We start from the raw sequence: 72,089 nt of genomic DNA on the forward strand, positions 1-72,089 counted from the left end.
CAATTCATGTGAACTTCATCGCTACTCACGGTCGTAAGTGAATGATGTCTAGGTTGCCATTTATGGGTAAGCTTGTGGATCTCGAATGCCATGACTTAGATTCTGGTCAAGAGTCCTGGGCCCCCGGTTACATCTGGTCATTCCTGACTTACTTGATAGCAACGAAGTTTGAGTAAAGTTATACAACGTCTTGCTAAAGATTAACCCGAACTTTCTAAAATTGGAAAATTACTATAAGTGTAAACTTTCCATAAATAGTAACCTTCCGAAAATGGAAATTCTTTAGTGAACCATTACTATCAATATAGTACTATATACTATTGTTTGTTAGGCAATGTCTGATCATACGTTCTATCTCTAGGTTGAGATCTCGGTCACGTCCTTCCGTTCAATTCTTTCGTGGAATACTCTTTTGTGCTACTAAGGTGAACTTCATAGCCCCACTTTTTACTGTTTCATAACTGTTTTATAACTTTTGGGGTGAGACACATGCTTGCTTTATAACTGTTTTACGCTTAGGCACAAGCACTAAATTGTTAACTATGCTGTCATGCTTTGATTCATGCTAAATCCCTACCGTAATATCGTTAATTGCTACATTTAAATGCAAACTTAATTATTGTGAGTAGGCCTATTGAGAGTAACGTCTCTAACCATTCAACCGTTTGTCTTTGGTTACATAATAATGATTCCACGACACTGACAGTACAAGGTGTCATAGGGTAAACTTGTTTAGTAGCGATATTACAAAATGCAGCAACACTTTTAGATTGATATTTCTATATCAATCAACTTTAAACTAAATTTTGTGGTCTAAAACTTTGGATATTATTTATAAACCTGTGAATTTCACTCAACCTTTTTGGTTGACACTTTAAGCATGTTTTGTCTCAGGTGATGATTGAGATAGCTGTTTGCAACTTTGTGATGATAGATTTGATGCTTGCATGGAGTCCACATCGCATATTATATTTTAGTTCATAAACATTTATTTTACATTTTAATAATAATGTAAACATGTATTACTGCTTCCGCTGTTTTATTAACAAAGGTTTTATTTAAAAAGTCTCATATAGAGTCGTTCTCGTTTATACAACAGTGTTATGATATGATTGGTCACAATTACCCCTGGTCCATTATGGGGGGTGTGACAAACGCCATGCTCGGGTTTTGTTTGGTAATTAAACTTGTCGGTCGAAACTTATATTTGAAGTGTAAGTGAGCATATGGAGCTCGGTGGTCAAATACTCGATTCGTGGTTGTTAAAACATGTAAATTTTATTTACTAATGCGGCGGGAAGCCATTGTGTTTATAAATGTCGATTACTTCAAAATTTGGTGTTGTATAAATTTTGTACAAGTCAGAATCAGGTCCAGGCTAGTACCGCGCCGCGACCCCTTTGGGGCGCGCCGCGAGAATTAACGCAGTTTGGTATCAGCTTTTGATGGGTCCTGATCTCCAGTTTCCATTGTGGGCCGCGTCGCGGCCAGATGCACCGCGCCGCGGTAATTGTCTGACAGGCCTGTCCCCCTTTAAAAAAATAAAATATTTTTGCGGTGTTTAACGGGTTGGATCGTTACATCCGAAAGCAGGTTTAGATGGTGCACCTACTTGTTGTAAAGGCATTTGGTATAATATTGTTAATTCTTTTACTAAAATAAAAGATAAAGGTCTGCTACCAAGTAATGTTCTCCGAGCAAAGGTAGGTGACGGGCGTTCTATTCATTTTTGGATTGATAATTGGCTTGGTATTGGCTTGCTACGTGACAAATTCAGGAGACTTTATCATCTAGACTTGGATGGTAACTACCTTCTTGCAGATCGATGTTGTGTAGATGGATGAAAATGGATGTGGAAACGTGAATTTGGTTTAAGAAACAACTTGAAACTTATGGAACTAGAATTGGTTCTCGGCAATGTGGTTTTATCGAACATGGCAGATTCATGGGAATGGGTTCTAGAGGACGATTCGGAATTTACTGTTTGTAAAACGAGAAGATTCATGGATGACATTCTGCTCCCAACAAATCAAGTTGCAACAAATTGGGTAAAATGTATTCCTCGTAAAGTTAACGTTTTCCTTTGGCGGGTGGCCTTGGATATCCTTCCGACTCGAGATAATTTGTCCAGAAAAGGGATAAATATTGTGGATGTGGGATGTGCTTCTTGCTCGTGTGGTATACAAACACTAAAGCATGTGATGTTCGATTGTGATCTTGCAAAAGAGTTATGGCGGAGATGCCGGCTTTCGGTTAACAATCTAATGCCGAGTTTTTCAAATTGGGTCGATTTTGCTGCATAGTTAGATGGGTGAAATGCTAATGAAGCTGCGAAAAACAAGATGTACTCTATAGTTGCGGCTCTTCTTTGGTTACTTTGGAGATTCATAAATAGTGTTGTGTTTCCCGGAGAAGACTTGAAGAAATCTTGTTTATTTGACTCTATTTGTAATTTTTCGTTTTTGTGGTATTCTAGTAGAGGAAAGTGTAATCTTTCTTGGAACGATTGGTTTGTTAAGCCTGTGTAATGGCGTTTGTTTTTAGCCCTCTAGCAGCTTGTTAGAGAGTGTTATCTTAATAAAATTTTGATGTTCAAAAAAAAAAAAAAAATCATAAATGAGAAGAAAGTCACTACTCTACTCACAGGTATAAAACCCGCGACTAGATGATTACAAAGAAATTGCTTCCTTATAGACAAAGAAGATTTTTTTTTTTTTTTTTGGAGAAGTCAGTATTCAAACCTCGACCAACACTTTACCAAACACATGGCATCAGTGGCGGGACTTGAACTCGGATACAGACGGCGCGGGTGTAAAAATTTATTAACTTTTCATTGTCACCATGGGTAAACACTAAAAAAATCTTATTTTCCAGTAAATTTTTTTTAGTGTACTTTTTTTCCCAGATACCCCCTTTGTGACAGTATCTCCCGCCACTGCACCCATAACCATTACTTCAACATTGCTTTTGTTGCCACTCCTCCAAAGTGCAATGAAACTATGATAGTCACCAACCATTCTAGGCCATGGACCTTAACCCACTGACCACGTCAAAGTAATTAAGTAACTAAAAACTATACTACACAAATTTTAGGGATTGCATTTCATCTTAACAACACCTAATAGAACCACAACCCCATTCTATTTTAGTTCCTTGTTTTTTTTTTTTTTTTTTTTTTTTTTTTTTTTTTTTTATTTTATTTACAAAAAGCACCTTATAGAAAAAAGTAATCAAAATATTGCATTCGTAATTTGAATAATATTTATTAATATTCTAAATAAAGTAATTGATCAACCAAAATGATCGGTTTGATAAGAACGGTTTGCACTGTAAAACCGTTTCACATGTTAAACCTGACCCAGGATCCATGTATATAGTATTTTTGTGATATTGGTAATTGATCAACCAAAATGATTCGTCTTTTGCAGGTTCTCTTTTTGTCTCGGGCCTGCAAATAAACGTGGGAAAATCCCACCTTTTTGAGTCGGTGTCCCAGAATTGGTGCCGTTTTCTCATGCCTCATTTGTCCATAATATGATGCCAACGAAGCATTGCTTCAACGGCATCCCCTTCACATTGTGTGTTGGGGCTGAGGATTAGGTCATGGGTTCGAGCCTCGCTCTGCTCATCCTATTAATTAATCTGCCTGAAATATGGATATCCAGATTGACCTCAGGGGTTTTCTCCCGGATCCATTCATGATTCAAACTCGGTCCGCCTGCCCCTCGGGATGGTTAAAGGATCGGGTTCCTGTAATGCGATTCGGGTTTCCTCCCGAACGCGCGTGTGTGTGCAAATGATGAGTGTCGTTGAAATAAATGATACGCTGATGCAAGCTTGCCGTTCAAAAAAAAATAAAAAATAAAAAAAATTGTCCATAATATGATTATGAGCTACAGAACGCTTGAAGTTGGAATTTGAGCATTGACTTTGGAACACAGTTTCAAGTGTTAAACCTAACCCAAAATCCATGTATCTGGTAACCAAAATAATTCGTCTTTTGCATGTCCTCTTTTTGTCTTCAGGCCTGCAAATAAACATGGAAATATCCCACCTTTTTGGAGTCGGTGTCGAGCAATTTGAGGTGGAGTCTCTTCCTTTAAATAGATTTATTATGATTATGATATCATTAGATTGCATGTGGAGTTGATAACTAATAAAAAAAAAAAGTATTTTAAAGGAGGAGACTACTTAATAATATGAACGTCATTGCCAAATTATCCAATAGACCCAAATATTAAGAGCATGTGGAAGTTCCACCGTTGAACTATATGTATACCAAGTTGGGCTAAAACAAATGACACAATGGGCTAAAATAAGTGAACATAGTGGATCGGGTACGGATCCCTAAAATTGGAAAGCTGCAAAATCTACCCGTTACGATATGATATCCATCCATGTGCCTATAAAACCTAATTCCCAGTTTTCCCAATTTCCATCAGATTCACATTCGCTTACAATAACAGTATTTCGTGATTTTCAATTTTCAGTCTGCAACTACTTCGGTGCGTAAACCTTTTGGCTGTATATATTATTATTATTATTTTATTATTATTATTATATAATTCAAGCTGATCAATGAATCAAGTAACTTGATATTCACAATAAACCATTAACTACACAACCGTTCAATTAATCACTGTTCAATAGCGTGTTAACCCTAATTTATTGTAGTGGACTTTAATCACTATTTTGTGGTCTTTATGTAGTTAAATCACTGTTCATCAGTGGGTTGTTGAATGTGTTAGGGTTGTTATTAGTTTGTATGTACGAATTTGTTCATTCTATATTGTGCATTTCATAATCTAGTTGTAAATTGCTCGCAGAGCCTATTGTTTTCATTCATATAATAATAAATAATAAATTTAAAAGTTGGTGGTGTTTTTCCACTATTTAAAGGTAGATCCTTCCTTGTGTATATCTGTTTGCATTAAAAATCGTCATTTGATCGCAGTGAACCTTCCGTGGGGGATGTGAGTGAAACTGCTAAATTATATTATGCATCAGGCAATCCTCTTAGAACAGTAAATAGTCACTCATTTTCTCACGGTTACTCTGTTTCGGTATTTCAGCCTTTTCATCAGTCAAAAGGAGACCAGAAGACGGAAGCCGATACTAGCTCAGTTGTTGAAAAGTGGTGTGTCTGAGATATTAACTTCTGGGCTTCTGGTTATGATGAGAAACCACAGGTGAAAGTCCAATGACTGGATTCACGAATCAAAGTGATTTCAACGCGGGTTCTGTATCAAACGCATCATCTACTACCACTAATGACAAGGGTGAAAAGAGTAACCATGTTTGTTTAAAAGTTGATGCCGATTCAAATGATAGGAAAATTAGAGGCAGACGGGATCCGGAAGGTGATATTGCAAAGTTTAACCAAGAAGATTCTGTCTTAGCTCCAAAACAAAGAGCGATTAGAGGAGCTGAAGCTATTCATGCTTTGAAGCTTGCAGCTGATCCTAGAAAAAGACCTAAATTTGACCAACAAAAGGAAATGATATTAGGTAAAAAGCGTAGTAGGCAAACCGTGTTTCTTAATCTAGAAGATGCTAAGCAAGCAGGACCAGCTAAAAGTTTAACTCCTAGAAGGCCGAACTTTCTACCACCAACGCGTGCCCTGAAAGAAGCACAACCCTTTCTTCACTCTTCGGAGCATAATGGAGAAAAGCTGATGCAAGATGCAATACAAGTTGATGAGCCATGTGATGAAAGAAACCATTCTGTGGAGCCTACTGGTACCAAATCTGAATGTACTGATGGAGATATGGATTCAGGAACTGTAGCTCATTCTAAAATTACAGATACAGGGACAAATCTTGACACAGAAGATAAGTATTTTTCAGATCATAGACAGGGTTCATTTAAGCAGCCAGTCGATTCAAGGCAGATAAAGAATCCACAGGTTTCTATAAAAAAGCGGCCTCAAATTGGACAAAACGCTACTGTTTCCAAAGCAGGAGTTAAAAAACTTCCTTCAAAGAAACCGACACCTGTCACCATTCAGTATCAGGATGCATCAGTGGAGCGTCTTTTGCGGGAGGTAACCAGTGAGAACTTCTGGCGGAATCCAGGTCTGATTCTTTTACCACTTGTTACAATTTATTATCTGTGTAGTGATAATCTTTTATTTTGACCTTTTATGTGGACAAAATGTTTTATGAGTTTTTTACCTTTTTAGAACCATGTGAATGGTCATAAGCAAATGGGTCACTAATGTTATTTCTAGATCATATGGTTTTTTATCAAATCTGGAATATAGATATGCGACATAGTTGGACCATATTGGTCTTGGGGGCGGTTTTACAACTTGAGGACTATGCTTAGTTTTGTTGTTTCACATCTCTTCGGATCTGAGATGAACTTGGAACGAAAATGTTACACTTATGTAGGCGTTAAATGACATATATGTTCAAATCTTATTTACTGTCATAGGAAGTTAATAGGATAATTTACTCGACGAGGATAGAGTGCCTATAGGTTTTGAGGAGAAATGAGATAAAAGGGATATAGAAGTATAAATGCTTCATTTAAAAAGGCGAATACCGGATATAACCGGATCTTTATTGATAAGATTATAAAGAGAATACTGAATAACGTTGTCATGCCATTGGTTGTATTTCATCACGTTAATTCAATTTGCTTGTCATTCATAGTTAGGGTAAACTCAGTACAATGCACAATTAAATGGGTAAACTGATAAGGTTTTTCATGGTTATGCTACTCGGGGAAGGGAGTACACTCAGATGTATGCGGCCTAACCGAGTTATCCCGTGACCGTTTCCGACCCTTTGTTGCCAAGATATGCTTCTTGCGAGGCTTTATACTTAGACCTCTTGTGAGGATATCTACACCCCAAACCACTAGGATATCTTGAGATTGTTTACAATTTACAATACAAAACTTAAATCGTATTAGTTATTAATGACTGGTACTATTTGTTGAGTCCCTTGTAGCTTCATGTGGTGGACGTTCTTTTTTCGTCAGTCTCTTGAATGGATGGATGGTGTTCCTCATACTAATTTGGACCATCTTTTACAGATAGATCATGCTGCCATACTAACATCATTACTTTAGGATATGACATATTTATTAGTTTCATTTGTATGTGAAGGAGTTGTAATAGCTTCCATTTTTAGTGATATGTATTATGCAGTATGTAAAATTTTCATTTTGGCATCTTATACACAAGCCCATTTAGGTTATTGGACATCTGTTTATTTGTATTGCAAATTTTTGGATTTGCAGAGGAGACCGAGCTTCAATGTGTTCCCGGAAGCTTTGAATCAGTAGAGGAGTATGTTCAAGTTTTTGAGCCTTTGCTTTTTGAGGAATGCCGGGCGCAACTCTACAGTACCTGGGAAGAATTAACCGAAACAGGCTCTAAAGATATGCATACAATGGTCCGCATAAAACATGTTGAAAGACGAGAAAGAGGTATATAAGTCATGCTTTGTGTATGTGTTGATATTTTTTTTCGTTTTTTTAAATATATATAACACGCTCATACTTGTTTTTATTTGTGGTAACAGGATGGTATGATGTGATACTTTTACCTACAAATGAATGCAGATGGAAATTCAAAGAGGGTGATGTAGCAGTTCTTTCAGCCTCTAGACCTGAAACAGGTTTGTTTGCTTGTCTTCAGAAGTGGCAGTTTTGATCATATTTGCATTTAAACAGTGACATACCGGTTTTGTTTGATCTCTGAAACGTGAACCGGCTAAAACTATAAAGAACGATTGAAAGCAACAGGGTAAACGTAGGTTATATGGGTCCAAAGTTCCCTAAATCGTATCTTTAATTCCTTAAATTGTTATAAATCATTTTAGTCCCAAATTTGAGTTATTATCGTGAGAATATAAATGTTGTAACCATTTTTAAAACACACACACACACTAGCGTTACTGAAAAGGAGAAACTTTGGACGGATATTATTTTTGGTGAACCAATCCGACCCATTGCAGATAATTGCATGTATTGTCTTACATTTACAAAATAAAGGCATTAGGTATTTAACTTCCGATTGGAATTTTCTTTACTCTCAAGTAGTCAGATATAAGAGAACAAATACAGAAGATTCTGAGGTCAGTGGACGTGTTGCTGGTACTGTGAGGCGTCACATACCAATAGATACACGCGATCCTACAGGGGCTGTTCTTCATTTTTATGTCGGGGATTCTTACGATTCTAGCAGGTTAAAGATGTTGGATATTTTTTTTTTTGGTTGTTAAATCCTTTGATATGTTCAATATGCTAAATTGCTAATGCATATTTGATTTGTTTCTAACAATAACAATTATAGCAAGTCCGATGATGACCATATATTAATAAAACTACAAGAGAAGGGTGTGTGGTTCTTAACTGTTCTTGGCGCGCTTGCTACAACCCAGAGAGAATATATTGCACTACATGCATTTCGTAAACTTAATTCACTGGTGGGTCCTGTAGTTTGAGCAGTATATGTCAAAATATATACAAGTATTTCATCATGTTCTATTAGAGGCGGCAAAAGGGGCAGGTTGGGCAGAGTAGGTAACAAATCTAAATATGGTCAACAAAACGGTTGGGTTGACTAATTTTATTTTATTTTTACAAATCTCTTAATATATATGCATGTAGTGTGTATATATATGTATACACATATATGTTCATATAACTTGTGTGCTAGATATGCTACTATAATATCTTTATAATAATAGTCCCAGTGTTTGAATCTTTTGGCCCATTTTTTAGAACATTAGAATTGCATGTTGAACATGACACGAGATAGGAAAATGATTTATCTTCGAGTAAAGCTAGACTTGCAAATTTTTTGGTAGATTTCACTTGCAAAATGATTTGGCAATCTGGGCGAACCAATTAAATTTAAGATCTTATATGACTTTCATCTATCTCACTCTCCATGATGCTATGACACATCATTTTGTAATTGAATTTTAATAAATATTTTGTAAGCCTAGGATTTCTCCTTATCCATTTAACCATGAAAAAGATGAAAATTGGAATCCACTTCTCTCTCCCTGTATCTACTTCTACTCTTATATATGACAAATTTAATAAACTTGTTCGTAGGAAGATTATATGCAATCCTTTGGACAGTGGATGTGATTTAGTTGTCTATTATTCATTTGCTTGTGGCTTTGATTTTTCTTTTAACCTGATAAAAATGATGATCTCTTTTCAGCTAAATTATTTAAGTTAACTGGTTTGACCTATTAGATATAAAATATAACAAGACTTGGCTCATTTGTAAGTGATTGGTAGAAAATACCACTACTTAGTTTTATTTTTTATTTATACAAGCTGCTTATTTGTTAGTTAATATAATTTAAATTTCTGTAGATGCAAACTGCGATTCTTCAACCGAGTCCAGAGCGGTTCCCCAAATATGAAGAACAAGCACCCACAATGCCCGAATGTTTTACAACAAACTTTGTTGATTATCTGCACAGAAGCTTCAATGGGCCCCAACTATCAGCAATTCACTGGGCCGGAATGCATACAGCTGCGGGTACAACGAACGGGTTGTCTAAAAGGCAAGATTCATGGCCATTTACACTAGTCCAAGGCCCACCTGGAACAGGAAAGACTCATACAGTATGGGGAATGCTAAATGTTATTCATCTTGTTCAGTATCAGCATTATTATACTGCATTACTTAAAAAGCTCGCTCCTGAAAGTTACAAACAAGCAACTGAAAGTCTTTCTTCTGAAATGGCGGCACAACAGACCGGTTCCATTGACCAGGTTCTCCAAAGCATGGATCAAAACCTCTTTCGTACCCTTCATAAGATTTGCCCAAAACCAAGAATGCTTGTTTGTGCTCCTTCAAATGCTGCCACCGATGAGCTGCTGACACGTGTTCTTGAGCGCGGGTTCATTGATGGTGAGATGAAGGTTTACCGTCCTGATGTGGCCCGTGTGGGGGTCGATTCTCAGACACGGGCTGCTCAGGCAGTGTCTGTCGAGGGGAGAACTGAACAGCTCTTGGTTAAGAGCCGAGAGGAAGTTTATGGGTGGCTGCACCAATTAAGAGGACGTGAAGCTCAATTATCTCAAGAAATAGCTTCACTACAAAGGCAACTCAATGTTGCAGCTCTTGCAGGTAGGTCCCAAGGGTTTGTTGGGGTGGACCCTGATGTGCTTGTGGCCCGTGACCAGAAACGTGACTCGTTGTTACAAATTCTTGCAACCGTGGTTGAGAATAGAGATAAAGTTCTAGTGGAAATGTCTCGCCTTCTAATAATAGAAGGTAGGTTCCGCAGCGGTGGGAAGTTTAATTTGGAGGAAGCTCGCGCTAGCTTAGAGGCGAGTTTTGCAAACGAGGCTGAGATTGTGTTCACCACAGTATCAAGTAGTGGCCGCAGGCTCTTCTCTCGTTTAACCCATGGGTTCGATATGGTGGTCATTGATGAAGCGGCTCAAGCCAGTGAAGTAGGGGTGCTTCCACCATTAGCTCTGGGTGCAGCCCGGTGTGTTCTCGTTGGAGACCCTCAACAGCTTCCTGCAACTGTCATCAGTAAGGCGGCTGGCTCACTCCTCTACAGTCGAAGTCTTTTTGAAAGGTTTCAACAGGCAGGTTGCCCCACAATTTTGTTATCGGTGCAGTATCGAATGCATCCTCAAATAAGAGATTTTCCTTCTCGTTTTTTCTATCAAGGACGACTCACAGATAGTGAAAGTGTTACCAGTTTACCTGATGAGTTATACTACAAGGACCCGTTACTCAGACCTTATATCTTCTATGACATCACATATGGGAGGGAATCACACCGGGGTGGGTCGGTTTCATATCAGAATATACATGAAGCTCAGTTCTGCCTCCGGTTATATGAACGCCTTCAGAAAACCGTTAAGTGTTTGGGTATGAGAAAAGTATCCGTGGGCATAATTACACCTTATAAGTTACAATTGAAATGTATCCGACGAGAATTCGATCAAGTATTGAATTCTGAAGAAGGCAAGGATCTTTATATTAACACAGTTGACGCATTCCAAGGGCAAGAACGAGATGTCATCATTATGTCATGTGTGCGTGCATCGAGCCATGGAGTGGGGTTTGTTGCAGATATTCGCCGGATGAATGTTGCTATTACTCGTGCCAAAAGGGCACTTTGGGTATAAGTTTTGTTCATTTTCTTTAATATAACAATTTTTCACAGTGGTGGCAAGACGGGAGGGTTAGGCTGGTTGCAACGGGCCATTCTTTTTCTAACGGTCCCATAGGGTTGGCTTCGTTCCCTCTCTTCAAAAGAAGATAACTAAATTCCTAATCACTAATAAATCTAAATCTTCGTGTAGAAGGATTTAGAAACAAGAAGAAAAAAAACATTTTAGCCATGGTTGAGATAAAACACAAACCAAATTGACCCACTTATGGTTGAAAATGCCACCTCTTATCCCCCCTCCATGCCTTGTTATATACGAGTACATTCTGGCTGGGTGGTGCTGAATTGTTTATGATGTTTTGTAATTAATTATTATTACTATTACTATTATAATATTAATTATTACTATTACTGTTATATTATGCAGGTGATGGGGAATGCAAGTGCTCTGGTTCAATCGGCTGATTGGGCTGCCTTGATTGCTGATTCAAAGGCTAGAAAATGCTACATGGACATGGACTCACTTCCGAAAGACTTTCTGGTGGCACCCAGTGATGAACCACCATCTTTAGGTCCACCACCACTGACCAAGTTGTCCAACACGATGGGGGATCTAATGAGGCCCAGAGTCAGACAAAGACCATATGAGCATTTAGAACCTAGGGTGGAAATAATACCACCCTTACCCTCACGAGATGAAAATAACAATATAACAAAAATAAATTCATTGTCCACAGCAAGAATTGCAAGTTATCGGCCCTTCAAGCCACGTATAGAGAATTCTAAGGGTGATTTTTGATCGACGTCCAACAATATTATAGAGACACAACTCAAATGGAGTTTCAGGATACAGCCCATGTACCACCCATGATTGATTGATTGATTGATTGTAAGTGTTGGTTGATGGGATGGATGGATAGGGTTGTCTAAGATTTAAATACCCGGACGGACAGGACATCGTGGAAACTGAGGCATTCATTAGCCACAACATTGAACCTCTAACCTCAAACACACAGTCTTAAACAAACACTACCAAAATATGGAAGTACGTACATTGTTGCTTATAATGCTTGGGATGAAGATTCCGTTGTAAATGATCACACTGGAAGGTGGTATCAATACAGCTCTTTAACCATTTGAGCCTAAAGTTTGATTTGCTAGTTTAAAACTCGGTGAGAAATGCTAATTTGTGTACGTTTTTTAAAGTTAACGGTCAAAATGTGCATATGTTTTGGCTTAGCTAATTTTGCGGTTTTTGAGGGTCAACAAGTGGTGCAACCCATACCTAATTTCGCCGTTTCTTATTGATACTGTTATATTTTGGTGGGAAATGAATCATTGTTGAACATTTGTTGTTTGACAAAACTATTAGTTGTCACACATTGATAACATTTTAAACTCATTTACTCACCAATATTGTACTAATGTTTCAATAGTTAAAAGTGGATATCCTAGGTTCTTTTTGCCCATTCATTTTCTGTTTTTTTCTTTCCTTTAACCTGCTATTTATTCCTCCCAAACATGAAATGCCGTAACCAATTAAAGTGAAAAAAAAAAATACAAAATCTGTAAAGAGGATTGCTCATCATAGAATAGAAAACATCACCGAGCGTAACCCCGAAACTCAAAAAACAACCAAATACAAAATCTGTAATAGTGGAGGTTACGGCTTGCTTTCTTCGGTGATCCAATACCACTGCCGGAACAGAAGAAAGACCTAGCTATGCCCATATCTAAGAGACCTGTAGCTTCTCCTCCTTTCAGTACTAGCAATGCTCCTTTTAGACGCAATCGTAAGGAACTTCTGCGTGGAAGCAGGGCTCGAAGAACGAGCCGAGCCGTGCAAGGACGCGGGAATATAGCAAGCAGAAGGGTTCTCCCTTTAGGACCGACTACAACAAGTTCACGACTCTAATAGAAAGAAAGGGTAAGCTCTCTGCTCTATTTGCTTGCAATGCTATGCCTATCAAAGTTGGCGAACGCTTCTGTAACCTTAGACTCGTTACGCTGTTCGACTGAACTCTTTCCTTGCCTCAAAAAATTTTTAAATTTTTTTTGAGTCGGAAAGGTTGACCGGTAGGAAGGGGAGAGAAATCTCCCCCTCCCCGGACCCCTCCCCCTCTTGGGAGAGCGCTACCGTTCCAGCGGAGTTTTTTTAGTGTAGTTAATAGAGAAATAAGAGATATTAGCTGAGGCTAGAAAGATAAGAGGGTGGCTAATTGAATTGATTCTTTTTTCACAAATGTTTGTGGTAATGGAGCTGTAGTTCTACTTAATCAAGCTCCATTACTGGAACAGATAACAAACTTTTCAATCACAAATTTGCATGTTTATTTAATCAAGATTCTGACGAAACATATAACATTTGTCATTGGTACGAGTGGATCAAGTTGTAGCATTATCGACTATAGAGACATTAGTAACAACCTTGACGCAACTTTCATGTTCCATTTAACATAAATATTACTTAGTTTCTACGAAAATACACGACTAACAAACTAAAAAGTAGTTAAGTAGACTGAAAACATCAAATAACTTGAGTTAATTTGCAATGCCCAGAAAACTTGTATTTAAATAAGAGTACAAGACTCAACTAATATATATTTTTAAAAAACAATACATACATCTATGATGGACAGACCCACCAGATGAAAAGAAATACTACAGTGTGTATAGATAGAGAGTTTCAAGAAACACGTGCATGGGCAACAGCCTAAAGCCTGTCTGTGAATGCATCAATGAATCATCTCATCTAGCTTCTGCCTGTATCGAGCCAAATTCTGCAATATAATAAAGTATAAGTAATAAACAAACTTTTCAGTCAAAAGCCCGGTGAATTATTCTTAGAATTCTTTATAGGTGTCAGTGTATCACACAAATATTATCACATACACAAGTCTATAATTATATTGAAGTATTTAAACGAAATGGGTCAGTGTGCATACATAAAGATGTCAGTAATTAGTTTAACACGGATCCAGGCCGAATGGGTAGTAGTTTAGAACCAACCAACCAAAAACGGGTTGGGGCAAGGTTATTATATGTGTTGAGAAACTTGCTTTCACCCTAAATAAAAGTTTATTTATTTATTATACTTTATTAAGTACGTACGTACCTTGGTATAAGCATAAACTCCGGCTTCAGTTGGTGCTGGTGGACTTCCTCTTCTTATATAATTTTCTTCTTTCACAATGTAAAGCATAGGTATCCCTGTTGACAATTCTAGGCTTATAACCTGTTGTTGTAACACTCGGTACAAATAAACAAACAACATTCAGTTTTCAATTTTTAAAAAATAAAAGTAGAATAAAATAATCCAATACAAAACAGTAAAAAAAAAAATTGTCACCTCTTGAGAAGTTAATTTATCAAGATACATTATGATAGACCTGAAGGAGTTCCCATGTGCTGCTATCACTACATTCTTGCCAGCTTGTAGTTGAGGTTCGATCTGATAAATTCCAGTCAAATTAAAACAAATTAATTAATTAATATGAAACTCAAAAACATAAAATGTCATAATTATGCTTACATGTTGTTTGAAGTATGCAACGGCTCTTTCAGCACACATTTCCAAACTCTCACCATTTGGTGGAGGAATATCATAACTACGACGCCACTCATGAACTTGATCTTTCCCATACTTATCCGCTGTTTCCTGCTTATTTAGACCCTGCAATTCCCCATACCTGAATTGAAATTGAAAACACAATAAAGAAAAAGTCAGAATACTAGCCGCATAACGTGTGAAAATCTCCCAGAAAGAAAGCAAAATTAAAGATATAATAATGCTTACATTCGTTCATTAAGTTGCCACGCTGTAACTACTGGAATACACTGCTTCTTAGTTTCTTGACTAAAAATTTGACTCCAAGATACTGCCTATTCGCTCTCAGTATGCAACACTATAGGCACCTATAACCCAATTGAAAAATATGATGATCCCTTAAAAAATGCTCATCACTAATTAAATAATAATAATCATGCATTGTAAGAATCTGTTTTAGAAGTGGCAAATGGGTAAAAAAACTTTGCATCAATGAGTGAACAGTTGGATTCAACTTTGCATAAATGGGCCAAAAACTAAGACCTGGTGAAGGTAATAATAAGACATATTCCAAAGATAGAATTGAAACAAACAATCCTTTTTATGTATTAGTAGATGATGAGGGTAATGGTGATTGATGTTAAGTTTGATAATACTGCTCCGAAATCAGGGTATTCTACATCTTGTTAGTCTCTTACTTTATATCTAGTATAGGTCCTCGAGTTTCGCTCAAATTAGTGTTACTCATGTTGTAATCCTCTTTGTATCATTTCCTTATCAATAAAATTATCTTGCTTTTCAAAAAAAAATGGAACCGGGGTGGTCAAACAAGTTGAATTGACCCACAAGTGCATTCAAAGCCCATAAATCTTCTAAATCATTTTTGTTTCTTGTGGCAATATAGTTTGCTAATATGTTTTACAAGTTTATTGTTTTATTAAAGTGAAGAAAAAGGATATGAAGTATTTGTTGTGTGTCGACCTAAACCGACCCATTTTAGGTTGCAAAAAAATAGAATCCGTTTCCTTTTTTTCCACCCGTATGAAGTATTAATTGGTGGTGCATACCTTTTTTCGGCGATGTTGAGTCATGGCAAGCATAGCAGTCATTTGTGCCCGAATTAGTGAAGATGTATATATAATGTCAACGGGTATATTGCTTATTCTTTTACCAGCTTCAATTGCTTCTTCCACACCCTTATTTGTCAATGGCACATCAACACATCCCGTAAACAAATTCTTCTCATTCCATAGAGACTCACCATGTCTAATCAATATCAATGCTGCTTCCTCTGATATATTTTATTATTTATATATTATAAAAACATATTTCAGAACACATTTAAATATTGTCTGATACTTATAACAACAATAATAATCAGGTGAATAAAAAATTAGTATCAGTGATAAACAAATGTACTGTAATTCTTTTGATTTGCCAAAATTTACTTGTTCGTATTAACAATCGTCAAATTATTTATTAACATTATCATAAGTACTAAAATTGTATAGCATAATATTGGATATTAATATTTTTGAACTATCAACATTGTCAACATTGACTTTATGTTGCGATTTATTAGTCATATGTCCAACATTATTGGACATATTGAAGACATGTAAGTACAGAAGACTTATAATACTATTGTTCAAAATCAATTATTTATGAAAAGTTTAACGCTATTTGGTGTTTAAAACCCAATGGTTGACAAAGTCAACCACTAAAAAAAAACTAGACTAAACAAGGACCCATTATCGTACTTGATTTGTTAGGTGAGTCCGCTTTGGTGTTTAACGGGGTTGAAACTTGGTCCGAAACTATTATAGTCTCAATAGAAGATGCTTGAATCAAAACGGATGCCTTCTTTCTAGAGCAGTAACTTTCTTTTCTCGACACTCCAAAATCAATCTTAAAACCCTTCAAAGTCAACCGCAGAAAACTATATCCACATTCTTTATGAAGAAGAGCAGAATTATTAGTCCTACTGTACCTACTAGACTTGGTATTAGTTATACATCCACTAAAAGCTGTGGTAGACATTCTGAAAATTAAATAAGCAAAAATATAAATCTCTATATGTGAAAGTTAACAGATTGCAATGCAATTTATATCAGATCATAATAATTATGATTAGCAGGTCCAAGGGGCTAAGGATAGATAGTCAATTTTACAATTATCTCAATGATCAATTTTTTGATAACAACTCCTTAGGCTCTAAATTCAATATACTGTTTAAGCACATGTGCCAAAAATCATATATGTTTGATCACAGTTCGTTGTAATCAAAATCTGAATTCTGAATTTGACAAAATTCGGACCTTTTTATTGTAAGCTATTGGTCAACTAAGTCAAATTCATCAAAAGCTATTGGTGATTTTATAACTGCTACTGGTACCACATCGTTACATGCAATTGGTAAATATTAAGTTTGACATGAAAAGTCTACGCATTTATTAAGATTAATAAGTCAGCATACATGCATCAATGTAAACTTCAAAAACAACTTCTAGCAAATGGGTACTATTACACATCAATTAGAGCGAAACAAAATTTAGAGTATTCAAATTCATACCAAAATTTCAAGCAGAAAACTAGCAAAATATAACTCTTCAATTAAAATGCGGGTAATTGATAAAATAACTCTTACAATATTTATAACACAAAAAGATCGATTCTTTAGAGGAAGTTGGCGATAAAACTGAGGCAGATTGAATGAAAACCAGCAAATATTGACGGAGATGATGATGACGCAATGAGGGGCTAATTAAGCATGCAAATTTTATATTATACTCCGTATTTAATTATTTGTGATTAGATACTGTTTTTGTTGAGAATTCGAAGGGGATTGAACAAGACAGAAAAAGAAATCTTGAAATCCATATACATATTATATATATATATATATATATATATATATATATATATATATATATATATATATATATATGTATATATATGTATGTATGTATCATGTATGTATGTCAATATTATTTCCTTCCATGTTCTCAAAAGGCAAAATCTCGTTTAAATATAAAAATTTCTTGTGAAGCAATAAAACAACCCTTGAAGAAACATTGGGCCATACTTAACAATAGTTCATGCCAATTCATTAAAAAAATTTTTTTTTTCTAAAATAATACTCCGTCCCAATTAAATAGTCATTATTTCTTTTTCTATCTGTCTCAAGTTAATAGTTCATTTCCATAAATAGATAAGAATATGTTGGAGGTTTTATTGAGATTTCGTGTAGGGTAAAATAATCGATAGCCGGATAAATCACTGAATCGTGGTATCACTTTCCGAAAGTAATTATTCGACCCTTATTGCCTGGGTTACACGAATATCACTTTGGGATAAGACAGAGATTAGTTCTTGTTATTGGCAGTAAACAAGAACTCTTTTGCATAAGAGTATTAAGGTGTTTTTCGTATATCTTATTCTCATAAATGATAGTCTCTATTTATAGGCACCCAAAAACAAGTATTATTCCACGATGGAGATGTTTCACTAACTAATTTCGTTTTCAAATCTAAAACAAATCCTTTACATAAAGTTGTTTGTTTTATTTCAAACATCCTAATCAAGGAAATCGTTTTCAAATCTAAAACAAATCATTTACATAAAGTTGTTTGTTTTATTTCAAACATCCAAATCAAGGAAATCGTTTTCAAATCTAAAACAAATCCTTTACATAAAGTTGTTTGTTTTATTTCAAACATCCAAATCAAGGAAATCGTTTTCAAATCTAAAACAAATCCTTTATATAAAGTTGTTTGTTTTATTTCCAACAACCAAATCAAGGAAATCTAGATTAAATCCTTTTCATAAAGTTGTTTGTTTTATTTCCACCTAGTGCAAGAATAATACTTCCGTAATCACTCAAATTTGTGATAATGGAAAACCATTTTCGGGTCCGGGCAATCTATCACTTAATGGGTGTACACTCCGTACCTCCTAACCCATTTACAAGTATAGATTAAATCCCTCAATTACACTAAATTTCTAACAATCCTCCCCAATTTAGTGCAATTCGTTTCATGAGAATTAAACAAATTAAAACAAAAACTCATGCATAAATGAAAATAGAATCAGGGTGTTCTAAGAATTGAACCCTTCAACCCATTTTGAATAACTGAAAATAACATACACATAAGTTTTCAAATACTCTAAAGCTATCCTGACACTTTACAAGCCATGTGTCCATATCCTTTCATGAATGTATCCAAAGCTAAAAGTCCAAGCTTTGTTGAAGCGGCAAAACTTCACATTCACATAGGTAGTTCACTTCAGTCATGCACCTGCTCTTGCACTTTTTCAAATGAACTATTAAGAAGCTAGACTTCAACCTGACCTTCAGCAGGTCCGAGTACATACCTTACCTTGGGATGATATAAAATTTATGTACTCCAAATTTCTAAGTATAAGCCTTCCGCATTGAATTCAACTTCTAATTTTCATCAGAAGGGAATTGGGTATCTTATAATTAGAAATTTATGTGGACTTTAAACCCATCCCCACAGCAGACTTGTCAACCAAGTCTCTTGCCAATCCCTTCGTCAAGTGATCAGCTAAATTCTGTTGTGACCTTACGAACACTATAGAAATCACCCCATTCATGATGAGTTCACGAATCATACTATGTCTGACACCTAAGTGTCTAGACTTTCCATTGTACATCTGGCTATAAGCTTTTGCCAATGTCGCAGCACTATCACAATGGATAGACATGGGTGCTATAGGTTTAGGCCATAATGGTATCTCATGGATCAAGTTTCTAAGCCATTCTGCTTCTTTACCAGCAGCAGCTAAAGCAACAAACTCAGATTCCATCGTTGAGTTGGTAATACATGTCTGCTTTTTAGAAGCCCATGAAATAGCACCTCCCCCAAGCAAGAACACCCAACCACTCGTTGAAGAATGATCTTCAATATTGGTTATCCAACTCGCATCAGAATATCCTTCTATTACAGAAGGAAATCCACTGTAAGATAAACTATATGCCATAGTTTTCTTTAAATACTTCAGTACCCGCCTAATTGCTTGCCAGTGATGAGTACTAGGATTACTAGTATATCTACTCAGTTTTCCCACAGCAAAAGCAATATCTGGCCTTGTACATGTCATGGCGTACATCAAACAGCCAATCACCTGAGAATACTCAAGTTGTGATACAGCTTTACCTTGGTTAGGCATAAGCTTCTCACTTGGATCAACAGGTGTACTCACAGGAGTACATTCAAAGCAATTAAACTTTCTCAACACCTTCTCAATATAATGAGATTGAGAAATTGAAATTCCTTTGCTTTCACGTTTGATCCTAATACCAAGGATAACGTCAGCCTCCCCCATATCTTTCATGGAGAACTTTGATGACAAAAATTCTTTTGTTAAATCAACTTGACTTTGGTCAGTCCCAAAGATTAACATGTCATCAACATATAGACAAATTATAACTCCTTTACCAGAATCATCAAATTTGCTATACACACATTTATCTGCTTGGTTCAATCTAAAACCACTAGATAAAACTACTTCATCAAACTTCTGATGCCATTGCTTAGGTGCTTGTTTCAAACCATATAAGGACTTCACAAGTTTGCACACCTTGCTTTCATTTCCTGGCATGACAAAGCCCTGAGGTTGGTTCATATAAACCTCCTCATCCAAATCACCATTCAAGAATGCTGTCTTCACATCCATCTGGTGAATAACCAGATTGTGAATTGTAGCCAAAGCAATCAGCAGTCTAATGGTAGTGATACGTGCCACAGGAGCATAAGTATCAAAATAGTCAATTCCAGACTTTTGTCTAAAGCCTTGAATGACTAACCTTGCCTTGAACTTTTCAATAGTTCCATCCACCTTCATCTTCTTTTTGAAGATCCATTTGCAACCCAAAGGTTTGCAACCGGGAGGTAGATCAGCTAACACCCAAGTGTTATTGCCCATGATGGAATCCATCTCATCATTAATTGCCTCTTTCCAGAATGCAACATCCTGAGACCTCATTGCTTCATCATATGTTTTAGGATCATCATCAACATTGAAACAATATGAATATTGGGTAGAAACATCATCCCTAGAACCTTCAACTAAGTATAGTTGAAAATCTGGTCCGAATGATTTAGGTTTCCTTTCTCTTTTGCTTTTCCGAAGCTCAAGTGACTGATCAACAGCCTTTTCAGAGACTTCATCATTACAATCCTTATTGATTCCATTGTTACTTGGAATCATATCCTTTGGTCTAGGTATAGATGAAAATCGATTTTCATCAAAGATTGCATCCCTTGAATCAATCACAGAATTGATTGAGACAAATTCATTAGGCTCTATTACATAGAACCTATATGCCTTGGAATGTTCAACATATCCAATAAAAATGCAATCTATACCTCTTTCACCTAAACTTTTCTTTTTGGGATCAGGCAGTCTTACAACCGCCCTACAACCCCATACACGAAGATAATTCAAGTTAGGTTTCCTTTTATTCCAAAGTTCATAAGGTGTAATCTTGTTTCTTTTGTTAGGAACTCTATTAAGCAAATAACAAGCTGTTAACATAGCTTCCCCCCAAAATCCTTCACTTAAACCCGAATAGGATAACATGGAATTAACCATTTCCTTAAGGACCCTATTCTTCCTTTCAGATATACCATTTTGTTGTGGAGTATAAGGAGCTGTGGTCTCATGGATAATACCAACGGATTGGAAATACGATTGGTCAATGTATTCACCTCCCCTATCTGTTCTAAGTCTTTTAATCAAAGCCTTTTGTTGTAATTCTACTTCAGTTTTAAATATTTTAAATTTATCTAATGCTTCATCCTTAGTATGTAACAAATAAACATAGCAAAATCTAGAAGCATCATCAATAAAAGTCACAAAATATTTCTTGTTTCCTAAAGTAGGAGTAGCATGCAAATCACATAAATCACTATGTATTAATTCCAAAATTTCAGTATCACGATGTACATTTTGAAATGGTTTCTTAGTGATCTTTGTTAACATACACGTTTTACACTTTTCATTGTTCATGTCAAAAACCGGTATTAATCCATCTTTAGACATATCTTGCATTCTTTTAAAGTGTATATGTCCTAGTCTAGCATGCCAAAGTGTAGAATTATTTATGCTAGAAGTAGATATAAAAGCAAAATTAACATTCAAGTGATTAATGTTAAGTCTAAACATTCTATTGCATAAATAACCAAAACCAACAAACATACCATGTTTTGACAAAACAAACTTATCAGATTCAATCACTTGTTTATAACCACAACAATTTAACACACTACTGGAAACTAAATTTTTTCTTATTTGTGGTACATGCAAAACATCAAACAAACAAATAGTTTTTCCAGAACTAAAACACAAATCCACACTTCCACGTCCATGAACAGAGGCTGTTGACTCATTTCCCATATGAAGAATTGATCCATCAGTCACGGACTCGTAAGTCTTGAACCAAAATCTATCCTTGCATACATGGGTGGTGGCTCCCGAGTCAACCCACCACGCGACATCATCATCCTGCACAAAATAAGCCTCAGATATATATGAAACATAATAATTCTCATTTGAATTATTAAATATATTCTGACCTTTCGAGTTGTGGTTGTTTAAACCATTTCCCGAACCGCTTGTGCTAGATCCTTTGGCATTATTATTACCAAAAATAACCTTGCAATCCTTTTTCATGTGTCCAGTTTTACCACACTTCCAACAAGTCAATTTAGACTTCTTGTTCGGATTAGCCTTGTTATAACCTTGCTGTTTACGTTTGCCCTTTTTGTCATTATTACTAGTGAACTTTTTATGTTCCACCATATTGACAACAGACGTACCAGCAACTTCGTTGCTCTTTGGCTTGTCATTATCCTGCAACCTGAGGGATTCCTCAATACGCAGATGACTACCCAACTCAACAAGAGTTAACTCCTCCTTCTTATGTTTCAAAGAATGTTTAAATTCTTTCCAAGATGGAGGTAGTTTATCAATTATGCTTGAGACTTGAATAGACTCATCCATGTTCATCTTATGTTGTGTGAATTGACCAAGTATACGAATGAGCTCATTGTATTGTTCCAAGACCGGTCTAGAATCGACCATCTTGTAATTATTAAAATTACTAACAAGGAACTTTTTACTAGAAGCATCCTCAGACATATACTTGGTTTCTAAACAGTCCCATAGTTCTTTAGAAGATTCAACATTTAGGTAAATATCAAAAAGGGAATCAGCCATACCATTGAGGATTAAACCTCTAGCGATGTAGTCATCGTTCTCCCACTTGCACCTTTTCCGAATTTGTTCAATAGTGGCATCATCACCATGATCTTCAGGAATTGGTGTGCTGAGTACGTACACCACACTCATGCTGCTCAGAAAGAAGTGCATCTTCTTTTGCCATCTCCTAAAATCAATTCCCTCAAACTTATCAAGTTTGGAGAAATTCGCCGTCATGTGTTTCATCGTAGCCGCCATCGATTATAACGAATAATTACTTTCGATTGTTGGAGGTTTTATTGAGATTTCGTGTAGGGTAAAATAATCGATAGCCGGATAAATCACTGAATCGTGGTATCACTTTCCGAAAGTAATTATTCGACCCTTATTGCCTGGGTTACACGAATATCACTTTGGGATAAGACAGAGATTAGTTCTTGTTATTGGCAGTAAACAAGAACTCTTTTGCATAAGAGTATTAAGGTGTTTTTCGTATATCTTATTCTCATAAATGATAGTCTCTATTTATAGGCACCCAAAAACAAGTATTATTCCACGATGGAGATGTTTCACTAACTAATTTCGTTTTCAAATCTAAAACAAATCCTTTACATAAAGTTGTTTGTTTTATTTCAAACATCCTAATCAAGGAAATCGTTTTCAAATCTAAAACAAATCATTTACATAAAGTTGTTTGTTTTATTTCAAACATCCAAATCAAGGAAATCGTTTTCAAATCTAAAACAAATCCTTTACATAAAGTTGTTTGTTTTATTTCAAACATCCAAATCAAGGAAATCGTTTTCAAATCTAAAACAAATCCTTTATATAAAGTTGTTTGTTTTATTTCCAACAACCAAATCAAGGAAATCTAGATTAAATCCTTTTCATAAAGTTGTTTGTTTTATTTCCACCTAGTGCAAGAATAATACTTCCGTAATCACTCAAATTTGTGATAATGGAAAACCATTTTCGGGTCCGGGCAATCTATCACTTAATGGGTGTACACTCCGTACCTCCTAACCCATTTACAAGTATAGATTAAATCCCTCAATTACACTAAATTTCTAACAGAATAAATGGTTAAAATACTTTTATATCAGTACTTTATTTAAGTATGACAAAAGTGTAAGTAAAAAGTAAGGGGTAAAACTGGAAAGTAGACAAAAATATACATGTTTCAGTCAGTTTATTTTAAACTATGTGTTCTTTGTCTGGGACTATTAAATTGGGACGGAGGGAGTAACGATTATTATTACTATTACTATTAAAATTAAAGTAATCTTCATCAAAAACATTCAGATCCCCAAACCGATACAAGCTAAAGCGTCACACACGATAGGGCTCGAAACAAGTAAACCAACTAAATCTTCCTAATACTCGCTAACTCGAAACGGCCTCAACGAAACCAACTAACAAAAAAAAGTAACCGGCCAAATCAACATGATCGGAAACAACTAACAACCACTAATACAAGAAATCAATCGCCAACAACCAAACAAGAGAAATAAACACAACAAAAAACCACCACAGATGAACGATTTAACCGGCTTGACACGAACATTTTTTGTTTCTTTCGTCCGAACGAGAAGTCCTCTCGTCAACCTTGTCTACAAGCACTCCTTTGCCGTAACTCAACTTGAAATTGTAAGAGCTCAAATTGTCTGAACCGCCATTGATAATCGTCCCTAGAACACAAAGAGGGATCAAAACACAATCAGCCAATCCTTGAAGAAATCCCTTAGGATTGTCTTTCGAATTATCCACTTTATGTTCGTCTCAAAGCACAAAGGAATCGTTGTCTTTCTTCGTCTTAGACTTACTATTATTCACACGGGAATCCATATGACGATTATTAACTACCTTCACCGGAAGCGCAACAGGAGGATTATTGCTAACAATTTCGATGTCGACGTCATCAATAGTTTGTTGTTCCACTATAACCAATTCATCCATTTCATCCAAAAGAGGAGCTTCCACCAAACTATTTAATTCGACACCAACGTCTTGAACTTGATTCACTTAATTATCAACATCGAAGTCGTCTGTACTTCCGATTTTTAAACCCGAACCAGAAGCATCCACATACTCCCTAACGGTCGCATCAGTGACCACGTCGGCTTTTACTTCAGTTCCATCAATACCCAATGACTCTTCGGCAACTAGAGCTACTTGCACTTTACTGGCTTGATTCTCATAAAACTGGTGACCCACCATAACAATCCTATTTGAAATAGTCAAAAAATCGGGAGGAAAAGTATTGTTTAACCAGTTGTCATCTACAATTGAGGGATTCACCTGGTTTACCCAAACTATTGTGTTCGAGGAACGCTCATCATCTAAATTCACTTCAACGATATCGTGTACATGCTTGATATATCCGGTTTTTAACTTTTTGAAACTTTTATTAGTCTAGTTTCTCCTTTTTGAAGCTTTTAAGCGTCAAAAAATTAATGACACTTATAGGTGCAAAAAACATGTTAAGTTATTCACGCTTTAAAGTATTAAAAATAATATTATACGTCAATATCGTTAAAAACAACACCTTTTGTCTCATTCATATACATGATTTTGTCAACCAATTCGTATATCATAGTCGCAGAATCATATCCACAATATCGTTAAATCGTGACGCGTAAAAGTTAAGTTCATGTAGATTTGCTCATCACTTTATCCACGTCACCTCTAGTATTACTTATGTCACAAGAAGAAATAATAACACTATACGCTTGGCTTTATATCTACTACTCCGCCCCACCAGAAACTTACACAAAAAGCGAACACCCGACACAAAAGATATTTAACCGGCCAACATAAGTCGGACAATATAGTATCTGCACCACAAATGTCAACTCCGCGCGAGATCTTACCCAAAGGGAAAAAGGATAAAATGATGTATGGAATCACTGACAAAGTACACTAAAAACACTCGACAAACTATCGCGCTGCCGAAGAACAAAACTATGTGCTCTCAACGCATACAAAACAGGTAGTGTTCAGCTAGATATAGGACGAAGACCATGAAGATAACACCCAGAAAAAGGAGGGACACCAAGTCAAGGCAGGAGTAGGAACCATAAAGGATGAAGCCTTGCAAAAACAATCCAAAACAACATACCAACATTGAGACACCAATACACCAGACATCACCCAACACCATTAGCCAAACACAGCAAAAAAAACCCCAAAGTCTACCAAGCAATTGTAGAAACCAATACCAACAAATCCAAAGGAACGTAACATGACAACCCAATAGAGCCGCCCTAAACCGCAACCAAGACACCTAGATCCACCACGACGAAAGCCAACAAAATACAAAAACAGGAACTGCCATCAGAAATAAATGTAACCGAACCCAAAACCTTACCATACAACCGAAAGCCTCGCCGGAATGAGAGAGGGAGGCGACAGGTCTCGAAAAAACGTCTGACAAAAGTAGGTAATAGTCGTTGAAAACTGAAGTAGTCGCCGAAAAGCAGAAGTAGTGGCGCCATGAAGTCAAACCGTCGTCAAAAGTCGGCCGCTGTAGATGGAAACAACATCGACAAAAGAAAAGGACTTCACGAAAGGTACGAAAAAAGCAGCGGCTGGGTAATAAACGAAATGTCGGTGAAGGTGGTGTTGAGGAGGAGTAGATCAGGGTTAAGGCAACAAAGACGATGTTTGCCGGACATCTGGAAAGCGTCGATTTATTGGCGTCTTGACTGTTGCTTAGAGCCTAAATTGAACTTCAGACATGTTTAAAATTCATGGAAATTTGATTATACCATTTTCAATTTTTCATGGCGTCTCACAAATTATTTTTTTCTTTCTTTTAACCTACTTATTGGCTGAAAGTCCATTCAGAATCAATCTCTCTATCCTTAGAACATTGAGATGGATGACTTCCTCTACTCTCAGGTGTTTCACTCTGGGTAGAAAAATGATTTCTCGTTATTTCTATAATAGGAAAATGATTGTCTACATCTTACCTCTCCATACCCCACTTATGTGGGATTGAGTTTTGTTGTTGCGGTAGAAAAGAAGAAAGGGGAAGAGAGGTGTAAGGATGGTGATGGTGATGGAAGCCGGACCACCGGCCTTAGAAGTACGAACAACAAAACCAAACCAAGGGCGGGGTGAAGTTTGAAAATGCGTGTTGGATATTATATGTATATCACTAATCACATTGGTGATAATAAATCAGTACCGTTGAAAAGTAAATATACGTTGTCAACTAAACCCATTCTTTTTTCTTTTCTTTTTTTGCTATGTTTTAGTAGCAAAACTTGTTGGTCGTTCAAACCTCCAAACATATTAATTAATTAAAATATATATTTTACACAAAGGGGGTCATACAAACATTATTATAAAAATACAAGGGACTTGTTTAGTAATTATAGCTCATAGGCAAAAACAAGTTGCAAGATCTTTACAGAACATTGCATCATTTACCATTACACCATGGCTGGCTCGACCCAAATAGAAAAAAAAATAATAATAAAATAAAATAAAAAAAATATCTACTACTACTACTAGTACTACTTACCGATACAAAATTTACCAAAAATATTAGACAAAACCTCTTCTGATATATCTTGTCCGCTTATCTGGCCAAGTGCAAGTGCAGCATCCCTCAAATCTATCGTCCAAAAGTCTAATGGAAGATCATCCTCTATCGAACTCCTCAATTGCATTAAAGCTTCCTTCGTCCTAACAAGTTGCTCACATTGTCTCTGAACATTCATCAACCAAACTAATCATTACCGAGTATTAATTAATAAACAGTTGCTTACACTTTATGTCCCTCTGACAAATTTAAATTGTCAACATTTTTTTTCATCTTATAATCTTTAATATGTTGAGAAAAGTGACACCGAATTATAGCAAATCGCTAGTAATACTTGAAATAATGACAATAAAGGAACACCAAGATTTAACGTGGAAAACCCCAATAGGGTAAAAACCACGGGCAAGGAAAGAAACGTTTTACTAATATGAATAATAGGAATTACACTTTTCTCTAATTACAAGGATAATCACTAATTTTTATATCTCTTGTAATTAGGAGATTAATCTACAACAACAACAACAATACCCAATCCCACCTGTGTGGGGTATGGGGGAGGTTAATCGTAGACAATCCTTCCTCTATCCTAGAATAAAGAGAAATCATTTCTCCACCCCGAGTGAAACACTCCAAAGAGTAGAGAAAGTCATTTATCTCTCTATTCGAGGGATAAAGAGATTGCTTCCAGGGACCTCCGGCCGAAAAAAAAAATTAAAATTAATAGAAAGTATACAAAATAAACGATACAAACTAGACGCCATGAAAATGGTGAGATCAAATTTTCATGGGTTTTAAATCATGCCTGGAGTTTAATTTAGGCTCTAAGTGGCGGTAAAGTCGCCAATAAATCGACGCTTGCCGATGACTCACTTAGTAGAGCCATTAATATATATATATATATATATATATATATATATATATATATATATATATATATATATATATATATATATATATATATATATATATATATATATATATATATATATATATATATATATGAGAACGTACCTTAGACTGCCGTGCGAAGCTCAAGGAAAGACAAGAAATGCTTAAAAGAAGATATGAGAAAGATATGAGAAAGAAGGTTGAATGTTTTTGGGATGCTTAAAAGAGCTTGAATGATGCTTTATTTATAGCAACACAACATGGCATATTGGTAAATACTTATAAGACAAACTTGAAGTGGAATTGGTCATGACTCACTGAAAGTTTTGGAGTAGATCAACTTGTACACTTAATTCCTTCAACATTAATCACCAGCCATCCACTTATCTATTTTATTATTTCAACAATCTCCCACTTGAAGATTTGATTGAAGCTCAATCAATCTTCACACGATGATCCTTCCTTGCCAATGATGTTGCTTACGTTTCTGCTAGGCCGCATGAGGAACGACACCAAACAAACTTGTCACGGTTGATTGACTTTGTTAGAAAATCAGCCACATTTTTATCAGTATGAATTTTCTGCATATCCACGGTTCCTTCTTCTACTTTCTCACGAACGAAGTGATACTGAACTCGTATATGCTTTGTTTTTGAATGAAATGCCGGATTCCTTGCAAGATGCAAGGCACTCTGTGTAGCGACCCCGACAAATCGTCAAGTGACGGCGTCGGCTACGTGGGTCCCATTACCTGATTATAAGTCTTTAAGATAACGTTTGACCGAAAATATGTCGCATACAATTCATAAAGGATGTTCCAATGTTTACAAAAGTAATTCCCAAGACAAGTACATAACAAAAGTTATTATTCATATGAAACACGCGCGACATAGTTTAAAATAGCCAAAAAGACGCTCCACGTATGCAAGTATACTCGACATCCAATGCAAGTATCAAAAAGTATGTGCGGAAGCATGTATCACTTAAGTTCAAGGACCTGAGAAAAACATAGAGAATCTGTCAACGAAAACGTTGGTGAAATCATAGGTTTAAGTAAGTAAATGAGTAATAGTAAGTTGAACCACAAGATTTGCAACATCGATAAAGCCATAGTACATTCTAAAAGCTAATATTCACGAGCACCCAATTATCAAAGCTTAACGTTCCGTCCGTTGAATACCCCATCAATTAGTGCTAGAACAACACTGTTCCCGAAAATATATTTCATTCGTAAACGGTAGCGAACCGTTTGAATGAGGGTTTGTCAAACCCATATGGCCATATAACATAAGTTCTCGCTTACACCATCTGATGTAACTAATGATAATCGGATTGAGGATTTTCGTTCTAAACTCGTATGTAGAATGTTTGTTTTCCCGTTCTTGTGTTCACTTAGTTCAAAAGAATCGTTTATGTTTTCTCATCCCAAAAGTAAGTTTAAAAGAGTAAAAGTGGGACTATGATCTCACCTTGAGTGCACGAGTAGTAAAGTACTTCAACAAGTAACGTGTGCAAAGAACAATGCTAGTCTTGACCTAAACAATAGGTTGTATCAATAACGGTAAACACGATAGGTCAAAGATGTTCAATTAGTCCTATGGCTCGTTACGACTCAATCATAATAGCATGTGAATCAAATTGTCATGTTTCATGCAAGGTACAAGTATAAAAACATGTTAGAACGATTGCACAAATATTTGGTTAAGTTTGATTAAAAGTCAACTTGGTCGGGTCAAAGTCAACAGAAAAGTCAACGGGGTCGGGTTGGATATCCGACAAATTTTTCTAAGTTACATAATCATATATGAGCATGTTGGCCAAGTTTCATGTTAATCGGAAGTCCGTAGCATAGCAAACATTTTCATGTCAAATGACCAAGCGAACAGCCAGTTTTAGCTATATGGGACGGCGTCCTGGGAAGCTAGACGGCGTCCCGGTTTGAAGTCTGGGACGGCGTCCCGATAAGCTAGACGGCGTCCCGGCTTGAAGGCTGGGGCGGCGTCCCCAGATGCTAGACGGCGTCCCGGCTGTTTTCCAGGCCCTGTTGTTTGCTGCAACTCTAAGTGCACGAACCAACAATCAAACCAACCCAAATTACAAACCGCAAACAATTAGAACATGTATTTTATATCACCGGAAAGGTAATTTGACGAGGAAAACACCTAGACACATTTCATCAAGCAATTCAACGCTTACACACCCCAAAATCGCATTTAAACGTTCAAAATCAAGGTTCAAGTTCCAAATATGCATTTCATGATTCGGGCAACCAATTTACATGTATGTTATGCCGTTTCGAAGGTAATCAAACACACATTGCAACAAAACACTTAACAACAATATCTCATAGCATTTGACGCATCAAAAGTTCATGTAAAGCTCATCAAACCCTAATCCAAAATCACAAATTCAACAATCTTGCATATGAAACTAATCCATGTCAACCTACATACCAATTTGAAGCTAGCGATGTTAGGAACACAATTAAAACATGAACTTTCATCATTCAACAACATATGAACACCTAAAACTCAAGATTAAGCAAGCATTCTTTCAATATGAACTAGTTACATCAAAATATCAAAAACGAGTTTACAAATCATATAAACAAACTAGACTCGAGCCATAGACACTAATTAACAACCTTATAACTTAAAAATCTCAAGAACACAAGAATTAGTGATTTTAGAAAGTTACCCAAAATTGATGAAATCGGTATGGAAACGAAGAGGAGATCACGAGGAGTTCAAATATGCAATTTGTTTTGATTGAATCCTTCTTGAACGAATTTAGATGATGATTGAAGGTTTGAGGGTTTGAGAGGAAAAAGTGAAGTATTATTTTGGGGAGGTGATAGAATGAATGGAGAGGAAAGAGTTGACTAGTTGACCTAGTCATCTCTTTCTCCATTTGGCAACTTTAGTCCCTCAACTTAGGAAACGGGTACGGGAATTACCTAAACGAGATAATTCAAACGCGTATTAACGAGATGTGTTATAAACATATAACGGAACTTAAATAGTTAAACTGAAAAGTAAATGGAAAAAGGCGGGATGTTACATTACCTACACCTTAAAAGAAATTTCGTCCCGAAATTTAAGTAGGCGTAGTAGTCGTTGTTTCTTCCTCAAGATCTTGGGTTTCCGAATTCACGAATAGATGAGGATACTTCCTTTGCATTTGATCTTGTCTTTCCCAAGTAAACTCGGGTCCCCTTTTGGCGTTCCAACGGACCTTAACAATCGGGATTCGGCTTTGTTTCAATGTCTTGACGGAGGTGTCCACAATTTCAACCGGTTCCTCCACGAAATGAAGTTTGTCATCAATGGTGAGCTCCTCGAGAGAAATGACGATGTCGGGTTCGGCAAGACACTTTTTCAAGTTGGATACATGGAAAGTAGGATGAACGGAGCTCAATTGAGGCGGAAGATCTAAACGATAAGCAACGGTTCCAATACGCTCCAAGATTTCGAAAGGACCAATATACCGCGGATTTAGCTTCCCGCGTTTCCCAAAACGGATTACACCCTTCCAAGGTGCGACTTTTAACATTACTCGGTCACCGGCTTGAAATTCAAGATCGTTGCGTCGTTTGTCGGTATAGCTCTTTTGACGACTTCGGGCCGTCCTAAGCCTATCTCGAATTTGAATGATTTTCTCGGTGGTTTCGTGAATGAGTTCGGGTCCGGTGATTTGCACGTCGCCTACCTCGGCCCAACAAAGAGGTGAACGACATTTGCGGCCATATAGCGCTTCAAAAGGTGCGGCTTTAATACTCGCGTGATAACTATTGTTGTAAGAGAACTCGGCGAGAGGTAAGTGCTTGTCCCAAGCTTTTCCGAAATCAACCACGCAAGCTCGTAACATGTCCTCTAAGGTTTGAATTGTACGTTCGCTTTGTCCATCGGTTTGAGGATGATATGCGGTGCTCATATCTAAACGCGTTCCCAACGCTTCTTGCAATGTACGCCAAAATCTAGAAACGAAACGGCCATCTCGGTCGGAGATAATCGATAAAGGTACACCGTGTCGGGCTACGATCTCCTTAATGTAAAGTTGTGCAAGTTTCTCCATTTTGTCCGTTTCTTTCATGGCAAGAAAGTGTGCGGATTTGGTGAGACGGTCAACAATAACCCAAATGGTATCATAACCGCCCGTCGTTTTTGGTAGCTTGGTGATAAAATCCATTGTTATCCTTTCCCACTTCCATTGCGGGATCTCGGGTTGTTGGAGTAATCCGGACGGTCTTTGGTGTTCGGCTTTGACTTTGGAACATGTCAAGCACTTGGAAACATAAGTAGCTACGTCCCTTTTGATGTTCGGCCACCAATATAGTTGTTTAAGGTCGTGGTACATCTTATTGGCACCGGGGTGAATCGAGTATCGTGACTTATGGGCTTCATCTAAAATAAGGCTTCGTAGATTCCCATAACTAGGCACCCAAATTCTTCCGGCGAAATATCGGAGTCCGGTTTCTTTAACTTCGAATCGAGAGGTGAGGACGTTCAAGTGTTCGAGAGAGATGTTTTCATCCTTGAGAGCCTCATCTTGGGCTACCCGAATTTGGCTATTAAGGTTGGTGTGAATGGTGATGTTTAAAGCTCGGACACGGAGAGGCACCGCTCTTTCTTTTCGACTTAAGGCATCGGCTACTACATTTGCCTTCCCGGGATGGTAACGAAGCTCGCAATCGTAATCGTTTAAGGTTTCAATCCACCTTCGTTGTCTCATGTTTAGTTGCTTTTGATCGAATATGTGTTGAAGGCTTTTGTGATCGGTGAAGATAGTACTCTTGGTTCCATAAAGATAGTGTCTCCACATTTTAAGTGCAAAGACAACGGCTCCGAGTTCGAGATCATGTGTCGTATAGTTTCGTTCATGAATTTTGAGTTGTCGAGAAGCATAAGCAATGACTTTCGTTCGTTGCATCAATACACACCCAAAACCATGTTTTGAGGCATCGCAATATACAACAAAGTCATCATTGCCTTCGGGAAGTGACAAGATAGGAGCGGTGGTTAGCTTCGTTTTCAAGATTTGGAATGCGGATTCATGTTCGGTCGCCCAAATGAATTTCTTTCCCTTGTGAGTCAATGCGGTTAGAGGACGTGCAACCAAAGAGAAATTTTCGATGAATCTACGATAGTACCCGGCGAGACCCAAAAATTGACGAATGTGAGTAGGGGTAGTAGGAGTCTCCCATTTGCTAATGGCTTCGATTTTTGTTGGATCGACTTTAATACCTTGGTCACTTACAACATGACCAAGAAATTGAACTTCCTTTAACCAAAATTCACACTTGGAGAATTTGGCATAGAGTTGTTCTTGTCTTAAAAGTTCAAGCACAAGTCGGAGATGTTGTTCGTGCTCTTCTTCATTTTTAGAATAAATCAATATGTCATCGATGAACACGATAACGAATTTATCGAGATACGGTTTGCACACGCGGTTCATAAGATCCATGAACACCGCCGGTGCGTTAGTGAGACCAAATGGCATGACAAGGAATTCATAACTACCATAACGAGTTCGGAAAGCGGTTTTGGAGACATCTTCCCCCTTAACCCTCAATTGATGATAACCCGAGCGGAGATCGATTTTCGAATATACACAAGACCCTTGTAGTTGATCAAAGAGGTCATCGATGCGAGGAAGAGGATATCGGTTCTTAACCGTCAATTTATTTAGTTCACGATAATCAATGCACATTCGTAGGGATCCGTCTTTCTTTTTAACAAACAAAATCGGAGCGCCCCAAGGTGAATGGCTAGGTTGGATAAAACCACGATCAAGTAGTTCTTGGATTTGACTTTGCAATTCTTGCATTTCGGATGGAGCAAGTCTATACGGTGCACGTGCTACGGGTGCGGCTCCCGGAATAAGATCGATTTGGAATTCGACCGGTCGATGAGGCGGAAGACCCGGCAATTCGTCGGGAAATACATCGGAATAGTCACTAACAATTGGCACATCATCGATGTGCTTCTCATCGGACTCGACTTTCTTAACGTGAGCAAGGATCGCAAAACAACCCTTACGGAGCAGTTTTCTAACTTTAAGGCACGAGACGAGGTTGAGTCTGGTGCAACTCTTATCGCCATAGACAATCAATGGTTCACCATTCTCGATAGGAATTCGGATTGCGTGAAGATCGCAAAGAATGTGAGATTTATTTTTGGCCATCCAATTCATACCGATTATTACATCAAAACTCCCTAATTCTATGGGTATCAAGTCAATTTCAAATTCCTTACCCAAAATGTTCAAAGTACACCCCCGGTAATATGTGTCGGCACTTAAGAGTTTTCCGTCGGCCACTTCGATGGAATAAGTAGTATCTAAAGGGTGTGGTGGAGTGCAAAGGGTAGGAGCCAAAGTCTTAGACACAAAACATTTATCGGCACCCGAATCGAATAAGCAAGTAACATAAGAGTTGTTGAGAAGAAACGTACCCGTGACTAGTTCATTGTCATCTCGGGCTTCCTCGGTATTGATGTTAAAGGCTCGACCTCGGTTGTTGGGGTTGGCTTTCTTTTTCGGGCATTCGTTCTTATAATGGCCCGTTTGGCCACATTCGTAACAAGTGACCGTTTTTGGAGGGTTGGGCCCCTTTCGAGCAACGGGGGCGACGCTTGTGCAATTGTTGGCCCTATGACCAACACCTTGGCAACGGTGACAAACTAGCTTGTTACATTCACCGTGATGATGCTTGTGGCATTTGTTGCAAAAAGGTAAGTTTCCGACATAACCCTTCTTGCCGTCGTTGTTGAAAGGCTTTTTGGTGAAGGTGTTGTTGTTGTAGTTGGTTGATGGAGTGGCTTCCCATTTCCTTTTGTTGCCACCCGACTTGTCCTCGGCCTTAGGAGCCGGTACTACGATTTCGTCAACCGTTTCAATTAGTTGGCGAGCCATGTTCATAGCGGCTTGATGAGTAGTGGGTTTGGATGACATCACCCCTTGTTTGATGCTTTTTGGAAGACCGAGCATGTAGAGCTCAATCCTTTGAGATTCGGGGTTAACAAGATTAGGACACATCAAGGATAGTTCGGCGAAGCGTTGATTATAAGCTTTAAGATCGTTTCCGACCGCTTTCAAAGCTCTTAGTTCTTCCTCAAGCTTTCGGGTTTCTTCGCGCGGAAAATATTCAACAATCATCTTTTCCTTTAGATCGGCCCAAGAGAGGGCATGAGCTTCATCGGTACCCACCGATTGAACATAGGTGTTCCACCAAGTGAGAGCAACACCGGAGAACGTGTGGGTGGAGTATTTGACCTTGTCTTGATCCCGACAACCGCTTATGCTAAAGACGGCCTCGGTTTGTTCAAACCAACGAGTAAGCACAACCGGTCCACCGGTTCCATCATAAGTGTGAGGTTTGCACCCCATGAAAGCTTTGTAGGAGCATCCCTCGTTTGAGTTACCGGCCCCATTGTTGTTGTTGTTGTGGTTGTGGTTGTTGTTATTGTTGTTGGAAGAGTGACCGGCCATGGCCGCATCTACGGCGGTAGCTATCATCCGTTCGAGAGCTTGTTCGGGAGTTTCATTGCGGCGTACACGACGAGGAGCCATTGTTCCTTCAAAACAAAAGAATACCGTTGGTTAGTATTCTAAATAATACTAACCGTGATATGGGATAAAGATAAAGAGAAAATTATCCTTGACCCGCCTTAAATTCTTTATGTCATAATGTCGGTATGTTCATATGAGTCACCGTAATATAATTTCCGGGAATTATATTACCCTAATTCATATGTGCATTCGACATTACATCATATAGTCAAGGTGGCGTGTCAATTTAATTATACAACGCAAGATTTAGATAGGATAAGAGTAGATATGAGTAAGAGAGTTCGAGTATAAATGCACAATTTGTCAAATAATTCCTACTTCAGTCTATATGCCGGTTGTAGTCTAGATTCACCTATGTACCCTATGACTCGGGGTGGACACAAATGAACTCTAAATCCCTACAACCAAGGCTCTGATACCAACTGTAGCGACCCCGACAAATCGTCAAGTGACGGCGTCGGCTACGTGGGTCCCATTACCTGATTATAAGTCTTTAAGATAACGTTTGACCGAAAATATGTCGCATACAATTCATAAAGGATGTTCCAATGTTTACAAAAGTAATTCCCAAGACAAGTACATAACAAAAGTTATTATTCATATGAAACACGCGCGACATAGTTTAAAATAGCCAAAAAGACGCTCCACGTATGCAAGTATACTCGACATCCAATGCAAGTATCAAAAAGTATGTGCGGAAGCATGTATCACTTAAGTTCAAGGACCTGAGAAAAACATAGAGAATCTGTCAACGAAAACGTTGGTGAAATCATAGGTTTAAGTAAGTAAATGAGTAATAGTAAGTTGAACCACAAGATTTGCAACATCGATAAAGCCATAGTACATTCTAAAAGCTAATATTCACGAGCACCCAATTATCAAAGCTTAACGTTCCGTCCGTTGAATACCCCATCAATTAGTGCTAGAACAACACTGTTCCCGAAAATATATTTCATTCGTAAACGGTAGCGAACCGTTTGAATGAGGGTTTGTCAAACCCATATGGCCATATAACATAAGTTCTCGCTTACACCATCTGATGTAACTAATGATAATCGGATTGAGGATTTTCGTTCTAAACTCGTATGTAGAATGTTTGTTTTCCCGTTCTTGTGTTCACTTAGTTCAAAAGAATCGTTTATGTTTTCTCATCCCAAAAGTAAGTTTAAAAGAGTAAAAGTGGGACTATGATCTCACCTTGAGTGCACGAGTAGTAAAGTACTTCAACAAGTAACGTGTGCAAAGAACAATGCTAGTCTTGACCTAAACAATAGGTTGTATCAATAACGGTAAACACGATAGGTCAAAGATGTTCAATTAGTCCTATGGCTCGTTACGACTCAATCATAATAGCATGTGAATCAAATTGTCATGTTTCATGCAAGGTACAAGTATAAAAACATGTTAGAACGATTGCACAAATATTTGGTTAAGTTTGATTAAAAGTCAACTTGGTCGGGTCAAAGTCAACAGAAAAGTCAACGGGGTCGGGTTGGATATCCGACAAATTTTTCTAAGTTACATAATCATATATGAGCATGTTGGCCAAGTTTCATGTTAATCGGAAGTCCGTAGCATAGCAAACATTTTCATGTCAAATGACCAAGCGAACAGCCAGTTTTAGCTATATGGGACGGCGTCCTGGGAAGCTAGACGGCGTCCCGGTTTGAAGTCTGGGACGGCGTCCCGATAAGCTAGACGGCGTCCCGGCTTGAAGGCTGGGGCGGCGTCCCCAGATGCTAGACGGCGTCCCGGCTGTTTTCCAGGCCCTGTTGTTTGCTGCAACTCTAAGTGCACGAACCAACAATCAAACCAACCCAAATTACAAACCGCAAACAATTAGAACATGTATTTTATATCACCGGAAAGGTAATTTGACGAGGAAAACACCTAGACACATTTCATCAAGCAATTCAACGCTTACACACCCCAAAATCGCATTTAAACGTTCAAAATCAAGGTTCAAGTTCCAAATATGCATTTCATGATTCGGGCAACCAATTTACATGTATGTTATGCCGTTTCGAAGGTAATCAAACACACATTGCAACAAAACACTTAACAACAATATCTCATAGCATTTGACGCATCAAAAGTTCATGTAAAGCTCATCAAACCCTAATCCAAAATCACAAATTCAACAATCTTGCATATGAAACTAATCCATGTCAACCTACATACCAATTTGAAGCTAGCGATGTTAGGAACACAATTAAAACATGAACTTTCATCATTCAACAACATATGAACACCTAAAACTCAAGATTAAGCAAGCATTCTTTCAATATGAACTAGTTACATCAAAATATCAAAAACGAGTTTACAAATCATATAAACAAACTAGACTCGAGCCATAGACACTAATTAACAACCTTATAACTTAAAAATCTCAAGAACACAAGAATTAGTGATTTTAGAAAGTTAACCAAAATTGATGAAATCGGTATGGAAACGAAGAGGAGATCACGAGGAGTTCAAATATGCAATTTGTTTTGATTGAATCCTTCTTGAACGAATTTAGATGATGATTGAAGGTTTGAGGGTTTGAGAGGAAAAAGTGAAGTATTATTTTGGGGAGGTGATAGAATGAATGGAGAGGAAAGAGTTGACTAGTTGACCTAGTCATCTCTTTCTCCATTTGGCAACTTTAGTCCCTCAACTTAGGAAACGGGTACGGGAATTACCTAAACGAGATAATTCAAACGCGTATTAACGAGATGTGTTATAAACATATAACGGAACTTAAATAGTTAAACTGAAAAGTAAATGGAAAAAGGCGGGATGTTACACTCTGGTTGTCACAAAATAGAGTGACATCTTAGTAGCTTGAGTAGCTGCTACATATTCTGCCTCTGTTGTTGACGTCGCCACAACTGACTGCAATTTTGAAACCTAGCTTACTATTCCACCACAAAGTGTGAAAACATATGCAGTGGTAGATTTACTTTTATCGATATCACCTGCATAATCTGAATCAACATACCCTTTGACAATAAATTCCGGTTCCCCATAACATAATGCAACATCTAAGGTTCCCTTGATGTATCTAAGGATCCTCTTTACCGCATTCCAATGCTCTTTACCAGGATTCGCCATGTACCGACTAACTACTCCCACTGCATGTGCAATGTCTGGTCTTGTACATATCATTGCGAACATTAAACTTCCCACTGCTGATGCATACGGTACGCGAGACATCTCCTTCCTCTCGTAGTTACTGCTAGGACACATAACGGAGGATAACTTGAGATTAGTAGGAAGTGGAGTTGAGATTGGCTTACTATCTTGCATATTGAAACGCTCCAAAATTTTCCTCAAATAATTCTTTTGAGAAAGCCAAATCTTCCTATTATCTCTGTCTCGGTGAATTTGCATCCCTAGAATCTTGTTTGCAGCACCCAAGTCTTTCATTTCAAACTCCCTAGCCAATTGAGCCTTCAGCTTATTAATACGATCTTTGTTGGGGCCTGCAACTAACATGTCGTCTACATATAACAGCAAAATGACAAAATCATTGTCCCCAAACCTCTTGAAATATGCACAAGGGTCTGCATAAAGTCTGTTATATTCAAGGCTCATTATGAAAGAATCAAATCTCTTGTACCAGCATCTCGGCGCCTGTTTGAGACCATACAGAGATTTCTTTAACCTGCAAACCAAGTTCTTTTTTCCTTGTAGTTCAAAACCTTCTGGTTGAAGCATATAAATTTCTTCTTCAAGATTTCCATGAAGAAATGCAGTTTTCACATCTAGCTGCTCTAGATGCAAATCAAATGTAGCACACATCGCTAGAACTACTCGAATTATCGTAAGTCGAACCAGAGGAGAAAATATTCCATTAAAGTCTGTACCTTCTTTCTGAGCATATCCTTTAACCACCAGTCTTGCACGATACTCGCTTGATCTTATACACCCATTTATTTTCAATAGGTTTTCTACCTTTCGGCAATGGCACAAGTTCCCATGTTTTATTTTTATGAAGAGCTTCAATTTCTTCCTGCATAGCCGTCTTCCACTGAGATGCATCTAAATGATTCAGTGCCTCACGAAGAGTTGTTGGCTCTCCTTCCTCTGTTAGAAGACAATATGCAACATTACTTTCCATAATATAATCCGAGTGCCACCCTGGACATTTCCTTTCCCGATTAGAAATACGAGTCGATGGAGCTTCATCAATGACTACTTGATTTTCATCGTGCTCTGGTACTGCTTCAGAAAAATCTTTATGAAATTCATTACCCACCTGTATCGGTATAGTTTCTTTTGAAGTGCTAACATCTTCAAAATCTTTGTCTTCTGTAAAGACATCTCTGCTGATGACTACTTTGTGGGCAGTGGGGTCCCACAAGCGATACCCCTTAACTCCATCAGCATACCCCAAGAACAAACACTTTCTGGACTTCGGATCCAACTTTGTCGTTTCTTGAGAATTGTACATTGCGTACACAGGACTTCCAAATACATGAAGGTCAGAATAATTAACTAGTTTTCCAGTCCACATCTCGTCCACATCTCCATCGGCGATTTCAACTCAATTGCAGTTGATGGTGACCGATTTATCACGTAACAGGCAGTCAGTACTTACTGCTTCTGCCCAGAATGATTTCCCCAAGCTTGCAGTTGCCAACATCGTCCTTGTTCTATCTAACAAGGTTCTATTCATCCGCTCTGCCACTCCGTTTTGTTGAGGAGTGTATGCCGTCGTGAACTGCCTTTTGATACCTTCTTGTTTGCAGAACTTATCAAATTCATCACCAGTGTATTCTCCTCCATTATCCGTCCTTAAACACTTGATCTTTTTACCAGATTCAAGTTCAACCCGCGCTTTGTAAACTTTGAAAACTTCAAACACATCCGCCTTCCTCTTGATTGGGTACACCCAACATCTTCTAGTGTAATCATCAATAAATGATACAAAATACTTTGATCCTCCTAGGGATTGAACTGGTGCTTGCCACACATCAGAGTGAACCAATTCTAGAACCAATTTACTTCTAGAATTTGATGTGTTAAACTTCAGGCGATGCTGCTTGCTGATTACACAATGCTCACAGAAAGGTAGCGATACCTTTGTAAGATAAGGAATAAGATTTCTTTCAACAAGAATCTTCATACCTTGTTCAGACATGTGTCCAAGCTTTTGATGCCATGTTATAGCAGCTTTATCACTTGAACGATTCGAAGCAATTGATGCTTCTGCTTCACGTACCGTCTCGCCTTTCAGAATGTATAGATTAGCACCCACCTTTTCTCCTTTCATAAGTACAACTGCGCCTTTCATGATTTTCATTATCTTGTCTTGTATCTCCATCTTACAACCAAGATCATCCAATTGTCCTAAAGACAATAAGTTCTTCTTCAAACCCTCCACGTGTCATACACCTTGAATAGTATGAACTGTACCATCGTGCATCTTTAGAATGATATCTCCGATTCCAATGATCTTTAGTTCATAATCATTGCAACTGTATACAGATCCTCCTGAGATACGTTCATATTGTTTGAACCATTCTCTCCTAGGGGTCATGTGAAAAGTAGCTCCCGAGTCAAATAACCAGACATCAACAAATGTCTTTCTGCCTTCATTTGCTACCACTGCCTCACTAACCAAAGCAGTCCCATCATCTGAAGTGCTTGCAATATTTTCTTGAGGATTTGAGTTATTTAAACTCCGACAATCCTTCTTCAGGTGACCTTTCTTGCCACAATCGTAGCATGTATAGGTCTTCTTCTTTTTAGACTTCGGTTTACCATGATTGTGACTCCCACTTGGGCCACGTTCCGTTGATCTCCCTCCTGACACCACCAAGGCCTCCATTTGTCGTGAACCGGCCTGTTTGTCCTCCTTGTTATTGCGCCGATTTTCTTCTTCTAAAATAGCAGCAACAACTTCATCATAGACTAGATACTCCGAGAGAACATTATTGGTTAAGTTAATAATGAGTTGATCATACGAGTCAGGTAGACTCTGAAGTAAAAGTTCTGTAACATCCCGCGTTTTTCCGTTAAATTTATTTTTAACACTATCTTTTTTTTTTTAAATAATACCTTTCGTTATTTAAATTCGTAGTTTCCGTTGACCAACGTTCTTAATTTTCCCGTTATTTAATTATAACATCACTCGTTTACTCGAGCGTTTTTAAAATATTCGTTTGGTTAATTCCCGCACCCGCTTTGAAACTTGAGGGACCGAGGTTGCCAAGTGGGCAAACTAGTTGACTAGGTCAACTAGTCAACCCACCTTATCCATCCATTCATTTCACCTCCCACCTTCTTCCTCTTTTCTCTCTACTTCCCTTTCATGAACTCAAACACCCAACTCACAAATTCATCATCTAAATCCGATTGGAGAAGCAAACATCAAAACAAATTACATTTTCGTGATCCTCTCTTCATCCTCTACATTTTGGTACCAATTTCATCAAGTTTAGGTAACATTTCTAAAACTTTTAATGTTTTTAGTAAGTGTTTAGATGCAATGTATGCTTAATTACCTTCGAAACGGCATATCGTATGTGTAAATTGGATTCCCGAATCATAAAATACGTTTTACGAACTTCAAACTTTGAAAATAAACCTTTCTTGATCAATTGACGAGTTTTCGGTTATTGTAATTGATGTTTTTGCTTGTGAAAGGTAGTTAATTGTATTCCTTGTCAAAAGAGCTTTCCAATGATATAAGATGCGTATTCTAAGTGTTTACGGTTTGCGTTTAGTGCTAAATTGAATTTTGGATCAAGACTTGAACTTTTGAAACTGACCAGGTACCAGGCCACGCCTAATGTCGCGGCGCGACACCTCTGGCCGCGGCGCGGCAATAGCCGTGTTTGGGTTCTGACCTACTTTGTCAAATTTCGAAAAATGTTTGCTATGCTACGCACCTCTGATTCACATGTAACTTGTTCTAACATGCTTATATATGAATAAAAACCTCAGAAAAATAGTTCGGGACCCGACCCGATCCCGTTGACTTTTTCGTTGACTTTGACCAAGTTTGACTTTTAGTCAAACTTAACAAAACACTTATACAATCGTTCTAATCTTATTTTATACTTGATTCTTGCATGAAACTTGACAACGTGATTCACATGCTATATAATCGAGTCGTAATGAGCCATAGGACTAATTGAACACATTTCGCCCGACCTTGTGTCGTAACCGGTTAATTGATACAACTTACTTGTTTAGGTCAAGGCTAAGCAACATTCATGCACACGTTTACTTTGTGAAGTACATTTATACTCGTGCACTCGAGGTGAGATCATAGTCCCATCTTTCAACAACTTTTATACTTTTAAATCATGGGATGAGAAACATATACGGTTTTATACTACATACTTTTACACTTTGAACACAAGTACGGAAACGAACATTCCACGTGCGGGTTTGAACAAAAAGCCTCAATTCAATTATCATTAGTTACACTTGCAGGGTGTAAACGAGAACTTATATTATGTGATCACATGGGCTTGACGAGCCTCATTCGGACGGTTCGCTACCGTTAGCGGATGAAATATATTTTCGGGTCTAGTGTATGTTCTAACACTACGCAAAGGGTGCAAAACAGTTAAGTTTGATAATTGGGTGCCCAGGATACAAACAACAACTTTGGAATGCAAATGATTTTGACAATCATCTTATACTAAATCTTGTGGTTCAAATGCAACGTTTACTAAAACACCTATGATTTCACCAACGTTTTCGTTGACAGTTTTCTATATGTTTCTCAGGTTCATACTTGGCTATTTGATACACGCTTCCGCATACACTCATACTTGCTTGGAGTCAAGCATGCATACATACATACGCTAGTGATAGCACCTTTGGATTCAAACATATCGTTTACATACTTACGCTATTTATAGCAACCGTGATTTAAACTAATTATGTCGCAAGTTATCTCATTCATAATTTATACTTTTGCAAACTTAAAATTGTTGTCGAACGGTTTTGTAAACTAAACTTTGCAAGCATGATACGTTTCAAAAGAACGCGACATAATTTTGGTCAAACGAGTCTCATATAGGGACTACGACCACGTAACGGGACCTAAGTTAGCGGCGCCGTCAATGACGATTTGGTCGGGTCGCTACAAGTTCAGCACGTTCTTTTGGCTCTATATTGCAACTTAATGAAGCGAGTTGAGAAAATAGAGTATTCAAAGAATTAATGTGCTCATTAACTGAAGTAGATTCATTCATGCGTAGCGCATAAAGTTTCCTCTTAAGGAATATCTTGTTGTGGAGTGATTTGGTCTCGTACAATTTTACGAGGTGATCCCAAATCTCTTTTGCTGTCTTCTTTTCTTCAATGCTAGACAAAACGCCATCTGCTAGTGCCAGATGAAGATTTGCGATAGCCTGGCCGTCCATCTCTTCCCATTTTTCATCAGTGACTTCGGCGGAACGTCCACTGATGGCCGCCAAACACTTATCCTTTCTCATGATAGCTTTCATCTTTAGTTTTCATAACGAGAAGTTACTCCCGTTGAACTTTTCAATTTCAAATTTCGTAGACATTGCTATAATTACAATCTTCTTTTCGACAATACTATTTTTCTTGAAATAACACCAAGGACTTTTACCGAGTGAAAATAATCTTACTTATTTTCTGATGTGGACGATCCACTCCCGTGGCAACCACAGAGCATACGATAAGTAGATTAATACACACTAGATATTAGACCTTAGCTCTGATACCACTTGTTGAGAAAAGCAACACCGAATTATAACAAATCCCTTTTTTTTTACTATCCGTTCAAAGTGACATGGGTTAAAAATGCCACGTAGAATCACCAAATGGCCAACAGTACATTTTTTTTTTTCTTTCTTCTTTTTGTGATTAAATTTATAAAATTATATAATTGTAAAATATAATAATCTGAGAAACCTACCTGGTTAACAGCCCACTTGCGTCCACCAGAAGGAATGTTTTGGAGGCCTACAAGCTCAAGAATTGCTGTCTCCAAATCTGATATGCCCTGACCCGTGATAGCACAAGTATAGACATGTTTATCAAAACTTTCATTGATTATTTTACTACTAGTAGTGTTGTTGTCGACAAACTCGGTGTATGCAGCAGACTGTGCACAATCGATTTTGTTTATTGCCAATATCACCGGAGATCCAGACGCCAGCTGTTGTGTTGGCATAATAAAGAAATACGAACAACGATCAAATTATTACTGTTTTAACATTAATACTTTTAATTAGTGACTTAACAATTAGAAAAGAAAAAAAAAGCAAGATAAAAAGAGTAGGGTCCGGCCCGCAAGAAAAATTTTATTTTATTTTACTGATACCTTAGTGTGTTTTATCTTATCGAGAAGTTTGGAATCTTCTGGGGTCCATCCATCAACAGCGTTCACTGCCATGATAACAACATCAGCACCCAAAGCAACGGCTTCCGATCTCTCGACACCTGTACTTGATAATCATCATCATTCATTCATGAATAATTAGAATTATAATAATTAAATAGAAGGACAAATGTTAGTTAGTTAGTTAGTGTCACCTATCTTCTCAACAATATCATCTGTTTCTCTGATGCCAGCCGTATCAAGTAGCGTGACAGGGATACCTTGAACACTCACATTGGCTTCCACAACATCCCGTGTTGTTCCAGCAATATCTGTAACGATTGCCCTTTCACTCTGCAAACTAAATCATATATATATAATGAGTAAATACTCAATGAAAAAGTATCGTAACTGAAGAATGAAGATATATTTTATTAATTATTCTATTGATTGAAATTTTTTTTTTTTTTTTTTTTTTTGAAAGGCAAATTCACAACACTCATTAACACGAATATTTACAATCACGTATATGTCTCAGGTGGGACTTGAACCCTCACCCTCTTGGTTAGAAGGTAACCACGATACCGCTGGACCAAAAGAAAAGAAGAAGAAGAAGAAGAAGAAGAAGAAGAAGAAGAAGCAAAAAACTAAAATTAAACCGTGTTAAAATTTTATACATCATACCTTACTCCATGAGTTGAGTAGACTAGATTTCCCAACATTTGGCCGACCAATAATGGCTATCTGCATGTATATTGAGATGTTTAGGTAACAACACATTTTTGACTTGTAAGTTTGTCAATATAAGCAGGCAGCAGGAAAAACAAAAAAGAGGGTAGGTAGATTTAGAGCCATATAGTTGTGGTATAAGGATTGAGTAATAATTTTTATCTATTTATTTACCAATTTCTTAAATCATAATGAACCTTCATTCACTGTAAGTGACAAGAACTTCACAAGGCGTGTAAACATCTAGGTTGGTACCTGTAATCCAGATTGCAGGAACTTGTCATAATTGGCTGTTTCCATTGCACCCTCCACATCACATGTCATTGCACTTATTTTAGTCAAGATTAAATCAATGTCTAGTGGCGGCATTTCATCATCAAAATCTAATCGAGCTTCTATTTCAGTTAGCAACTCAATGCACTCTGCTCTTAGCGATTTCACCAAACAAGAGAAACCACCCTGTCATCACATAATTCATATCATCAACCAACTTTTATATGCTATAACAAGCTTATATGAACTACAGCTGACAACTTATCTAATTAAAACTAGGTCAATTCTGGTAAAAATGAAGGCCTTCCAAAACGTAATTTTAATACACAATTCTTCCCGGATAATTTGCTTTCTAAAACTACACTATTACTGAATATATTGTACTCCTATCACACTGATTTATGAGAAGTTGGAAACATCAAAAACTTTGAATAAGTTGTAAGAGGTCAACTCTCGACCTACGCCAGGAATGAACCATAGCCCCAATACCCATCTTGTACCAAAAATTACCGTCCTAGATTAGGACCCAGCTCGCCCATTTTGGCACCTCTATAAATACAACAGGTAAAAATCAAAAGTACACACCTGAATTCCTGCAAGTGCAGCATCGGCAGCAGCTACAGACTTTGCTGATACAAGTTTTCCAACATCTTCGGCTTGAGAGAGGTCCAACCGTCCATTTAAGAAAGCACGTAGTGTAAATTCACCTGAAGAAAAACAAAATATGATGTAAACATGTTTTGCATGATATATATGTATACATCATGAAACTCAAGAAATTAAAAAGTTCTATTATTTTAATATTAATCTCAACCTGGTTCTGCAAGCGTTGCCCCAGCTTCTAGACAAGTTCTCAGCACACGATGGAGACAAACATCACTCCCATGACACTGTAGCTCAACCACATCTTCTCGGGTGTATGATCTTGGGGCTAACATGGGTACGGCTAAAACCTGCAAAACAACATAATAATCCTTGATAGAATTTAAAAGATATCCTCTCCCACTTTTAAACTGAAGGATCCCATAAAAATACAAACTTTCTTAAGGGTGTGTGAGTGTATGTGTGCAAAATATCAAATTCATCTGAGGTGTCAATCCTTATGTATCATCTCTAAAAAGTCAAACAAGTAGTTAAAAATAGGCTTGATGATCAGACAGGGTGAACATGAATTTTTGATACACAAAACCTCTCAGGCCATTTTCTATATTTGTCACACAAATAAATTAGCCTTTGAAATGATTTAGCTTTTGCAATCATATTTCACACACAAACATTTATTTCAAACCAGCTTACAAAGAGGATATCTGAGATCAAAACAATTACCTCATCAACAACATTGCCATGAAAATCACAAACCACACCATATTCTACAACATGACTAGTAGGCTGCCAAGACAAGTTCTTCTTTTTCCTTTTCTTTAATGGACGAAAAACACGACCCGCGATATCCACTGCTGACGGGCCAGATAATCTTACAATACCTACAGCACTCGCTTGCCCACCTAAAGAAGTAACAATGGCAGCAATTGTACTACTCGAATTCACTTCTGGCTCCGGCGGTCTGACGCTCTGTGAATATAACTCAACCCGCTCGTCTTTATTTAATATTAAAGTATTATCTACAAATAGCAAAACAAGAACTAGGTTCATCACAAGAACTACTAGCAAACAACTTATATCCTACAAGTGCAACCAAGTATTAGAAAAACACAATCGTTTTCTATGAAGACACAATTCAAACATATATGGCATTAAAAAAATTCAATCTTTATTTGCACACCCACGATTATTATAATTTGAATTACTCAATAATTTATGATACTGGCATCTAAAACAATCCAGAACAAGTCAATTACAAATAAAGGTAATGATAAAAATACAATCTTCAAGTGCAAAAATTGTGGATAAATGCAGATACATACCTGTGGATGAGAAATATGATTTTGAAGATGATATGGGTTTAAGGGGAGACGAAGAAAGCAAAAGAGGGGTTAGGGTTTTAAAGGTACGGAGAATAGCTATAGCGGTTGTGGGTTTTGAGTTGCGATTATACAAGTGAGTGAAAAAATGGCGGAACACAGGAAGAATAGCGATAGCCATAGCCAACCCTGCTTTTAGTTCGACATCATTTGGATAGAAGAGGACTTCTTTGTGGGCGGTAATGAACACTGATGGTGGTTTACTTTTTTGGGGTCAAAGTACAATATTTTAAATCTTTTGGGTCAAAGTACATATTTTACATCTTTGTGGGCGTATGTGTAGAAGGAAACTCTGTTTTTTTAACTTTTTGGGGTCAAAGTACAATATTTTAAATCTTTTGGGGGTCAATGATTATAACTACTTGTGTAGCCCTCGCTTCGCGCCGAAGGCTTCGTTTTGAATGCGAGTTAAAAAAAAGTCTTGATCTATTTTGTAAAAAAGAATTTTTTTATACATGTAACATTGAAGGGTTGTTCCTTTTGTGAAAGTTGCTTCTTTTAGCGTTCAGTTTTTTTTTTTTAAAGTTAGTTGATCTATTTTATAAAAAAAAAAAATTTTGACATCTTTTGGTAGCATTGAAGGGTTGTTTCTTTTATGAAAGTTGCTTCTTTTATCGTTGCGGAAGGAAAAAAAAAGAAAAAAATTAGTTGATTTTTTTGTAAAAAAAGAATTTTTTTTCGACATATTTTGGTAACATTGAAGGGTTGGTTCTTTTACGAAAGTTGCTTCTTTTATCGTTGGAGATCTAAAAAAAATACTGTAGCACAGTAGTGGCATCTGTGGGTCCAACTGTTTGAGCGCAGCGTACAAGTCGGTAAAGCGTGGTAGGTGTTATTATTCAGTATTTTTGGTTTTAGTAATGGGATAAATAATAATTTAGAATTTAGAATTTAGAATATAGGTAAAAAGTGGGGGTTTGATTTGTATTTTAATGGAAGTTAGGGGTTAGTTTTGTGAAAAGCGAAAATATAAATAGTACTATTCATGGCATATAAGAAAAATTTTGTCTATTAGATAATATGCTAATTTATGTAGAGTATAAATTTAAATTAATTAATTATAAATATAAAAGATATTCTGCGATTATTTTTAAGAAGATAAATAATTCTAACACACCATTTTTTGATCCATGTACACTTAATTACATATTTTACTCTTAATTATACTTATAATAATAATATAAGTTGAACTCTCTAAGGGCATAACTGTAATTTTGTAAGACAAAAGTGTAAAAGGATTGATGTGTGCGTGATATACATCTTTTTGTAGGATTAATGTGCAAGGTACAACATATATTTATATGGCTAAATTCATTTGAGCCTTCGGGGTCACACATATACACACATAGACGTCAATATATATATATATATATATATATATATATATATATATATATATATATATATATATATATATATATATATATATATATATATATTATTCAAGTAACGAAACAAGTTAAAATAATTAATTATGAATAATTTATTAATTATAATTATTTAAAAAACTTGGTCAACAAGTCTTGTTGATTCAATTGATTATACTCCGTATCTTTTATTTTTAGTTGTTATTGCATATCTCAAACCAACTCATGAGTCGGTTGTCACATACCAAGTCATATATATTGATTTATTTATTATGTTGTTGTGGTGTGAGATTTAAAAAAAAACTAGAGCAAATTTACATGTGGTATTCAAAAAGGAATTTGAATATCCCGAAACTCTTCTGGTTGATTTTGCCGATTAAAACACAAAAGAAACATTACATATTTTGCAAAGGATGTCAAAATAATATAAGGAGTATTATTATACGAGGAGTATTATTTTTTTGTTTCACAAAAATTAATCAAGAGTTGATTAATTTGTTACTTGGGTTTGGACTAGCATCCATTGATGTTTCTTGAAAGTGTAGTAGACTATCCAAAGAGATGATCATACTTTTGGTCATAGGTTTCTCTCCAACAAGGTGTTCGTTTCAACCTTCTCGTGGACGTCAATTCAGAAAGGTATATCATTTTACTCACTTTGTGCTTTTATATTCATGACAATTATTAGTGGTGTAACTGGATCGATGGGACGGTTTAATCGTGTGAATGTTTTATTAAATACGTGGTTATTTAATCTTGTTTTTTTTGTTCATAAAAAAATAAAAGATTATTTTTTTTTAACTATCCGCTGCGTTAATTTGAATTGTTAAAAGTACAAACGATTTTCCATCAGTGGTATCATGAGCCGCTTTTACATCGTCTTAATTGTCGCGTGATTTTCTTAGATCTAGCTTTGTGGTGTATTGGTAAAAGTCAAAACTTTTATGGTTTTGAAAGTCAATTTTTTTGATTACCTCATGACGCACAAATAAGATCTGAAGAAATTCACTCTTTAAATTTTGAATTTAATAGCTATGGCTTGGATAATTGTTGGTTATTATCATTTAATTTGTTCCATAGTTATACACATGCATTATAACCACGGACAAGCCATATATAGGTTTAATAATGTTGTTATTACATTGTGATTGCATACATAGCCCATAATGCCCCGACCAATGTATAATTGTTGTGATTGTTGGTTACGGAAATTTTATGCCATGTTGTTTTTGGATTTATTCGGAGGCCATAGAAGCCAAAGTTGTATTTTATCTATTTTTAATTTCATAGTATTGTATTTAAGCTTATTTCAATTTGTAAAAGTATTAGATTAGTTATATTTTTTAATTTTAAATAAATGTAACAAGATGAAGATTGAAGATAAAGATACAACACAAAGATTTTGACTTAGAAGATGGCGAATGGATCAAGTTAGCAACGATGGCGGTCGACAAGTTTTCACTTGGTTCTTGAATCAAGTGGGAGCTATGTATTGTCCTTAGTTTGACCTCTTGATCCCATGTCGGCTCATGGGATCAAGCATAAGATTTTTGGGCTAGGCTATGTATGTGTATGTATGCATGGTTGTGTTTTAAAACTGTTTTAAAATGATACACCTTTGTGCATTTGTTATTTTTTATACTAGAAATTAAATAACAAACTCTACACATAATACACGATCGACATATATAATTGGTTAAAATGATTTTTAACAAATAGTGTAATGAATATTGTGTGCATGCATTATTCGTTAACACAAACATTTTTAAAATACCCGTCAAATTTAAGTCATGTCATCCAATGAGCTTGCAAACACTCCTCGTTATTTTTCTGATCTAGTGAGACTAGGCTGAATTATAGCCACGAGGTGGATTTTTCGATCTAGTGAGACTAGCGTCAATTTCCACTGTTTCCAAATTGGACGACTTAATCGTATTCACGGTGAGACCTAAGTTCGAGGCAAGGATGGGACAAACATGCCAGTAGATAATAGTGGTTTGTTGGACTACACATATCTCTAGGTCCTATAAAGATCTAAGAGTTGCACTTGTAATGCAATTGGTACCCGCTACCTACCAATAGACTCCATAACTGCTAGCTGATCAACAGATGTGGCTATGGAACCTCTATGCGGATCTTAGGCTTTCGTAAATTAATTGTTTTTAAAAATGTATAAAAACTTGGGTAGTTAATTTATTAAATCTCAATATCGAAAATACTAAATTGAATCTTATATATGTTGTAGATGTCAAACAATCAAAACGTAAACCAAAACACACTTCCTTCTTTGTTGGAGAAGGATAAACTCAATTGTTTTAACTTCCTAGACTAGCACCGCAAATAGAGAATTGTTCTCAAATATGAAGGGAAGTTGAACAAAAATAAAGAAGCCTTACTCAATCCTCTTGCTGAGAAAATTGTTGCTATTCAGCAAAGTGCTTATCGGATGTTGTTCGATGAGTAGAGGAAGAAGGGTGGTAGGGTGAAAAGGAATAAGCCAATAATTTGTGGAAGGAAAATGGAAAATCATTTGCTAGAAAATATATTCCACCTTCCAAGAAGGAAACCCTATAAAAGACACTGAATGTTTCCAATATGGAAAAGTTGGCCATTGGAGAAGGAATTATCCTATCTACCAATCTAAGCTGAAAAATGGCGAAGTTGGTGAGACTAGCAATCAAGTATATTCATATACAGTTATATATTTTCTTCTAGTGATTCCTGGACTTCTGTTACCAGTTGTGGCCTTCACATCTATAACAATATAAAGGGAATGAGAAGAAGTATTAAACTGAAAAAAGATACACTGGATTTGTGAGTTGGCAATGGAGATTGAGCTTCTACTGAAGATATTGATTCCTATAAGCTTACTCTTTCTAGTAACCTCATTGTTTTGTTGAAACAATGACATTACGCTCATAGTATTACGAGCTACATAATTTGAAAGATGCTGGTTTTGAACTTTCATTTACGCACTTTTGTGTTTCAATTTCTAAGGATAATATTTTTTATTTTAATACCAGTCCATGTGATGGCATTTTTGAAATTGATATGCGTGGTGTGATTTCAAATGAGAATTCTGTGTATACTTGTACCGCCAAACGATTCAAGCAAGACTTGAATAAGACCTATCAATGACATTGTCGTCTTGGTTATATAAACAAACAACGCATTTCAAAACTCCAATCTGATGGACTTTTTGAATCAACTGGCTATGAGTCATTTGATGTATGTGAGTCATATTTATATGAAAAGATGACAAAGGCTCCTTTCTATGATTTAGGTGAAAGAGCTAAAGATCTTTTAGGACTAATACATACTGATGTATGTGGGTGGCCCTTTTAAAATAATGTCTAGAATAGTGAATCTTACTTCATTACATTAACTGATGGTTATAGAACATATGGTTATGTTTACTTGCTGAAACATAAACATGAAGTTTTTGAAACGTTCAAAAGTCTTCCAAAATGAAGTAGATAATCAGCTTGGAAAGACCATTAAAGCACTTCGCTCTGATGGAGGAAGTGAGTATATGAGTCAAGAGTTGTTGGACCATATGAATTGTGGGATTGTCGCACAATCCACTCCATCTTACACACCATCACATAATGGTGTGTCTGGGCGGAGGAATCGAACACTACTTGATATGGTTTGATCCATGATGAGTCTGACTACTCTACCACAGTCTTTTTGGGATATGCACTAGAGTCTGCTGCAAGCATACTCATTATGGTTCCAACCAAGAAGGTATAAAAGACACCATATGAGTTATGGCATGGGAAAAGTCCCAAGTTGTCTTCTTTGAAAGTCTGGGTTTGTAAAGCGTATGTGAAACGTGACACTTCAAACAAATTAGAACCCAAAGGTATCAAATGTCACTTTGTGGGATACTCAAAGGAAACAATGGGTTACTATTTTTACTACCAAGCTGAAAACAAAGTGTTTACTGCTCAGTTGGCTGAATTCTTTGAAAGAGATCTTCTCTTACAAGAAGTCAGTGGGAGTAAATTAGATCTTGAAGAAATTCAAGAATCACAAAGTAACACAACTTCTGAAGGCATTAGCCAACCGCACGTTGAAGCTGAACACTGTGTTGGTGAGCCAGAACGTGTTGCACCTGTAATTCGTAGATCTAGTAGAACTCCTCATCAACCTGAGAGACTAAATCTTCTGATTAATTCAGATGAACCTCATCTAGGGGATTATGATGAACCCTCTAGCTATGGTGAGGCTATATCAGATCCAGAATCTGATAAATGGCGAGATTCTATGAAGGCAGAGATGTATTCTATGAAAGATAATCAAGTATGAGACTTGATTGATCTTCCACCCAATTGCAAGACAGTGGGGTGTAAATGTGTCTTCAAGAAGAAGGCTGACATGGACGGTAATGTAAACACTTTTAAGGCTCGATTTGTGGCAAAAGGTTATACTCAGACTCAAGGAATTGATTATGAGGAAATTTTTTCACCAGTCGCGAGCATTAAATCAATTAGGATACTGATTGCCATAGCTGCTTTTCATGATTATGAAATATGGCAAATGGATGTCAAAACCGTTTTCTTAAATGGCGACCTAAGCGAGGACGTATATATGGTTCAGCCGGAAGGGTTTGTGAATCCTAAGCATCCTAATAAAGTATGCAAGCTTCTAAAATTCATTTATGGATTAAAGCAAGCATCCAGTAGCTGAAATCTCAAGTTTGATGAGAAAATTAAAGAGTTTGGTTTTTCTCAAAATGAAGATGAGCCCTGTGTTTACATTAGAGGTAGTGGGAGCAAAGTAGTCTTCTTGATCTTGTATGCTGATGACATACTACTTATTAAAAATGACATTCCAACTTTGCAAGATGTCAAGTCTTGGCTTGGTAATGTTTTTCCATGAAGGAACTTGGAGAAGCTACTTATATTATTGGAATCAGGATCTATAGAAATAGATCTAAAAGGCTTATTGGTTTGATTCAAAGTACATACATTGACAAAATCTTGTGTAGATTTAGCATGCAGAACTCTAAACGCGAAGCATTGCCCGTGCAAAAGGATGTAATCTTGAGCAAGTCTCAAAGTCCTATCACACCTGATGAGATAAGACGAATGAAAGGTATCCTATATGTTTCGGCTATAGGATCCATAATGTATGCTATGTTATGTACTAGACCTGATGTCTCGTTAGCTTTAAGTTTGATGAGTCGTTATCAACAGAATCCAGGTGAAGAACATTGGATGGCTGTTAAGAACATTCTTAAGTATTTGCGGAGAACTAAAGATATGTTCTTGGTTTACGGTAGTTTGGAAAAAGAGTTGAGTATTAACTATTATACAAATGCTAGCTTTCAAACTGATCGAGATGATTCTCGATCCCAGTCAGGTTGTGTCTTTGTCATTATGGGCAAGATAGTTGATTGGAAGAGTTCAAAGCCAATCACGGTTTAACAATTTACAACAGAAGCAGAATACCTTGCTACCTGAGAAGCTGCTCGGGAGGCTGTTCGGATTAGGAAGTTTTGTTGGTGAACTCGGAGTAGTATCCAACAATACATCTCCTGTAATAATGTACTGTGCTAGTTCGAGTGTTATTATACAAGCGAAAGAATCACATTTACATAAAGGTATCCGACACATTCTTTGAAAGTTTGACTACATTCATTGAAGTCATTAAAAGATGAATGATATTAGTATTCTTAAGGTTCATACAAATGATAATGTGGCTGACCCGTTCACGAAGCCCATGATGCACAACAAGCATGATGATCATGCTATTAGTATTGGACTTCGCTATGCTACTGATATTTTTCATTTGTAATTTGGTATTTGGATATGTTTTGGAACATTAGGCAGTTTTATCTTAATGAATTGATATACTGTTGGTATGATCGTTTTCATTTATATCACTGTGTTCTATATTAGCATGTTTAATCCATGAATAATTGTTGATTATTCAAAATCTCCATAATCGGTCATGTTGTGGGAATAACATGAATTAAGATTAATGTGAAGTTTTGGTTATATTCATTGATGATGAATAGTTAACTTGTTGAGACCAAAATTCATATGTATTCATTGATGATGAATATTGGAATGGCTCAACCTAGATATCACTACATGGATCGTTGTCAGTAGTGAATATTTTAGTGATTATGTCTTTATGTCCTTAGACTTGAGATGCACGCCGATTTTGATGTGTGAAACATTTTACTTTGATATGGTTAAACGCTGTCCTGAATAAGGCTGTAATAAAGGCCATTATTGGGTATAATGTAAAGCTCGTGAGAGACACGTGTATGCGATATAGGATTTGTTCCTCCAAAATGTTTGGAGTTAGATACTTTTGAGCTCCTCGATGAATGAATAAGATATTTGTGTGGCCGCACCCAGATGTAATTAAGATGATACTTAATTAGTTTGGTGATCTAATTCAGTTATAAGATCGAGAAATAAAATTGTTAAACAAATGAGAATGACTAATGATCTGTATCTCTAGTTTAACTAAAGTATCTGAAACAAAGGGACGAATGACATTTAACACTTACTATAAGCAGTTCCGAGAAACTACCCGCACTTGTATTTAGAGATGATGGCCTGTTGCTAGACGGTATCTATTGTTTGTATAGTTACTTGATGTTGTGTCATGCACAAGTGGGAGTCTGTAGGATTAATGTGCAAGGTACAACATATAACTATATGGCTAAATTCATTTGAGCCTTCGAGGTCACACATATACACACCTAGACGTCAATTTATATATATATATATATATGATGTATATATATTATTCAAGTAACGAAACAAATTAATTAATTAATTATGAATAATTTATTAATTATAATTATTTAAAAAACTTGGTCAACAAGTCTTGTTGATTCAATTGATTATACTCCGTATCTTTTATTTTTAGTTGTTATTGCATATCTCAAACCAACTCATGAGTCGGTTGTCACATACCAAGTCATATATATTGATTTATTTATTATGTTGTTGTAGTGTGAGATTTAAAAAAAAAACTAGAGCAAATTTACATGTGATATTCAAAAAGGAATTTGAATATCCCGAAACTCTTCTGGTTGATTTTGCCGATTAAAACACAAAAGAAACATTACATATTTTGCAAAGGATGTCAAAATAATATAAGGAGTATTATTATACGAGGAGTATTATTTTTTTGTTTCACAAAAATTAATCAAGAGTTGATTAATTTGTTACTTGGGTTTGGACTAGCATCCATTGATGTTTCTTGAAAGTGTAGTAGACTATCCAAAGAGATGATCATACTTTTGGTCATAGGTTTCTCTCCAACAAGGTGTTTGTTTCAACCTTCTCGTGGACGTCAATTCAGAAAGGTATATCGTTTTACTCACTTTGTGCTTTTATATTCATGACAATTATTAGAGGTGTAACTGGATCGATGGGATGGTTTAATCGTGTGAATGTTTTATTAAATACGTGGTTATTTAATCTTGTTTTTTTTTGTTCATAAAAAAATAAAAGATTATTTTTTTTAACTATCCGTTGCGTTAATTTGAATTGTTAAAAGTACAAACGATTTTCCATCACTTTTACCCTCCAAATTTATACATGATTCAAACACTACAAATAAGCACGCACAACTAACGAGCACTTAGAACCCGGTTATTATAGTACTTTAATGTAAGTATTCGTTTCAAGTTCGTCCCAAGAGAGCGGTATAAGTCGAATAATTGAAACTATTAATTGTCCTAGGGTTTGTTTGATTGAGGGTTTTTATTGATATTGACTAACAACTAAAACTTGCACAATTAAACAAACCTAGGCTAAACAAGTAAACTAGTAGCAAGAAACAAGTAGCAAAGTATTAAGACTTAAATCAAATTAACTAAGACGTGTTCACTTATCCAATCCTCTCTATGCTTGGCTTGCCCCGTTTTGCCTATTGTTGCTATCTCATTAGTTGTTGAACTATTAAATGTTTAGCATCACTACTAAACCTCAAATCAAATGACACTCCTCGAATTCACATAAGCATTGTATCCTAAGATCGAGTTAAGCATGATTTGGTCATTGTATCCTAAGATCGAGTTAAACTAATAGCTTGGGTTGAAATCACTTAAAACCCCCAACTACCGAAATCACTTAAGATAATCGGCACTACTATATTGACTAAATGCCAATTGAAAACCAACCTAGATCAAGAACACAATTACTTGCAATTCCTAAGCTAGTTGTGTAGATCACTAAGGTGTTGAAGCACACATTGATTCACTTCTCAAATCACTAAGAGAGCTACTCAACATATGTAATCAAAGTCAAGCCTAAAACAAACTCAAAGCAATGGATCTTTAGCTAACTCAACAACACTTGATCATGTAATTCATTCAAAAAACAATATTCAATTAATTTTGGGGCAAACACTAGCATTAGAGATTCATAGATAAGCAAACACAAGAGATTTAGCCAAGCATTGCTAAGATTACACTAATAATAAGCATAGAAATATCAATAAACATCATCTTGAGTGATTACATGTAACGACCCAACCCGTTATCCAACCGAATACTCAGCAATTTTTTTTTATTTACAGTTAGGGTGCGCGGCGCGAAGCCCTTGATGTGCGCGGCGCGCACAAGGCCTGTCAGCCCGCTGTCCAAATTTTCCAATTTTCTTTTAAAGATTACCCACTTCCCGACACTATTAGAACGCTTTTCACAACACATTAAAATAAGTAAAACTAACACGATTCAATAATAAAACAAGTTTTACGACATCGGGCCCACGTTGGCCGTTTTACGAAATACATACAAAATACGAATTTCGACTATACGAGTTTAGTTTCCAAACAAAACTATGAGCATGATGTTTGGGGATAAACTACCCAATCCTAGGTCGAATCCAAAAGTAATCCATGCAAGCATCAAAAGGGGAAATCATCTAATCCCGAGCATACCCTTGCCAAATCCACTTTTGTACCTAAAAATGTAAACAACGAGAGGGTAAGCTAATGCTTAGTGAATGCAATACTTATACATATACATATATAGTTTACCTACGCGCATCCACTTACAAATACCAAGCAAACAAACGTATAAACGAGCTAGCATCACCAAACATACAACTAGCAACAACATTAGTATATAAACCGCCACAATAATATACTAAATCATAACAATGCGTAAACATACCAAACCATTCCCCGCTATGGCACTACCGAATAGTAGACGACCAATAACGTCGAGTCTCATTTGTATGATGTCACCGACTTGTGAATCATCATAAGGTGTCACCGAATTGTGAATCACCAAAGGGTGTCACCGACTTGCGTACCACCCACTAATGTGTATGGGTCACCGAATCGTGAACGCCATGTGGCATCACCGACTTGTGAAGCACCACTAAGTGCCACCGACCTGTGAAGCACTATAGAGTGTCACCGACTTGTGAAACTCGCCTCTACAAAAGGGGTCACTAACTTGTGAGCCACCATGAGGTGTCACCGGCTCGTGAATCACCGTAAGTTGTCACCGACTTGTGCAACACCTATCGAGATACTACCGACCTGCAGTTCTCCTCACCTATACTAACAATAAGTCACCAGCCCATGACATAACACCAATACTCACGATGTGGCACCGAAGACCCACATCGCGTACGAGTAAATAAACTACATACATACATGTATAAATATTCCACTCACCTCGATTACAAGAAAGGCAACTCCCGCTTGAGCTCCTAATCGTCCAAATGTGAATCACCTAGATAATTCACAAACATGTAAGCTAAACACTCTAGCTTATGCCCAACACGCCATAAGGGCAATATCGACCCATTTGCACATACCTCCATTTGACTAAGTCAAATCTCACCCAAAACACCCATAATCACAATCAACTAGTGATCATGTTCTAACACCATATCTTACACAATGTTTCATCATCAAAACACTTACTTGCATCATTTTGACACCAAACCCATTTTAACTAAACCTCAAGTCAAAACACCCATTTGCAAGTTTACACCTCTAATTACTTATAACCTAAGTTAACTAGTGATTTCAACACCCAAACATGATTATTAGCTAATCAATTTCATCATCCAACCCAAAATCCACCAACAACAACATAAGACTCGATTACTAGTATTAACATACTCACTCCATGAGTTTAAATGAGTTTCTCTATAAATCAAGTTCAAACCTAACTTTGAATATCAAATCAAACAATGAAATTCGGAGTTAGAACTTACCAATACTACTACAACGTAGCCGTGAACGAGATGAACAATTTTAACACTTGCGACTTCGATTGATTAAAGCTTCTTCTTCTTCAAATGAAGCTTTCTCTCTCTAAGCTCTTTTCTCACTCTAGGGTTGAGGTTGAAGATGAAAGAATGAAGATAAGATTGTGGACTTGATTGAGTCCAGAAATCTGCCTTTTGTGGCCTAAAACTGTCCATACGCTAAAAGACCAAACTACCTTTCATTTAACTTAAAAATAGAAAACTGGAACTCTGTCGCAGGGACAGTGCGCGGCGCGCACCGTCATCCCTGCGCGGCGCGCATGAAGGGCTGAACAGTCTGCCAGCTTTAAAATCACGCCACGCTTCACCCACTTTACGTACACTATAAATACATTATGCACAATAAATATTTGGGTCTTACATTACAAGTAATTAGTTCAAAGCTAGATGAAGAAAAACAAAGATTACAACTAATTAGTGCAAAGTGAGTAAAGTAAAGTGGAGATTACAACCCAAAATGATAAAGAGAAGAAGATCTAAGCTATAATCATAAGATAAACAAGAACAAAATTAATTAAAACTAAAGCATTCATCATTACAAGTAAATTGGAGAAGAACTAGTGTTAAAAAGGAAAGAGATTACAAAAATGGAGATGTGTGATGTAGATCTAGCATCTAACTTCACTAATCTTTGACTTGGAACATGAAATTATGCTTTGATCTTGATGGAATCATGATTGAAACCCTTTTAGGGCTCCAAAACGGTCTAAGGAAGCAGCTCCCTAACTCAAAAACTTCAAATTTGTTTTTATAGGTCGGTTGATTTTTTTGGCTGAATCAGCGCCAGGAGTGGCGCTTTTGGAACAGGAGCGGCGCTTTTGGGAGGACAGGAGCGGCACTTTTGTGTAGGAGCGGCGCTTCTGGCACATAGGAGCGACGCTTTTGTGCTGGAGCGACGCTTTTGGCTACTGATCTTTTTAACACACGTTTTAGCACATAGGAGCGCCACTTTTGACCTTAAGAGCGGCGCTTTTGACCCTGGAACTTCATTTTCACTCCAAAACTTCACTAGGTTCATTCCTTTGACCCAAGGGTTGATTCCTTAACATAAATATGAAATTTTAGACCACTTTTATCCCGAAATGAAAATACCACAAATCGCTCACTGATCATCACAACCTGTAACGACCCGACTTTTTCGACTTACTTTTGTGCTTATTACTTTCACGAAACTGTGTATTTGTGCGTACTGTGTTGGTTTATATTCTGGGATCTTACTTCATGTTAATTACTTTCGTTAATACCATACAACGTGCCATTAAGTACTTAGTTACTTAACTTGATCCCCGAATGCTTTTATGACCGTTAGTGTCACTTGACGTTTAGAACGAGCTATATGTTTTGGTACACGTTTAACTTTTGTCGTAATTAGAATATTACGACTACGTAATACTAATTGTTATTTCCTAATAACAATTACTTGGGTTTTTGGTTGCTTAATTACGCTTAGTAATTTACTTATGCTCACTAGTTAGTCTTGTTGGACTTTCTACCTTGTTAGACTTTAGCCCACCCTACTCTAGCTAATGGACCATTTAATTAGCCAATTTTAAATGGATTATGACCCATTAAGATATAGGACAAAACCCCATTTATAAGAGCCAACATACTAGCATTTTTGTTAACCATTAGCACAAATGTTGCATGAGATCCTAACAATAAGCACCACCTTTAGACCACCACTAACCAAAAAGCAAAAAGGTGTCCCCCTTGTCCCCCTCAAAACCCACGGCCACCACCACCAATTTCCACTATAAATACCAAGCTTATTCCACCTATTTCACACTTGATCTCATTCTCATTTTACACACATTTACTCTCTAATTTTCTCTCTAGTCTTTCTCACTCTAAAAAGTGTAAGTTTTAAATTTTCTTCTTCTTCTTTTCTTCTTCTAGGTCACGACATCATCATCATCTTTATAAGATCAAGCTTGTTAGCTTTTTGATCTTGTTATATCTTGTAGATTCAAACTTTGATTTGAATCCTTCGAGAACATTAAAGATTCAAGCTTTCTAGCTTTGAATCTTCATTACTTTGATGGATCTAAGCTTTATAGCTTAAGATCACTTTATTTTTGTTAAAAGATCAAAACTTGTGTTTATGATCTTCATGAAACTTGAAGATCTAGCTTCATACTTTAAAGATCTTCAAGAACATTTAAGATTCAAGCTTTCTAGCTTTGAATCTTCATTACTTTTGTTGGATCTAAGTTTTCTAACTTATGATCTCTTTTATTTTGTTAAAAGATCAAAAATTGTGCTTATGATCTTCATGGAACTTGAAGATCTAGCCTTTTGCTTTGAAGATCTTCAAGAACATAAAAGATTCAAGCTTTGAAATCTCATAACTTTTGTTAAAAGGATCCAAGATCTCTAGCTTAGGGTTCCATTACTTTGTTTGATCAAATTTATGTTCTTACTTGTTTGATTGAATGAAAGTTTGTAGCTTTAGTTGTAGATAGAACTTGTATTGGTGTTAAGACTAAGAACATGATGTAACCTTGGTTCATCATCCTTCTAAAACTCTTAAGTGAGTTGTATTCTTGCTTAGTCTTGACATTGTGTGTTGATGGTTGAAAGTTAGTCAAAGTGATTGTAAAACATCAAAGAGTTGTACACTTGAAGCTTACACGCATCAAGGATGAGAACCGTGATGACCATCAAGCACCAAGAAACCCATTGGAGCACTTGTTTGCTATTTTTGGGGTCCGATCAGACTCCTAGCACTTCTAGAAAATTGATTTTCAGATAGTTCGTTTCGATTAGATGACTTTTCGTTTAGGACTCGCCTAAATCCGATATACGGGTTAGGATTTATAGCCTTCCGAAAATCACTACGCCTTTGTAACGATGTGCTGAAAAATTCTGACCTACTCGCGCTTGAACCATTGCCACGGTCAAAGGACATCGAGTTAGGATCTGAAAATTGGACAGCAGTTAAAGGACTCATATACGGAACCTTGGCCACTGACTACGCGTCTTTTAGGTTTGTATAGAGGTCGTAGCAGCTGTCCGAAGTCAGCCTTTTGTTTCGATCTCTATTCTTGTTGAAAATTTACTTTAGCTTTTACGAATGATGATGATGATGATGATACTTAAGACTTAATTTATTCACTTTTAAACTTTTGGGGACAATATACTGACTTAGTAACCTTTGACTTAGGTTGAGGACCTCTCGGACCGACTTACTACTTGCATACTTTTCATATCAACTTTTACTGCTTATTCACTGTGAGTTATAGCTTCCCTTTTTACTTTAACTATTTTTGGGACTGAGAATACATGCTCTTTTTATGTTTTACATACTAGACACGAGTACTTAAACTTTATATATGTGTGGGTGACATAACGGCACAAAGATTACCCTTAGCTCGGTAACGTTTAGTCATTGGTTTATAAACCGATGAACGTGAATCTTAGATATGGATCCATAGGGTTTGACATCCCCACTCGGGCTAGTCGTGCTAGCATTCAACAGGTGTTTAATACTTCGTAAACAGATGCACTCGCCAAGTGTACTTTTAGGGGGTAATATTACGTTAAGTTAGTTACCGGGTGCCCACGGTTAAGCATATACTTTTCATACTGTTTTGAATACGAAATCTCGTGGTCTGCATTACATTACTGATTACAAACAAACTATAGCTCACCAACATTCGTGTTGACATTTTAAGCGTGTATTTCTCAGGTGCTTAGACGTTGTTGCTTCCGCTGTTAGACTTGTTGTCTTGGTGTTATAGACTTGCTGTTACAGACTCGTTGTGTTAGACTTTCGCTGCATTACTTAGAGATGTCTCAATCATGGAACTTTTATTTTGCATTCGCAACTTATGTTATTTTGAATAATGGCTTTGTAACAACCTTTGTGTCACGTTATCTTTTGTAAAATGTTATCCTTTCATGAATGCAAAACTTGTTTTAAAACAGCATATAGTATTATACTGTGTAATGGACCTGTTGTTGATGATCCGTACATGATGGTTTTGTACGGGGCGTCACATTTGGTATCATAGCATTGGTTGTAGGGAATTAGGCTGCATTAGTATGTCTTGACCGAGTCGATTAGGATTCACTAATAGGACTAATCTACAACTTGATCGTTTACTTGTTTCTGCGGAACTATTACATGCTACTGCTTACTGCTATATGTTATTGTCTTATGCTACTGTTTATTTCCACTATTGCATGCTACTATCTGCTTTTGGTTGCATGATAATGCTGTAGGATACTGTTATTGCCATGCTATGTACTGCTGTAGTTGATCTAGGATGATGTAGTTATTACGCCTGATTACATGCTTGCTATATGTCTTCTTGACATGGAAAAAGTTATTTTTCCTTGTTCAGATATCGGACATACCGCCAATTATCATTGACTTGGAGAGTGATTCGGACTCGTCTGCTACTTCACCTATTGTTGTTGCTGACTCACCTATTCCGTCACCACTACCCTCCGACGACTCTGGTGATTCATCTTCTGGGGATAATAGTCACTCACCTGACCTGATGGTCACCTCTGACAGTGACGAGGATCCCAAGGAGATTCCAGTTCCACCCAGCCCTAGACTCCCGGGGCCACAACACCATTCCGGTGGTACTGTGATTCCGGGGGGAGACGGGTACGGTCCCTTCCGTAACGAGCATGGACATTGGGTTAGACGCACCGCTGACGGACGTGTCGTACCGATTACACCTGGCAGGTATCGACTTATGACCACCGGCCAGACACTTTCTCCCGCCCACGATGTACCTGCACTACCTTCAGACAATTCAGATGGATCATCATCCGATGACACAAGTGAGGAGGATCCCGAGGAGGATTCTGAGGAGGACCCCGAGGAGGAGCCCGTGCAGCCACCCTCTACCCCGCCGAAGAAGCGGTACCGCTTCGATGGTACTGTTATTCCAGGGTTTAATAGAGGTAAGCCGTTCGTGAACGCACATGGACAGTTGGTTAGGGTCACAGCACGTAAGCGGGTTGTACCGCATCCTGCCAATCCATTTGTGCGTAAGGTCGCCCGCTCAGTGTCGTCTACTTCTAGTACTACATCCGCACCATCTGGACCATCTGCACCACCGGCGCCACCTGCACCATCTGCAACACCTGCCCCACCAGCATCTCCCACCGTCGAGGAACTGACGAGGGAAGTGCATGCCCTCTGTAGTGACCCGGAAATTTCCGACCAAATTTAAACTTAATCTTATTATGATTCCGACACGATAAGCAAAAAAATCTGTAATGTTGAGTCTCGAAAGTTTTGAAATCTATATTCATGTAATCAATTACCCTTTAACTATTCTCGATGATTCACGAACCATTGTGTGTATGTAAATGCAAGTATATATATGATAATTGGAAATAATAAAATATAATTTAAAATAAATGTGTAAAACAAGAATACAAAATAATTATGTTATAATCTATATATCAATAGATATAATTTCTATGTATAATTATTATCAAATGAATGTGGTAATATATATAAAATAAAATGTATAAATAATAAACATTCAATAAAAGTTATTATATAATATATTATATGAATATTAACATATTTAGTTATTATTAATATTTGTTAGAAAATAATACATCTTATTAATATAAACATTAATAATATTATTATCATCTTTATTATTAATAGTATCATTACTATTTATTATTATTAATATAATAATAATTATTATTATATTTAATAATTATTAGTATTAATTATATAAACCATAAAATTAATAAATTCGTACGATCTTGCTACAAGTATCAATCAAACTATATTAAATTGTTAATTCTGTCTCCAATCTGATTTACATAACAAGAGGTGATTTAACAAGCAAACAACATCAGTTACACTTAGCTATCTGTTTTATATTTTTTCTGACTGATACATAATGCATGTACTTCTTTTATGCAAGTATCTGATTCCATCTAATGAATCAAACAGAACAATCCAAATCCGTTAGCTATCAGTTTCATCTTTTTGTTTCTTCTTCCTGTTCTTGATTGAATTGAGTCAGACAGCATCAATCAATCCTTGTTAATTAAATCCATTGTATACACACTTTATATAAGTTAACCACTATCCATTCTGTTTCATATCACCATCAATCTTTACAAAAGTTTTATTCCTATCTACTGCTGCCATATTTATATTTCTGTTTCTCTTACAATCATCATAACAATCGAAGATCACCATTGAAAAACCATAGACAAACGGGATGTTACCTCCTGATTAACATGCCGGTTTAAAATACCATCAAGACCTCTGCAAATCTTTATGATTTTTTGGATGGTTGCTACTTATTCTTTTGTGAAATCCTCTTCACCATAACCATCACCCACGTCCAAATTATCACCCTTCATCACCACAACCGTAAACTATAACCACCATTACCATCTTCAACTTCTAGATCACCACAACCAAACATCATCATCTTCTAAATTAAATCGCCATCTTCCACCTTCCCTCTCTCTCCAAAACCCTTGTATGATCAAACCCACGAATACCATCACCACCTCCCCAATCACCACGAACCACCATGATCACTAAACCAAACACCGTCGTGACTAATTTTTTTTTGTTGCTTCGGATATAACCCATAAATCAACACCACTACCATCTTGTTTGCTTCTCAACTATATTATTCGATCACCACAATCAACAACCCGTTTCACCACCTTTATGATCGAAACCCATTTATAATTTTTTTTTCTAATCATCGACTTGTATCACCACTGTCGAACACTACCACCATAACCCGTCACTTACTCTCTCTCTTCTCTCTCTTCATTTTTTTCCTTCGTGAACCTTAACAAACCACAACCATCAGACCCAACTACTATTGCTACTCAATTCGCTATTACTTCTTGTTTCTGCTTTTCGAACGGTTTTTAAAACCCCAAAACAAACACATCACTTTTGCTACTATCTTAACAAGGATGATGTTAAATAAAGATACAATGATGGTAAAGGCATATAAATAATTATGAAGTAAAGAATGGTTTTCGGTTAGTGGAATGTGTTGGTGTAAATTTTAAAATGCTATGACCCACCCAAAAACATTAAGGTGCCGACATGTATAAGACTAGTGGAACGTCTTTTTTTTTCTTTATGAAGGGATAAAGTAGATTCAAATGTCCACTCCATAATTAGAAAACCACATGTTATATTATATATATAATATATATTTTTTCGACTATTATATTACTCGAGGTTTGACTAATCAATTGATTACGATGATGAGGGTGATCGGGCTTGTTTAATAAGGATTGTATTATAATATGATAATAATGATGATTAGGATAATGATTCATGATGATATGATACGTGATAATAATCGTATGAAGTATTATGATGTTACCATATGATAATGAGGAGAAGACGATATGAAGATATTAAATGGGTTTTAGGAGAAGAAGAAAGGAGCAGAATACTAAGGGTTAAAATGGTTTAAGGGGAGAGTGGTTACAAAAATGAAAGGATAGAGAAGTGGTTAGGGTGTGTACTGGTGAAATGAGAGGTCAAGGGTTCGAGATAGGGGAGCGACAATTTTTTTGAAGATATAGTTAAGGCCTGTTAATTTGTTATATGGGCTGTTAGAATCATGTTTTGTAATTGGGCCATTAATGGTTGTTGAGCTTGAACATACCAACGGGTTAAATGGAATTAAATCACAACTTAAAACAAGAAAACACAATTGGAGTAGACGGTTAGGAGTGTGTTTAGTTAACGGGAGGTCGCAGGTTCGATCCCAGTTTGGAGCATTACTTTTTAGAAAGCTCATCATTTAAGGTAGTGACTTTATTTTTATCATCATTATTATTACTACTAGTATTATTAAGAATTATCATTATTAGAAAAATTATTATTTTTATAGTTATTATGATTATTATTAATATTACTAGTATTATTATTATTATCATTTTTATTATTACTAGAACCATTATTATTATTAATATTATTTTTATAACAAATTACTGATTTTTGATATAATACCAACTACAAATATATATATATATATATATATATATATATATATATATATATATATATATATATATATATATATATATATATATATATATATGTATATATATATGTATATATATATATATACGTATATATATACATATACATATATATATATACATATACATATATATATACATACATATATATATATATATATATATATATATATATATATATATATATATATATATATATATATATATATATTGTAATATAACTATATGTATGAATATAGATTAGTTTACAAAATAACTATATATAAAAATATAATATAACTGAAGAAATAAAATATAAATAAATTATATATATTTATATAACTACAACACTTAAAATATATAAATATTATATAGAAGGAATTATGTGATTATATGTGTTGATAAATATACAAATGGTATAGGTTCATGAATCCAAGGCCAACCCTATACTTGTTCAATGCCGTTCTATGTATTTTTACTACAAAATACATTAGGTGAGTTTCATTTGATTCCCTTTTTACTCTTTACATTTTTGAGTCTGAGAATACATGCACTTTTATAAATGTTTGGCGCAATAGACACAAGTACCTTAACTGCATTCTATGATAGAATTATCTGGGATTGGGGTTGATTATTATGACACGCATTAGCCCCCGGTTTCCGTTAGAGCGTGTGAGCTCCCGAGCCGGGTGGATGGTTTATTATTTACGACATTTTGGCACCGGTTAGCCTATATTTTATAAACATGTGTTCAGCCGTGGGGTGTAAAGATCGGCACAGAGGTTCTATATTTTGAAGGCACATGTATTCAGCCGTGGGGTGAAAGACCGGCACAGATGGTTACTATTATATTTTGAATCCTCACCAGGTGTTCTTCATATGAAAGATATTTTTTTGTGCAGTTCGAATGAGACTTCTGCACGTTTTATAATATTTAAAATCTTGTGGTCTATTAAAATGATGAAAATGAAATGATTACTATAAACTAATGAACTCACCAACCTTTTGGTTGACACTTGAAAGCATGTTTATTCTCAGGTTTGAAAGAAATCTTCCGCTGTGCATTAGCTCATTTTAAAGATATTACTTGGAGTCATTCATGACCTATTTCAAAAGACGTTGCATTCTAGTCGTTAAAGTTCATTAGAGATTATTATTAAGTAAATGACAGATTAGGTCATTTATAGTTTGGATATTATGAAATGGTATGCATACTGTAGTGACCCGAACTTTTCCATGTTTATATATATTAAATGAAATTGATATTTACATGATTAAGTGTTTCCAACATGTTAAGCAATCAAACTTATTAAGACTTGATTAATTGGAATAGGTTTCATATAGACAAATGACCACCCAAGTTGACCGGTGATTCACGAACGTTAAAACTTGTAAAAACTATACGATGACGTATATATGGTTATATATATAGTTAACATGATTTTATTATAAGTATGTATCTCATTAGGTATTTTAACAATGAGTTATATACATAAAAATGAGACTATTAAATTAAGAAACTCGAAAACGATATATATAACGATTATCGTTGTAACGTCTTACTAGGTACATATGAATCATATTAAGATATTGATACACTTGGTTAATTATGTTAAATGATAAGTAAATATATCATTAAGTGTATTAACAATGAACTACATATGTAAAAATAAGACTACTAACTTAATGATTTTGAAACGAGACACATATGTAACGATTATCGTTGTAACGACATTTAATGTATATAGATCATATTAAGAGATATTCGTACATCATAATATCATGATAATATAATAATTTAAAATCTCATTTGATATTATAAACATTGGGTTAACAACATTTAACAAGATCGTTAACCTAAAGGTTTCAAAACAACATTTACATGTAACGACTAACGATGACTTAACGACTCAGTTAAAATGTATATACATGTAGTGTTTTAATATGTATTAATACACTTTTTAAAGACTTCAAGACACTTATCAAAATACTTCTACTTAACAAAAATGCTTACAATTACATCCTCGTTCAGTTTCATCAACAAATCTACTCGTATGCACCCATATTCGTACTCGTACAATACACAGCTTTTAGATGTGTGTACTATTGGTATATATACTCCAATGATCAGCTCTTAGCAGCCCATGTGAGTCACCTAACACATGTGGGAACCATCATTTGGCAACTAGCATGAAATATCTCATAAAATTACAAAAATATGAGTAATCATTCATGACTTATTTACATGAAAACAAAATTACATATCCTTTATATCTAATCCATACACCAACGACCAAAAACACCTACAAACACTTTCATTCTTCAATTTTCTTCATCTAATTGATCTCTCTCAAGTTCTATCTTCAAGTTCTAAGTGTTCTTCATAAATTCCAAAAGTTCTAGTTTCATAAAATCAAGAATACTTCCAAGATTGCAAGTTTACTTCCAAGTTTTCAAAATCCACTCCAAGTAATCATCCAAGATCAAGAAACCTTTGTTACTTACAGTAGGTTATCTTTCTAATACAAGGTAATAATCATATTCAAACTTTAATTCAATTTCTATAACTATAACAATCTTATTTTGAGTGGAAATCTTACTTGAAATTGTTTTCGTGTCATGATTCTGCTTCAAGAACTTTCAAGCCATCCAAGGATCCTTTAAAGCTAGATCCATTTTTCTAATTTCCAGTAGGTTTATCCAAGGAACTTGAGGTAGTAATGATGTTCATAACATCATTCGATTCATACATAAAAAGCTGTCTTATTCAACGTTATAAACTTGTAATCACTAGAACATAGTTTAGTTAATTATAAACTTGTTCGCAAATAAAGTTAATCCTTCTAACTAGACTTTTAAAATCAACTAAACACATGTTCTATATCTATATGATATGCTAACTTAATGATTTAAAACCCGGAAACACGATAAACACCATAAAACTGGATATACGCCGTCGTAGTAAAACCGGGGGGCTGTTTTGGTTGGGATAATTAAAAGCTAAGAAGAACTTTGATTTAAAAGCTATACTTCTGGAAAAATGATTTTTCTTATGAACATGAAACTATATCCAAAAATCATGGTTAAACTCAAAGTGAAAGTATGTTTTTCAAAATGGTCATCAAGATGTCGTTCTTTCGACGGAAATGACTACCTCTTTCAAAAACGACTTGTAACTTGTATTTTCGACTATAAACTTATACTTTTTCTATTTATATTCATAAATTTAAGTTCAATACGAAACTGTGGCCACTGGAATCACTCAAAACGGATTAGAAACGAAGAAATGGCGAGCAAAACAAAATTGGTAAAAACTACTCATTTTAGCTACGTGAAAATTGGTAACAAATATATTCCAACCATAACTTAATCAACTTATATTGTATATTATGTAATATTGAGATACCATAGACACGTATACAATGTTTCGACCTATCATGTCGACACATCTATATATATTTCGGAACAACCATAGACACTCTATATGTGAATGTTGGAGTTAGCTATACAGGATTGAGGTTGATTCCAAAATATATATAGTTTGAGTTGTGATCAATACTGAGATATGTATACACTGGGTCCTGGATTGATTCAAGATAATATATATTGATTTATTTCTGTACATCTAACTGTGGACAACTAGTTGTAGGTTACTAACGAGGACAGCTGACTTAATGAACTTAAAACATCAAAATGTATTAAAAGTGTTGTAAATATATTTTGAACATACTTTGATATATATGTGCATATTTGTTATAGATTCGTGAATCGACCAGTGGCCAAGTCTTACTTCCCGACGAAGTAAAAATCTGTGAAAGTGAGTTATAGTCCCACTTTTAAAATCTAATATTTTTGGGATGAGAATACATGCAGGTTTTATAAATGATTTACAAAATAGACACAAGTACGTGAAACTACATTCTATGGTTGAATTATCGAAATCGAATATGCCCCTTTTTATTAAGTCTGGTAATCTAAGAATTAGGGAACAGACACCCTAATTGACGCGAATCCTAAAGATAGATCTATTGGGCCTAACAAACCCCATCCAAAGTACCGGATGCTTTAGTACTTCGAAATTTATATCATATCCGAAGGGTGTCCCGGAATGATGGGGGATATTCTTATATATGCATCTTGTTAATGTCGGTTAACAGGTGTTCACCATATGAATGATTTTTATCTCTATGTATGGGATGTGTATTGAAATATGAAATCTTGTGGTCTATTGTTACGATTTGATATATATAGGTTAAACCTATAACTCACCAACATTTTTGTTGA

The 72,089-nt window shown here is 36.2% G+C and overlaps 2 protein-coding genes and 1 pseudogene across 3 annotated transcripts; 1 reads left to right on the forward strand and 2 right to left on the reverse strand.

The window, feature by feature from the left end:
• The first annotated feature begins 4,444 nt into the window (after positions 1-4,444).
• On the forward strand, positions 4,445-12,521 carry LOC139856975 (probable helicase MAGATAMA 3). Of its 2 annotated transcripts, none has more exons than XM_071845685.1 (8): positions 4,445-4,505; positions 5,073-6,074; positions 7,249-7,437; positions 7,533-7,628; positions 8,053-8,197; positions 8,306-8,438; positions 9,346-11,121; positions 11,539-12,521. In XM_071845685.1, the coding sequence occupies exons 2-8, from the start codon at positions 5,201-5,203 to the stop codon at positions 11,908-11,910; spliced, it is 3,585 nt and encodes a 1,194-aa protein (XP_071701786.1). In that variant the 5' UTR covers positions 4,445-4,505; positions 5,073-5,200; the 3' UTR covers positions 11,911-12,521. The 2 variants fall into 2 exon arrangements, with proteins under 2 accessions (XP_071701786.1, XP_071701785.1); XM_071845684.1 differs by having other exon boundaries at positions 4,448-4,505; positions 4,955-6,074.
• Positions 12,522-13,782: 1,261 nt separating this feature from the next.
• On the reverse strand, positions 13,783-16,698 carry LOC139858684 (2,3-bisphosphoglycerate-dependent phosphoglycerate mutase 1-like; annotated as a pseudogene).
• Positions 16,699-27,371: 10,673 nt separating this feature from the next.
• LOC139857802 (uncharacterized) lies at positions 27,372-48,355 on the reverse strand. Its single transcript, XM_071846639.1, has 10 exons — positions 48,116-48,355; positions 47,517-47,812; positions 47,005-47,143; positions 46,776-46,897; positions 46,173-46,376; positions 45,873-45,932; positions 45,404-45,542; positions 45,192-45,310; positions 44,784-45,026; positions 27,372-27,599 (listed from the first exon to the last, which is right to left on the reverse strand). The coding sequence occupies exons 1-10, from the start codon at positions 48,291-48,293 to the stop codon at positions 27,405-27,407; spliced, it is 1,695 nt and encodes a 564-aa protein (XP_071702740.1). The 5' UTR covers positions 48,294-48,355; the 3' UTR covers positions 27,372-27,404.
• Positions 48,356-72,089: the final 23,734 nt, after the last annotated feature.

Source organism: Rutidosis leptorrhynchoides, chromosome 7 (genome assembly GCF_046630445.1).
Source record: "Rutidosis leptorrhynchoides isolate AG116_Rl617_1_P2 chromosome 7, CSIRO_AGI_Rlap_v1, whole genome shotgun sequence".
Lineage (NCBI taxonomy): Eukaryota > Viridiplantae > Streptophyta > Magnoliopsida > Asterales > Asteraceae > Rutidosis > Rutidosis leptorrhynchoides.

Bases quoted from the DNA above. Each gene is read 5' to 3' on its own strand.
- LOC139856975 (XM_071845685.1), top strand. From the start codon at position 5,201: ATGACTGGATTCACGAATCAAAGTGATTTCAACGCGGGTTCTGTATCA. The intron at 7,629-8,052 runs GTTTGTTTGCTT...ACTCTCAAGTAG, and splicing joins AGCCTCTAGACCTGAAACAG to TCAGATATAAGAGAACAAAT. The intron at 11,122-11,538 runs GTATAAGTTTTG...TATATTATGCAG, and splicing joins GTGCCAAAAGGGCACTTTGG to GTGATGGGGAATGCAAGTGC.
- LOC139857802 (XM_071846639.1), bottom strand. From the start codon at position 48,293: ATGGCTATCGCTATTCTTCCTGTGTTCCGCCATTTTTTCACTCACTTG. The intron at 45,543-45,872 runs GTATGATGTATA...TTTAGTTTGCAG, and splicing joins TACTCAACTCATGGAGTAAG to AGTGAAAGGGCAATCGTTAC. The intron at 45,311-45,403 runs GTGACACTAACT...TATCAAGTACAG, and splicing joins TGATATTGTTGAGAAGATAG to GTGTCGAGAGATCGGAAGCC.